Source organism: Dipteris shenzhenensis, chromosome 6 (assembly GCF_047967505.1).
Source record: "Dipteris shenzhenensis isolate YYH24624 ecotype China chromosome 6, Dip_SZ_1.0, whole genome shotgun sequence".
In the NCBI taxonomy this organism is placed as follows: domain Eukaryota; kingdom Viridiplantae; phylum Streptophyta; class Polypodiopsida; order Gleicheniales; family Dipteridaceae; genus Dipteris; species Dipteris shenzhenensis.
The window spans coordinates 38009322-38081410 of record NC_141601.1 but is presented as its reverse complement, the minus strand read 5'-3'; the positions used below and the strand labels follow the sequence as shown (position 1 = coordinate 38081410).

The following is a 72089-nucleotide window of genomic DNA, read 5'->3' as shown; positions in this document are numbered from 1 at the left end:
GTAAAGATTGCAACATTTGAAAGCATTTATCCAAGATTGCAATATGTACATTTTGCATAGCATATGTAACATCATCTTTCGTCAAGCATATTGCACATGACATTTGCATCTTATGTCCTATCTCACACAAGATGTACTCGCAAATGTTGAATTTGTTGCATGCATACTTTGCATATTGCACTCCGATCATATTTATCTATACTGTGCTATCAGAGCTACAGTATCCACACTACACTATCCAAAAATGTCACAAGGAGAGGATACTCCTCTTCTGCACAGGGAGGAGGAAGTCTCCAGAAGAGCAAGCAAGTGTCCATTGACGCAAGAGGACGCTGAAGAGGAGGCTGGATGTGCCGAGCATCAACGATTAAAATTTGAGCGGCTATGTAGGTTGCTAGCGCAACGCCCGAGCATGTGCTAGAAACTATTGCGTGTACATCCATGTACGCTCAACCTAGAGGTCTGTATGTTTAATAATTCAATTTTTGTTTGAAGATATTGTCAATAAGTATTTGACTAGCAATCAACACCATGGGCGTTGGTTTTGTAGGCATGCAAAGGAAAGAAGTAAATAAGCCGGTCTCCAAACAAGAGCTCCAGGCAATCTGGCCCTTAGAGGCAAATGAAGAGGCAGCCTCAGGTAGTCAGGCGACGAGACAGAGAAGAATAGAGGGAGATGGAAGCACCCCAATCCAAGCTTTGGACCAGCATGGGAGGTGGAAGATAGCCAATTGCCGAGACGAACGGATTTAATAAAATGCAAAGCAAATCTACATCGAGGTATATGGAAAGCCCCCACACCATAATGTGGTGATGTACTTTGCTAAATTCTTGTACGTGCACTATATTAAGGGTATACAGGTGGACTTCTCCTCTTACAAGGACAAGCGTACGCGTGGTCGTACAGAAGTGATGATCACCCAATCAATTGTTTAGGGCATTGGAGGGTGCGGGGGGCCCACTGCAGCAACAAGTGGCACAACTTCGCGAAGAGAACATGGCCCGCGTGCAGGTCCAAGGCCCACGAAGCACGTGCAACACTAATTAGAGATGCAAGCATGGAGGCGCGGTTAGCTATTTGTCGCCATCCATCCTCACAACCATATGCCATGGAACCCCTTCCCTCCAATAGCCCAGACAATTGTTTGTGTCTAATATGCCAATGCTTGTTTGATAATTGTACTGGCTATTACTCTCTGCCTTGCGACCATAAATTTCATCTTTATTGTCTACTAGATTACTTGCCAACTAGATCAATTTGTTCACTTTGTAAAGCCCAACTATCAATGGCATTGTACATGGTGTTGGGCTTAGGACAGTTGTATCCCAGACCATGACATTGAATGAAGTTATATATTCTCTTTATGATGAAAATATATGTATACATTCTCTTTATGATGGAAGTATATGCCTTTGTTTTAAGTTCATTGAATTTCCATGATGGTGTACTATATGATCTAGTGGAATTCATTTATTTAAATGCTTAGAGATTAATTTATATGCATCCAATGTTCATAATGATTTTGCACGATGCAATCCTTAAATCCATCACATGCAATCCTAAGGTCACATTCCTCCATCACATGCAATCCTAAAGTCATCAATTGGAATAGTGTTAATAGATTATTTCATAATATATAACACTTGACATAGAAAACAAATTGACACTTAACATAGAAAACAAATATAATCCAATGGTCATATCATCTGCATACATCCTAATACTTAAAACCTACACCCAAGCTCTCTCTCTCTCTCTCTCTCTCTCTCTCTCTCTCTCTCTCTCTCTCAATTAAAACTTATCTCTAAAGTCATTAAAGAAAAATGAAAGTAAACTTTGCACATGCTTCTTCCGCACGTCATCGCATAGGATTCTATTGCATATGAGACAAAGTGGTATGCTAGTTGCTACTCTTGATCAATTGAACTTGGTCAAGAGCACAACAATCCTTGCAATGCAAACACCACTCGATGCAAACACCAATGCAAACACCGATGTAGTTTCTATCAATGCAAACACCACTCGATGCAAACAATCCTTGCACTGATACTTGGCTAACTCGCTACAACACTTTGCAAACTCATGGTTGTAATAATACTATCACACCACCTTATGAAAGTCATGCATAACAATTGGGATCTCTTCCGGCTTCATATTCCACCACTCGAGGTCTAAAAGGTACCTAACACTATGCAATGGATTATGAGCTTGCTCCCATCACGGCCTAAAGAGTTGCCACAATTCCTTGCATTTTGTAGCATTAAATGGTCTTCTCTCATTCTCTTGGCCTGGGCGAGCAAGGGGATTCCTCGCAACAATAAGAGCTTGCTCAATACTCCAAAAGTGCATACATGCTTTTTCAATTGTTGGAGACTTTGAGTCCAAAGCCCTAAGCGCATATAAAATTGGTTTCATAGCATTAGCGGCATCCTCAAACTGTTTCCATAATGCATAGGATCCCAATGTTTCTTTCAAGTCATGCATTTTCTCCTTTGTTGCCCTAACGGTCAACTTTGACATCCATTATTCAAATGCATCACAATGAAATGTCTCTATAAGAAAACTCATATTTTTCACCAGAGATTGCAAAGTGTAGAAGTATGTAGCAAATCTCGTGGTTGCTGGCAATTGCAACATGGTAGAACCAGCACAAGACATAAAGATTGCTTTGAGACGTTGCTTTGATTGTACTAACTTGACGATGTCTCGAGCCTCAACAACAATCTCTTTGAACCATGGCACTTGTTGTCTATACCAATCTTTCAATGCAAGATTTAAAGTATGTGTACAACACATAGATGCATATAAATTGCTATACTCCCTTTGCAATATTCTACCCGCCTTTTTACAACTCTTGGCATTATCCCCATGACAACCTGAAAAACCTTTTCAGGGCCTAACTCTCTTATAACCTTTGATAATACACTAGCCATATATGTCCCCAACTTCTTTACATGTGAGGCATCAATTAATGTGTGGAAGGCCTCCGCAATGGCGATATAACCATCACATTCAATAAAGCATGGCATTTTATGCTTGTCCACCCATCTGAGACAATTGTGCATCCAGTGTTATGCAGTTGCTCGAAGCTATGTTCCTGAATGCAACTATCTACATGTGTGTAATATTAACAAGGTGAGGCCTCTCGACCACAAACTCAAGGCCCTAGCTAAGATCTTCTAAGTGGTGTCTAGCAAGGTGATCGGTCACCACTATTAACTTTTTAAGCTGTCACCCCATTCAAAATCAAACAAATACAATCTCGACTCAAGTTTTGAGGAAGAGAGCTTGAGCAAAAACTCTTATGAAAACCAAACCAAAGGAGGTGAAAACACACTCCCAAAAGTACTAAAATAAAGATGGAGTCAATCCATCCTCCCCAAGGCGCTTCTAAAGTGGGAGGGCCCTGAGGGCTTGTCCGAGCTCCTCATTAGTGAACAATGACTATAGTTGTTTGCTTTATCTTGGGGGACCGCTACTAGAATTTGATCCCATACTGTCCCTTGAGCTACAAGAACACTTGGAGGCTCCTCCTTGGCTGAAATAAATGTTGATAGAATTCTATGGTCATCTCAAGGATCTCCTACGGATCCCTATGCATCTACCTGCTATGATCTTTGAGCCATCACTGAAGCTACGTCCCGGTAAAAAAGATCTGGACTGAAACACGATTAGATAAAATAAAATGCGTAAAATTAAAGTGAACACAAAACTCGTGTACACCCTCGTTGTTTTTGGCCTCTGCTCCATTGATAACTTTCAAAACTTTTTTTTTTCCTTCTACAATGCTGTGTTTTTAGTTGTTGATAACGGAGTCCTCCACAATATTGGATTAGCAAAGCACTTGCGTAGATATTCGCACTCATAAAATATTTGAGCGTAAAACAAACATAGCAGTACCAAGAAGTGACTTTTCTTATGCAACCAAGTTGTGGTTCCGCCATGCTCATCATATTTGCAACCAGGATTCAACGAATTACGAATTCAAAAAATTGAAAGATGAAAGATGAAGGTTGAAAGAAGTCTTCTCCACCTCACACACCCTTTTCAAATTGGCTAGTGCTGGTATCCATCGAGTCTCCTGATAGCTGTTGCTCCTCATCATAGCTACCTATGCTCACAGACGTCCTCAACATTTAAGCTTTTTGACCCGACCTCCTCAGCGTCGAAGCTTTTACAGAGAGAAAAACTAGCTTAGTATATGATAACCCATGAGGATTCAAGCCGAAACTAGAATAGTAGATGCCGGCAAAGGCGATGCTAGAAGGAGGTGTTCTTTTGGTAGACACTTCCAGGCAAGGAGCAGATAGACAACTATGCAAGCGTGACCCAAAAAATGCATGATCAAGGGAAAAAAATGCATGATCAAGGGAAGAGGTATGACACCACAACAAATGCACTCTTTTCATAGACTCTTCCAAGTCGCCCAGTCACGAGTACCCTCAATTTTCTCCCTACGCCACAGTCGGAGTTACAAAATTTTGCTAGATAGCAACATGATGACACGGTGTATCTCCATCAACTAGTAAAGTTTGCTTGGTAGGGGAACGACTATCCCTGTTTTTGCTCCACGGAGCATCATGCAAATGAGAGAAAGCTGTCCTAAAGTGGGAGCGCAGTTGCTGCTGCATTATTACAAGGAGAGAAGTCCGTGTGAAGGAGGAAGCAAGGGGAAAAAGGAGATTGGAGAGGAGATAGATGGGGAAATATGGGAGGAGAAAGCACCGGAGGGATGGTCAGATCTAGGAGGAGGAAGCAGTTGCTACATTACAAGGAGAGAAGTCTATGCGGACGAGGAAGAAAGGGGAAAAAGAAGATAGGAGAGGAGATAGATGGGGAAATCTGGGACGGTGAAATCTAGAACGGTCTAGAATAATTATTTGGGGAGCCAACTTGTGCATGACTTTCTGAGCAAAACCCTCTTACATTTATAAGGAATTTTTTTAGAACCCCCACTAGAGAAGTTCTCACCATGGGAGGCACTCAATCTTGCTTTTAGAAAGCTCTTTTCCTCTTGCAAAAAGGAAGATAGTTCTATAGGAGGACAAAGAGAAAACTCAGTAGATGAGAGGTCAAATAAAGAGAATGGGAAACAATTTTTAGATAACATTTTGTCAAAAAAGGCCATACTAGTTTACTAAACAAGATGACACAGTGGTGGATTTGTGCTGATGTGGTAGTAGGATCATACATGGTCCTAAACCCACACGACCTTTTTGGAGGGATGAGTAAGGAACACTTGGGTCAAGAAAGGTCTGTTGGTGTTAGACATTAGATTCCTATGCAATGGGTATGCAATTTTCCTTTTTGAGCAAGCAAAAATGGTGACTATTGTGGTCAAGAATGGGACATATACAATTAGGATTCATGTCCTTTCTGCAAATTCTAGGACCCCACTTTTTCTTTTGATATGTCTCCTCCCTCAAAGGCACCCATAATCTAGGTTGAATTTCTAGATTCCTCTTGTGCTCTTTTGGATAATTTCTCGGTTTAGAGGCAAAAAAGTTTATAATTTGAAGGATAATCCTCAAGAATGTGTCCTAATGGATCTTGTTGTTGACCCTTCAAGTGCACTTACAATAGATGATGGGATAGGGAGAGAGCTAGCTCAAAAAGTATTCTATAAAAACGTCCCCAATTCTTGCTTTCTATGTGTCTTGGGTGGACATTTTATCAAAGATTTCCTGCAAAGGGCTAGTCATAGAAACTTTGGAAGAAAAAAAGAGGAAACCCCATAGAAGTTGAAGTGAAAAGAAAAGAAAATGAAAAGAGTGCTCTGTGTAAGGCAAAAGGAGATGCTAGAGGCCAATCAAAATAGTAGAAAAAAGAGGGACCAAAATAGTAGGATGCCAAAGGGAAAGGGATAGCTAGGGAGAATGCTTTTGAAATGCTAAGAGATGCAGATATGGAAATAGATGATGAAGAAGTAGAGGAGATAGTTCTCATAGAGAAATTTTTGAAGAATAGCTTCTTGAAGCAAATAAGGACAACCTATGAAATGAAGAACAACCCTTCATCAAGGTAAAGTGCAAGAGAGGAACCTAATCTAACAAAAGAGCACATCAACTAGACAAAGAAGACTCTTGAGGCATTTTGTGATTGCACCTGCATAGAGCTCAATTTAGTTCAAGCAGAAGAGAAAACAAAAATACCTTCTTATCTTTTACTCTGAATGTCCAAGGGTCAACAAATAACTTGGAGCCATTACTCCTAAAGAGATGGCTAAAGAGGATAGATATTAGACAATATTGTTTGGCACTCTAAGAGATGAAAGTAGGTGGTGATAAGTTGAGATGGCAATCAGATAGATTGATAGTAATGGGAAATGATTCTTCACGTATCATAAGGAAGGAAGAGGGGGAGCAACAATTGTGATAGCCTCAAAATTGGAGAAGTGCATTGTCATAGCATTTTAGCCTTAGGAATAAATGGGATAAGGCTAGAATTTATAATGAGAATTCATCATGTGAAATATTTTCCATTTATACTCCAAACTCTGTAAGGGACAGGTTCCTCTTGTGGGAGTCATATCCTTTTAGAGATTCAACAAACAATCATAATGGGAGATTTTAATACATTTGAAATAGGTATGGAAGGGTTTAGGGGGTGTGATTAGAGGAAATGAACTTTGTGCTTGGAAAAATTTGAAGTAGTCATTTGAGCTCATGGATGTGTTAGAGTATGCTTCATTTACTTGGAGTAACCATCATATAGGTTAATACCATAGGAGAGCCAAGATTGATAGATGCTATATGTCCCAAGTTTTGACTAATGAGTCTTTAACTTATAATTGCAAAACCCTAATGTATGTACCCTTTAATCCATTTCTAAAGTAGTTGGAAAGGGCCCATGGGAAAAGTACTAAATACTGGTTCAAAACTAACCCATTCTTCTTCCAAATCCCATATGTTCGAGAGCCACACAAGTTTTGGTGGGTGTAGAACACCCTAATCTTCTTTTTCATTCATTTATATATGTGTTTGAGTATTGTACATAACCGAGGTAAAGGCACAAATGTCTCCTCTACCAAAGCAGATGCACATCTCATTGGTACCCTTCATGTACCTCATGATGCACTTAACTACCTCCCAATGCCTTTTTCCTAGATTAGCCATATACCGGCTAACAACTCCCACTGCAAATGCAATGTCTGGGCCAGTAGCTATCATAGCATACATAAGACTCCCAACCGCTGATGCATAAGGAACCTTGGCCATCATGGCCCTCTCCTCATCTAATTTAGGACTATCTGTATGACTCAATTTCACATATGGAGGCAATGGAGTACTCACTGCCATCTTCCGTAGTCTACGCATTTACTACTGTGAAATAAACTGACTCTGCAAGATGATGTCTAATAGTAGACTTTGTTAATGCATCCAACTCATTCCAATCATCCTCAGACATATCTGCAGGCTTAGCTTCAATACTTGCCAAGGGTTTAATCTGCTTCTTTTGAATAAGCACATCCCTTACCTATTCTTTCCACAAAGAAAAGTTTGTCCCATCAAACTTTTTAATGTTGAAAAACTCCCGACCATTTGGGCTGCTAGAAGGAGCTAGCTTGTATTGCCAGGAGATCGCTTATATGGCACAAGGGTCACGGCTTTGGCTAACTGGTTGTTGTCACTTTAGGTAGGGTAGCCCACTCCCAAAGGTTGATGAAGGTGTGTTGCATAAGGCGTTGAAGCCTGTCGCTCTGCTGGAGAGGCTGGCGTTGTAGTTCACTAGTGTAGTCCCAAGAGCTTGTCCGACAGCAGCTGAAAACCGTTGACATTGTAAAAGAGGCTATTGAGGAGGATGTGCCTTTGGAGTTTATGGAGAGCTGCAGTTCAAGTTGGCCGGCTGCATGCAGGCTGAGTCCCTTAGAGAAGAAGAGCCGATAGGTCCTTGGAGATCCACCTAATGTTAAGAAGCCACCTGTGTAGAGAGTCGATGGAGACTAGGAGGCTACCTCATACGTTGGAGGTATTCCGTCAGTGCAAATGCTCGGTCGGCTAAGCATAAAGTCATTGGCCATAGATACTGCTGATAGAATCGACAGCCACACTCAAGGGAGAGCCAAGCTCTCTGATAACTCACAATACTCACAACAGAATGCTCAAGAACCACTCACATTCTCTCATACTTTACCAAAATTAGACAAGGATAACCTCTCTCTCTCTCAAACACCCAATGGACCGAATTCTTTTACAAGAAGAATGAATCTAGATCTCTCTCACAACTCAAGAAACACTCTAAAGAACTCTCTAGATCTAAAACTAATCTTACATTTTGAAACTAATCTAGGAATGGGAGCAATCCTAGTGAACTACTATGAGCTAAACAAGGAGAGCTAACCTATGCTTTGATACCATGAGAAAACATGCATGCCTCGGGATCTATGGAGCGCTCTAAGGTGGATGGAACTTGTGTGGAAACATGATGAAGAGAGTTCTCATGGCATGTACCTCAAGCCAATTAGGTTCCAAGATAGATTAGCTTGGACTCATAAACAGAATCTTGAGTGAATGTGCATTTCTCCACTTGTACTCAACAATACATGATGGGCCTCTTATATAGAGGGTGCCCTTTGAATAGTCAACATCTGTGGGATCCTCTGATCCACATCTCTCCTTGTGGATATCCTCAATCCACATCTCTACATCATGTAGTCCACATCCTAGTGTGGCTACTTTGATTCTTTCCTTAGCACATACCTTAGCCTCTAATTATGTGCCCATGGCACCACAACTCTCAACAGGTGCTCCTCGACTTTTTAAAGAGGTGCCATAGTGCCATGAAATCAGTTAAAACTACCTACCTCAGAGTGAACGAGCCCTTCCTAGAGCAAACCGCCAAGGATGCTGTTATTACTGACAACTTCCATGTAAATAATAAGACACAGGTATGTGCCGATCACAAATACATAGGATGTTTACACACTTGCCCACCCGTGGGGACATGCCCAAGTTTGGCCCACTCCTCGCCCACCGTCCAGATGCATTTATTGCATCTTGGGCACCCGCAATGTGTAAAAACCTATAGCAAACGTTGTTTGTATCAGCCGTTGCTCTCTCTATCAAACATTTGCATTAGTCAAATATTCGCCTCTACACTCTACTCCATTGCCAGCTGTGCTCCTCTATCCCATTCATGTCAAACAATACTCCATGATTCCCACCTTTCCTTCTTCACCCTTGGCTCTTTTCCATGCCGTAAAGAGCTGGGGTCGGTTGAGATCTAACCTTAGCCATCTGATCTCCACAATTTCAGAACCAGAAACTGTACAACCCTTTGCACCAAGTTGATTCCTTCCGCACTGAGTTGAAATCCATTGCCTCCTCTGACCGCTCAGAGCTTTGGGCAAGAATCGATCTTGCTCCCCAATCAAACCTTCGTAGAGCAAATTATTTTGGCCCATTTGCGCTAAGATCCCCCAGGTACCCTCATCATTGTTGCATAGCAGTGAAATCCATGGCTATGACATCATTAAGGTTGAAGACTAATTGCAGTTAAGCCTCCCCACAACTGTCCATGTGAGGGAATGGCTTGTGGTTAGCCCTTTCTTGGTCGAAAATTGCCAGGCATAAATGGTTCGTGCCTCCCAAGGAAGACCTCCCTGCCCATTCCCCTATACATAAAGGTTCAGGGTTGGCTCAGCTGTTCAATCCAAGCCTTTTCAGAATGAGAATTACTTCTCTCAATTTTTGACGCAGGGATTCTATAACATGCTTTTTTGATGGCTGTTCAGAGCAGGGCCTGCGCATAAATACACTCAATAGTCTTCTTTAGATCACAACAAGATCTAAGGTCCACGAACCTCACCTCACTACAACCGTTGGATCTGACTGCGACACTGTCTCTCATTACGTGATTGTGGCTATTAGATTTGCAGTCATTCGATGGCATGTGTCACTGCTTCATCCTAGCCATCCATTGGAAATGCAATCGATGGCACCCATTACTTTGGATGGTAGTGCGACCAATCATGCCCTTAGATCACTTACAAAGATTGACACGGCTCTCCACATGGGGGAATGGGCTGTGGTTGCCCATTTTGAGTCAAAAACTAGCTCTCATGGCCATCTCCCATCCGGTTTCCTTCTAAGAATGGCCTACATTTTTTACCCCGTGGGAAGAAAGTTGCCGGCTTATATTTTAAAAAAGGCAACAACCAATTGTACAAAAAGAAGGGGGCCCAAATATCGGGCAAACTGCCCTGGACCAACGCTAAGACTACAACCAGACTAATCCTAGCATATACAAGATGAGACTGCAAATAAGTTCTTACGAAACTTGCTTTTGTGATCACAGCAAAATCGCGGGTGTATGCTTTGAGCAACCCTATCATCGGCCTCTTAGCAAAACACAATTTGATTTCTACCTAGCCAAACTACCAACAGAACCACAGCCCGTAAATACGGCCAACATGTAGCCATGGAGGATGAGAGGCCCTTCGACTCTCCCCTCAAACCCACCCTCCAATTCGTAAATGGCAAGAAACTAGTCATGACCCTTGAGTACTGCAATGCCTTCTATAACTTCAACCATATGCTCCTTGAAACAGTACATCCCCACATCAAGTGAACCACTTCTTCCATGGCCTTACCACAAAGGGGGCTAACAGGGCTGACTGCCATATATTTTGCCAACGGGCTTCTGATCGACAGCCATTTTAATAGAACTTTCCACATGAGAAGGACGACTATCCTAAAACACATCCATGCCAAATCCCCCTAAGCCTTTCCTTCCACCACGCATGGGCATCTCCTAAGCTTCCGAGAATGATTCAGCATCGCTATAAGTGAATCATCACGCATCATGAGCTATGCTATGCATTTCACTGAGATCTTTCTCAAATTTATCCTGCCCAGTTGCCATTGGTGAACCCTCCAACTAGCTGAAGTAACACAGTTAGTAGGCCACGCCTCCGGTATAGATTCTAACACCCTACGAATGACATACCGCTCGCCTTTGTTCAAGTTGTATTGTGCAGAGATCCTGTCTAGTGGCATCCATCAAGCTGTCCTATAATCCCACAGATGCATCCACCTTGACATCCCTTTTTTGGAATTCTGCAAGCTTTTCTGAGGTCAAACTTAGCCAAAGGCCTTCCATTAAACTGTACTGCATAGCTCCACTAAAAATTCTTGAGAAGACTGGCATCACCCCTTAACCCAGTCCAACCTTTCCAAGATAAACTCTGCCATCACTTTTTACATGCTTCCACTAGATCATAACCTTTGACCTTCAAGGGAAAATTGGAACACAGTTTGTCATACTAGTCCAGATTCCTACGAGTATTGGATTTTCTCCCTATTCCCTTGTCAATAAACCATTTCACGAACTGAACCCACGGGGCATTACATTCAAAGATCCTCAGAAACCACTTCCCCAAGAGGGCTAGATTTCTAACACCCACATCTAGCTATCCAAGCCCTCCCTGCAGTTTTGGGACTTTCATAAAATCCCACAGTATATAGTGCAATCTGCATTTTCCCTCCTCCTCCCGCCAAACAAAAGCCCTCAATAGTTTTTCCACCTCCAACCAGTGGGATTTTTTAAAATTCTAGACAAGGGAGAGAGAGGTCGTGGCAGGAGCCAATACATGTTTGACAACCAAAATCCTGGCATTCCAACTAAGGCTCACATTGGCCCATCTCTTGAACTTAACTTTAACCCACTCTAGAAACCAATCAAACCTTTGACTAAGAGATACCTTGATTCCTAAGGGAGAACCCAAGTATCGTACTATACATCCTCTTCAAAGCCACTGAATTTGCAAAGCATTAAGCCATTCCAAAATTTGTTTTTGACTCATTCTGAAAGCATATGACTTTACCCAACTGCAAATAGACCATGATGCATCACAAAACAACTCCAATGTCTTTGCGACCTCCTTAACACTCCCTTCATCCTCTTGGGCAAAAATCATGAGATCATCTGCAAAGAGCTACATACACAACTGAAGACCCAAAGGCATACTTACCCCTCTGATTAGCGCAGCTTGATTTAATGAATACAAAATTCAAGACTCCTGCAAAGGTATGACTTAATAGTAGTTCAAAATTGGAAGTCCTGTCCATGTATCAAAAATGGACTTCTATGCAAGTACTCTAGACTATGTCCCTGTTTTTGAGGAAGTAGTATTTTTTTGTAGATGACAGATTTCCATGGAGATTGTTGTAGCCACGTGTCGAGCCAGTTGTGTTGAAATCTTTTATGAACTTTTCTTCAAGTGTATCTGCCTTGCTTTTTTTGTCTATTGTCTTGCTAGGTCTTCTGCTTCGAAATTCTTGTGCAATGGTTTGTACTTGTTGACATCATGTTTCATTTTCAAAGGAGGGTTAGTTCTGTGTTGTGCAAGCCGTTTGTGAAGGTCACTCATTTGTCCAATATATCATTTTGTTGTAGGAATGCATTGAACACAGTATACGTAATAAGGGCCCTCTGTGCCTTCTTATGTGTCTTCGTTGCCATTTCCTATGCATAATAGGACATTGAAGAGCTATGAGTTATTTCATGAGTACATGAAATTGAAGGTAGCATGTTTTTTGTAAGATTTGTAATGAAGAATGTACCTATAGGTGGCGGTGTTACATCGATCTTTGGTGGAGTCGAGAAGAATTCGAAATGTTTGCTGTATGCTTGTTTTGTGAAATTGAAATCAACAATGGCAGTCACACGTTCTATTGTAGTGGATAACTCCTTTCCTTTTTTTGCTTGATCACTTTGGAACATGTTGTTGAACTCTGCTAGCATCATATTTCCAGTCTTTTGATCTATTTTGAGGAGCTCATTGACATTGTAGCCAAAATGAAGAGCTTCAAGGCAGTAAGTTGAAATCCCTTCTGAATGTTGATCTATTACAGCATGCTTCTGTTCTCAACATCATTGGAGTAATGAGATAGTCCTTATTTATGATCTTTTGAAACGGGTACTTTGTTAGCCCTGGATCATTCTTGTATTGAGTTTTGGAACAGGAAAGGAAATTTGAATTTATAAAAGCAAAAGTGATGATATTTACCATCAGCCCTCATGTCTTTGTCCCCATGTTCTTCTTTCCATTGTTCTACATCTTATTGATTGTCGTCCATGAAATTTCTGAGCTCTTATAGTGTGCTCCATCCGTAAATGTATTCTTGTGGCTCTTTTCCAACAATCTTTGCGAGTCACATCTAAGGTGTACAAGAAGCTACTTTGCCTCTTTTTTTTTTGTTGATTTGTCATGATCTTACTGAGCCAATCGATCTTTCTTTTTGAATTGATTGAAAATCTATAGACAAAGACTTTAAGGTAGAGTGAAGAATAATAAGTTATATGTAGTAATGAATGTGAAAGTGAATTGACATGTGGGTGAACGAGACCCATAATTTTTTATTGATGATATTGTTAAACATTTTACATAAGAGTTATACCTCATCTGCAGTTGCCATTCTCTATCGTATAATCTAAAATCCGGAGAATCTGAGCAAATCTGCACAAACTCTCAAATATTAGAGAATGAAATCTTGGAATTTGCACAATCGTTAGAATTCATTTTTTCCGTGCATAATAGAATTAGACTTACACAATCAAAATTCTGACACCATGGGAATGAAATACGATGGTGAAATTCGATTAAGGATTTGTAGGTGTTCTATATAAGACTTATATATAAGAGTTATACCTCATCTACAGTTGCCATTCTCTGTCATATAATCTAAAATCCGACAACGAATCCGAGCAAATTTGCACAAACTCTCAAATATTAGAGAATGAAATCTTGGAATTTGCACAATCGTTAGAATTCATTTTTTCCTTGCATAATAGAATTAGACTTACACAATCAAAATTCTGACTACATGGGAATGAAATTTGATGGTGAAATTCAATTAACGATTCGTAGGTTTCAGCAAGTTGTAACTTGAAAGAGCATTACGTATGTTAGTCTAGGTGCAAATGACTTTTGTATCACAATAAGAACCTTTCCATTATTGAGTGTACATCCTTGAGACTTGTGTCCAGTGATTGGATATGCAAGTGTTACTGGAAAGGTTGTCTTGTGATACCATATGGAATTTAAAAGAACCTTGCATTTGTGTTTAGATCTTCTAAGTGTAATGTTTTCGTTAGTTGATAAAATCTTTGCATGGATTTTCATTAAATTGTTCATTTTGTTGTCATTATTTGACGTAACAACTGTTGCAATCGCACCATTTGTAGCTCCAATAGAGAGATCTATATTCTCAGTAATCATAATTCATGCTCCGATTGCGATTGCTTATACTGAGTGGAAATCGGAATCCTTCAGCCATTCTTGTAACTCGATTATGTTTTCTGCATTCAAAGTCACTTTAATTTTCTTGATATGTCTTCCACTGAATTGTTTATGCAGAATGAGCTCGTTGTAGTGGCATGTGTCATTCTGATGAGTACAGAGTATAGTTGTATTGTTGTCAATGAATTCGGCTACCTCAATTTCATCGATGTGATCAAGTTTCCTAAGTAGTATTGAATCTCTTCTATGCTAGGCTATCGTATTCTAATAATATTTAGGAATTCGACATATGTAGGATCTTCGAGAGGACATATGGATGCTTGTAGAAATGAGAAGCTAGCAATTGTCCAAAAGTCCGAGTTATAGATGTGGCACTTTCGACAGTACTGATTCGCTTGCACATAGGTGGTAGTTGTCCCATGTCTCTGAACAAGAGCTTTTTTTTTTTGTTGAATGGTTGTACCAGTGTTTGATTACAAGCCTCGTACAACTGTTTGACGGCCATGTTTAGCATTTGGCAAGTCATCATTGAGATTTCATCAATGATGATGAGGTTTGCAGATTTTAGGTCTTGCTAGCATTCGTCGTCGATTACTAGAAGCGATGCACGAAACATGTCATGCTTCTTTAGAAGAGCGAATTGATGATGGACTGTAGTTGCTAAGCGGCTAAGTCTTAGTGCCGCTACGCGTGTTGTGGCTATAAGACCAACTGATTTTCCTTGTCCTATGTATTTGATCACGAAGGTCTTTCTTGATCCTAGTGTACCACAAATCACAAGAAGGCCTCCTAGTAATTTAGTAATTTTATGGTAAACGTGTTGCTGCTCATATGATAGAGTCGCTTTTTCAAATTCCTTGAACTCGTCTACCATTCGGAGGATTGAGATTCAAGATCTGTTGTTGATGATGTCTCCTTCGTCAAGGTCTATTGATGTTATACAATTTCTATTCAATGCATGTAATGGACTCTTTTGCATAATCATATTTGTTAGTTGGTGTTGATTCTCATCAATAAGCATATGCATCCTGCAATATTGTTCGACGATAGATTCAATGTCATCTTCTGTTTGGTATGAGTTATCGTATATGGCATTCCAAGAAGTATGGCCTTGAGCGATTTGTTGAGAAATGAGCTCATGTTCATTTTTGAAATGTATGTGCTTCAGTAAAAGATTATAGAAAAATCCATATGAGGCATACAATGCATGTTGAAGGATATAGATAGTTACCAAAAGAATCCTTCATAATAACATTCGAAGAGTTCTTGCGCTTGCCTTTTTGAATCTCATATTTCTTCCATAATTCGTAGAATGTGAGGTTTTCCATAATAACCACAATATGTATCTACTGGACGCATTGTTGTGACACAGTACTCTCAAAGGTATAGTAAGCGCAGTGATGGTGGAGATGAGTCTATGAAGTATACAGCTTCGCTCTTTTGTATAGTGGGAATTTGCAAGCATGATAGTGCTGCCACTGTTGGTGATGTTGGCTTTGATGAAATGCATGCAGATATCATTTTCAACTTCAAAGGACAAGTCCAAGGAGCTTTGCATCCTTGATGTTCAACTTCATATGTCCCATCGGCTTTGTTTTCCTAGCGTACTTTAAGAGGTAGTATGATAGGCCTGTAGATGTTATTGTTTGAATGTCCATGTGTGCTTGCCACAACAATAGTATGCTAGCATGATATGGGACAATGTCTCAATGCTCAAGCGATGGGCGATAATAGAGCCATTTATGTGTAAGAGGATCCAACGTCGGTCTAGTTTCTGAATGGATACCAAATGGAAATCCATATTTGCATTTGTGGGTATTATCTGAGTCCATCGAATTGCATGCGGCTCAACATGTATGAATTTGATTTCTTTTCACCAAATCATGAAGCTTCTTTTCCAAGGAATTCTCAAGTAGTGTATTCGAGTCATTCAAGTAGGATATATGTGCATCAATTTGATTTGATATAATTTTGATATCACCCTCCTTAATCCACAACATTATATGAGCATGCATTGATCCACTATTCTAGATCTCGTATCTCACTATGTGATGCTTGACTCTTCCTAGTAGTCCTTTGTTAGATATAACATATTTGGATAAGAACCTTTGTAGTCGAATGTGAAATAGTAATGCTCACTCAAGTGGACAATCTCTCCATGTGAATTTTTGATTCAATTGTCTCGCAATTGCTTCTATTTCATTGATCTCACACCATCGTGTGCTCGATACCTCATCTGCTGTGAGTGTAAGAAATATGTTAGGAAGTCCCCATGTTTCAACCATCGCCAATAGGTCTTTCAAGTTTCTACGATGCCATGAAGGAGATCCGGGTATCTCGACCTTGGTACTTGAAACTTGATCACCCGTTTCATTATCTCCTTGGATCCTGTCATCATTGTTGATTAATATCTCTTTGTAGTATTGTTGTTTGTGTTGAGTTTGCAATAATGATTGCTTGTTGAATTTGGTACATTAGTAGTAGAGTGTGAATACTAAGAATAGTGAACCTATTCTCATTTTCAAGTACACATTTAAGAACAGCTTACCATCATGGCTACCATGTCCAAAAGGGTACAGAAATGGAAATAATGCCGTCTCAATTGTTAATCCATGAGAATCAGATAATCCATCAGTGGATGTAAAGATTTTTCGTTCCACAATTCTTGATGAATTACAATAATTATTAGGCATGTAAAAAGCAAAGCGTCTTTAGGCAAAGTGTCTTTATTAACGAATCTCGAAATAGCGTGACACATGGCTGATGGCTAGCCCAGAATAGTGTGACACGGCTAGAATTTTGTATTGATCGCACTATGCTGCTTGCCTAAACATTCATGGGTGGGTTGGAATGGGCACCCCCTGTTACACACACGGTTGCCCATTGTGAGATCATTAAAAAATAAGTACAAATCCTTTTTAAAAACGAGGGCCCGGAATGGGGGGATCCAGATTGTGGCCCTGCCCAAGGGAGGCCTTTCTTCATGGATTAAAAGGTCTAAGCTTGGGCTGTGAAGAGATATCCGTACAAACCTTAAATTGTGGCTTTCGATCGGTCCAAACGGCTGGGCAACCTTGGGCGGCCTGTGGTGGGTAAACAACGTTAGAGAAGCTCTTTGGTTGCTTCTGTTCATGTGAACCCTACAGGACAAGTTTCTTATGGTTTGACTTTCTTCCTGTGGACAACTTGCGGAGATAGGCAGAATACTAGATTGAACTCCCTGCAGATAGAGTTCTTTCAGTAAACCCTTCTTGCATGGAGCGAGAAGTAGCGTCCCCAGTCGAGTTCTCATGCTCCTTGACACCTTGAGTATTCCGATCATCCACCTTCGTATCACCCACACCCATCTCAAGGTGCGTTCTGCAGTAGTCCGCCCATCTTCCTGCTCACCTGTTACATTACCGCCACCTTGTTACTTCCACAACGTTTCAATGCAAAATTGCCCACCCTTTCCATGATCCTTTCCTTCCCTAGCTTCCAGTTGAGTAGGTTCTGCAGTGATCGGGGGACCTCTCTCCGTCTGTGTCTCTCTCTCTCTCAACGTTTTTGTGTTGGTCTCTAAGTCTTGGCTACGACATTCCTCTAACTAGGGAGTGCTGAGGACACAAAACATTGCTTTGTCCGTTAGTGTGCACACACAATGTTAAGTATAACTTTGGAATAGAAGCGAGTCTTATCTAAGTATTCCCGTTTGAGGAGATGTATGACTTGCCAATCCGTTTTATCTTTGAGCAGTTGCACAGTTGCATCTCTGCTTCCAATAAACTATGTTGCATCTTACTTTTGTGCTGCTTGCATCGTTTTGGCATCATAGCTTTTGGTGGATTAATCTTTGAAGGCCACTTGTATCTTTTTGGAATGGCTCCTTCAAAGCATAGTAAAAACATGGGACCAATGGAGGGATCCCTGTGTGGTTTTCTGAAAATGGGGAGACCTTCATTCTTCCCTAAATGTCGATATGCGCGGGGAGCCTCAACGTTTGGGTAATGGGCTTTCATGTCTATCATTTGTTGCAGGCGCTCAATTTTGTTGGCCATAGGCAACCTGGTGCCATTGCATGCATGTCCATGGAGGTGGCAGAGACGATTGAAAATAATGTCCCGGCGCTTGGAAAGCTAGTCAAGCAAGGAGCAGAGGCTGTATGTTTATTACTCTACCTCAGAATGATGAGACTTGTTCTTGTGTGTGTGTATGTGTGTGAGAGAGAGAGAGAGAGAGAGAGAGAGAGAGAGAGAGTTTATTAAAGTCTTTAGAAGACCGATGGGTCCGTGAGACTGCAAGAAATCAGATACAAACAAGCTGAAGGGTTGAGCTACTAAATGAGCATCATCACCCATGCGACATGCTACATGCTACATAATCATAGGAACCTCAATTTCGAGTCATAACATAGTTAGAAATGACCCAACAAAGGGTACACGCAGCGGAAATAATGCCCAGGAGCTCACACAGTGTGCGGTGTGGGTGTGGAATCACAAACTTCTTTACTTATGTGCATTCAATAGGTGTGCAGACTCATCAATAGACAATGAACCAAACCAGATAGAGAAACCACCAAATAATATATTTCCGTCCACAACTATGGACACAATACAAAAGAGACAGATCCAGAGTCCCACCAATGGTGTGGTCCTCTGATCTTACCACAAAAGTCCTTCTCCTATCTGCTGGCTATCTCTAGACTAGAGTCCGCGCGCTCCACCTTTAGCGTAAGTAGACTTTCCGTCTAGGATGATCCTCTCCACCTTGCTGTCTGGGAACCAGCCTAGGTGGGCAGCTTCCTGGCTAAGTCTGCAGCCCTGCTAGCACCTCTCTATCCTCCTGAAAGTAGGTCCAGAGGGTGGCTACCTGCTGCTCCTTTCTGCTCTGGATCTGCTGCTGCAAGTGATCTGGAAATGAGGCCTGAATGGCCTCCTTATATAGGCCCTAAGGCCTGCACCAAAAAACCGACCAGTCTGTAAAAACCGACTGAGTCTGTAAAAACCGCCCTTAAAGGGCTCACAAGTCAGGCCTTTTATGGCCCAAACTTCCAAGGCTTTTGGCCCTCCATTCAAGGCAAATATGCAGCCTATAAAAGGCCTGCCACCTGCCCACTGACAGTCACATTCCTTGCTGCAGATCTGAGCCTGCACTCCCTGCCATGTCTGCGCCTCTGCAAACAGTGCGCCTCCATGTCCTAGATCCTCCGCAATCTGTCCCAGACTGTCTTGCTTCTGCTCCGTACTTTCCTGGCCCTCTGTCCTGCCCTTCACAGTTCTAGATGTGCTGCCCTCATGCCAGCCATGATGCTGTCTATGTGGCAGCCCCTTTCTCTCTTTTCCTGTTGGGTACTGCCCTAGGTCTCCCTCCCCCATGCTCTCCTCATATGGGGGCTTACAGATGGGGAGGTGACCTTTCCAACACCCCCTCTCACCGACACATCTCAGCCCAATGCCAACACGTCGATGAAGATGCTCCAGTAACTCCCTGGTCGTAGTCCTCTGGAACCTTTCGGTGTCGAAATCTTTTCCTGGCTTTTCATCCAGTGGCTCCTGCTCCACCAGGTTCGGTTCCGCTTCCGCACACCATCTTGGTACACAGGTCCGTCTCTGGTAGCACCTCCTTCAGTCACATTCCCGCCTCTGAACTTGAGCAACCCAGCCATCACGATCTTCCAGTCATCCCCCTCATAATGAGTGAACAACCTGGAGTCTTCCAGGCACCATGCTCTGAGGGTCTATTTCAACCTGTCCTTCCTTTGGCAAGGTCTGTAACCAATGAATTTATCTAGATAACCTGGACCACGAACTCTCGCTGAGTTCTCAAGCAGGTACTCTTCTGGCTTTAGTACTCTTTGTCCACCACTTCTAGCAATGTGCGTCCGAGATTTGAAGAAGCACCAAAACTTCCCCTTCTGCCTTCGAAGAAGGCCAATTCCTTCCAATCTCTTATCACCTGAGACAAATGAAGAGCAGAATCTCCCCACAGCATGCTATAAAGACTCAAATGGAGAATATCAAATACATACCAGACTATTGTACTGCCTGAATGTTCGCTCTGAAAGCAAACTCTGTACCTCAATGAGGCACCTGCCAAGATCCTGTGTAATCCTGTACTGTCCCCTTCTGAGGTCCAGCATCCATCTGACCATGAGACCCTAGGGCTTTCCATGGAATCCACCCTCGTGTTAGTGTCAACAGCTACACACCTGGAAGGTACCAAGCGCTCCATACTGTCCTTCACCTTCACAAAGGCATCTGACTCCTCGTCGACCCAACTCTCTATGTCAGACATCCTTACTATGATTTCGGGATCAACATACCTGACCTCGGTAACACTCGGTGATGTCACCAGGAACAATTCTTCGATTACCACATTAGCTTTGGCCTTTCCCTCTGAATCTGGGTCAGACTCCTGTTTGTTTTTCAGATCCGCCTTTTTCTTTCTGCAGTCCTTTGCAAAATGTCCGGGCGTATCACAATAGAAACACTTCTTCTTGTGCTTCCTCTTCGAAGTCCCCTCGTCATCAGAGTCATCTTTATTGGACTTGCCACTGTTAGGCTTGCCCTTTCCCTTACCTGCGGAATCCTTCACCAGCATCGCCTTGTCATCTTTGTCCCCGTTGTAGAGCTTCTCCCGAGCTTCCTCCTGTAGCAGTAAGGGACACAACTCCTCAAATGTCAGAGGTTTGGTCCTCTGTCCTGTTGTCACAGCCGTAACAAAGCTCTTGAAACTCTGAGGCAATCTCCTCAGTACCATCAAGGCTAGATGACATGAGTCCGTCTTCTGACCAATTGCTGCCAGCTGATCCCGCACCACCTTGACCTTCGTCAAATGGCTATGTACCGTATTGCCTTCTTCCATATCAAGATTGTAGAGTTGATGCTGAAGAAGCACGATCCGGGAGGTATTATCTGTCTCGTACAGATCCTTCAGTGTGGCCCACGCCTCTACTGACGTCTCGGCCAGCTGGATATGCGGAAGAACAGAGTCTGCCGTAGTCCCTATGATTATTGCGAGGGCATGGGCATCTCTTTCTTCCCAAGCTTCAAGCTCTTCTCTGTCTACTGCCATGAGTACCTTCCCTTTACTGTCCACCATGTCTGCCGGCTTCGACTCCTCTCCCGTGGTCAGCTTCCACAACTTTCGAGCCACTAAATGACTCCGGATCTTCACTTTCCAGATTGGGTAATTAGTCCCGTCCAGGTTCCCAGACTCTCCAAAGTTAGGGATAGTGAAAGAGAGAAAACTGGACGAGGAGGAAGGGATAGCAGGGGCTGAAGAGGCTGTCGACATCTTGCTGTATATACCGCACAGCAAAGTCAACCAAACTCAAATGCAGTAACCCAGAACTCTGAACGCACCTGACTGAACCTGAGTCACCCTCCTTCTCGCAAGGGCACAATCCTCCAGTCGTGGAAGTCGATTCCCTAGAGCTTCTGAATCAGGGTCGTCCTTCAGCAAGGTCCCTGCCTTCAGGCTCCCACACCTGTGAGCCTCCTACTTGGGCTCTGATACCAAGTTAGAAATGACCCAACAAAGGGTACACGCAGCTGAAATAATGCCCAGGAGCTCACACAGTGTGCGGTGTGGGTGTGGAATCACAAACTTCTTTACTTATGTGCATTCAATAGGTGTGCAGACTCATCAATAGACAATGAACCAAACCAGATAGAGAAACCACCAAATAATATATTTCCGTCCACAACTATGGACACAATACAAAAGAGACAGATCCAGAGTCCCACCAATGTTGTGGTCCTCTGATCTTACCACAAAAGTCCTTCTCCTATCTGCTGGCTATCTCTAGACTAGAGTCCGCGTGCTCCACCTCGAGCGTAAGTAGACTTTCCGTCTAGGATGATCCTCTCCACCTTGCTGTCTGGGAACCAGCCTTAGGTGGGCAGCTTCCTGGCTAAGTCTGCAGCCCTGCTAGCACCTCTCTATCCTCCTGAAAGTAGGTCCAGAGGGTGGCTACCTGCTGCTCCTTTCTGCTCTGGATCTGCTGCTGCAAGTGATGTGGAAATGAGGCCTGAATGGCCTCCTTATATAGGCCCCAAGGCCTGCACCAAAAAACCGACCAGTCTACAAAAACCGACTCAGTCTGTAAAAACCGACTCAGTCTGTAAAAACCGCCCTTAAAGGGCTCACAAGTCAGGCCTTTTATGGCCCAAACTTCCAGGGCTTTTGGCCCTCCATTCAAGGCAAATATGCAGCCTATAAAAGGCCTGCCACCTGCCCACTGACAGTCACATTCCTTGCTGCAGATCTGAGCCTGCACTCCCTGCCATGTCTGCGCCTCTGCAAACAGTGCGCCTCCATGTCCTAGATCCTCCGCAATCTGTCTCAGACTGTCTTGCTTCTGCTCCGTACTTTCCTGGCCCTCTGTCCTGCCCTTCACAGTTCTAGATGTGCTGCCCTCATGCCAGCCATGATGCTGTCTATGTGGCAGCCCCTTTCTCTCTTTTTCTGTTGGGTACTGCCCTAGGTCTCCCTCCCCCGTGCTCTCCTCATATGGGGGCTTACAGATGGGGAGGTGACCTTTCCAACAAACATAATGTCCATATCAAGATGACCCCACCTTCCCACCACCACTATCATTTATGTCATCAAGAGTACAAAGTAGAATCAACACAATATCATGAAGGACCCACGCCGCGTGGGATAGTGGTAGCATAAAGTCAGAGAGTGCTATTGACTATTTGTGGGCGTCACTCAGTGGGGTCTCCTGGTAGAGGCTTTGCATCAGACCAAGGGCTACGGTGACCTAGTCGGCCGTAACCCAACCTTGAACATGGAAGGGATGTCTCCAAGTGCAATCTATGTGTCCATCCTCTGGCAGGTCTGTTGAGTAGGTGGCTCTGGGTCTTGCTCGTGCCGTAGGACGTGTGGTGATAACCTGTGTGGTCTGGCTGGAAAAACTTTGTGATCATGCTTTGAGAAGAGTTTGCCAGTGCGCCTCAGTGCTCTGAGTAAGCGCTCTCGATGTCTAACTCCCTCATGGATGAAAGCGGCCAAACACCTCGGGTCTGGAAAGGCGAGGAAGCGGGAGAGTAGTCCGAAGCTGTCCCTGAAGAGGCAGTAAAAGTGGTCACCCTTAGCTGCTAAGGCCATAGAGGAGGACAATGCCAGCTTTGGTAATCTACGTCGTCCTGAAGTGCAATCTGTTAGAAAACGTGACCTCTCTCACAGAGGGTATCTTGCAGCGGAAGACTGATAGTTAGCCCCGGAATGACACGCGGAAGTGTTCACTATGGAATCAATGCTTCATCAAGTGTGTGTGCTTCACAACATTCAAGTGTATGTGCAAACTAGCAAATAGACAATGCTTAGAGACAAATATAGAAGAAACACTTTATATTTCCGTCCGTCCACAAACTGGACAAGATACAATACCAAAAGGTTCTCTTGTCAAATGCCTGGCACCTGTAGATCTCTGCGTGCTCCTTTGAGTGTATGTAGAGTCTCTGTCCGAAGAATCCCTGCACCTTGCTGTCTGGAAACCAGCCTAGGTGGGCAGCATTTACTAACTCAGTCTGCAACTCCTCTACATCTCCTTCACCCTTTGGGAATGGGCCCAAGGAATCCCTAAGTGCTGCTTCTGTCTGCTCTGTGTTGGCTGCTCCAAGTGATGAGGAATGGGGGCCTAAGTGCTCCCCTGCTCAAAAAACCGACCCAGCAGGCTCATTCTGGCCGACCAGCCTGCTGCAAAACCACCCTAAAGGGCTCTCATTACAAGGGGCCTTGGCCCACAAAACCAGGGCACTAGTCCTCAATTCAAGGCCCCAGCCCCTAGGTCTGCCCTATATAAGGCCTGGTTGGCTGGGTCCAACCAGCCCAACCAGCCCCCTTGAAATAGCCGACTCCCTCTGCTGGCCTGCCCTGTCCTGTTGCGCCCTTTGCTGGCACCCTGATCTGCCCACACTTGTGCGACTCAGCTCTGGACAGTTCTATACTACTGCTGACGTCCTCTGTGACCTGCTCGAGCCACAGTACTCCATGGATTTGCTCCCAACAGCGAGGTTCTTTTCTTTGGCTTGCTGCCCACATGGCAGCCCATGTGCTGCCCATGTGGCAGCCCCATATTTTGCCTCTCTTTGGTCCACCCCTCTTGATGCACACCTCATTTGGGGGCTCACAAGTGGGGAGGTGACCATTCATTTCCGTGTACCTTTTGATGCGATATAGAAACGTGATGACCTGAAATGCTGCATCAAGCTGTAGCAGGGGTGATCCAAACTCAGCCTGAATAATCTCATGGGGAAAAGACAAAATGCCACCTCAAATAGCAAATGAGATCTCGTTGGCTTTGATTTACTTGCTATTTTGTGGGACAGGCCATGACCTATAACCTCTGGTGAACACATCACCTACAGGAACCTCGAACAATGAACGCTGGAACACACGGCGAACACCATCTGGTCCATAGCTCCACAGCTTTTCTTTGCTTGCCAGACTTTCAACTGAATCAGCCTGCATTGCTGCTCACATGCCCTCTTTGGCTGTGACCCATGGGGGGACCGTAGGTAGTGCTAGAAAGCAGGTAACAGATGCTGCCTTGGAATCACTAGACTGGTTTGAGGAAGAATCTGACGCTGTATCCTGGTCCTTAGATTTTGTTCTTGGATTAACAATCCTTGGCCAAATGCCCGCTCTTTCCGCAAGCATAGCATTAGAACTTCCTTTCTTGTGCACTGTTGAAAGTGCTTCACGAGCTGGAGTGATCCAGAGCTTACTGTGGGAGATGAGAACCAATTCCTCCTCAAGGAGAAGGGTGTTGGAAATAGGAGGAGTGAATCTCTCATACCTCACTCCGATCACAGCTCATACAACACTTAGTAGATTAGATAGATGATCACACTCATACACAAAACCTTTCTCAAGAGAGATAGAGATAGATAGAGACCAAAACTCAGATATGTATTCTTCCATAGGATGTGGGATGACAAAGCTTAGGGCTGAGCACAAAAGACAGCTGTTACAAAAGCTGAGCACTCTCCTGTCCTAGCACGCTGCCTGGATGCAAGGCCTTCAGTGTAGTTTGATGGAGAGTGAGGGGGAGTGGGGTCTTTATACAGGAGGGCTAGGAGCCCTCAAAGTGGCTGACCAGGGGGTCGGTTCCTTGCTCCATGAGCGACTGGTAGGGCCTCCCTAATCGACCTGATCTGGTCGATTAGATGGGGCAGCAGATGGCCCATACCTGATTGGTCTGGCCTATAAATAGGTCCCTGCCTTAGTTTCTCAAAAGGATTTGATCTCAAAACACCAGAGTTTTTGCAAGTCTTCTGGGTTTGTTTGCATGCAATCCAAGTATCCCTTTTCTTTGTGCTGCTTGGAAATTCCACAACACTCCAAAAAAGCCAAGATTTATTGTAGCTGCTTGTGAGACTACTTTGACGGATGTCTCTAAATGGCTAAGCTACTGCTTCAAAGCCATGTTGCCTAGTATCCATGAACTTGGAGGGACTTATTAAAGGAGGCAGATGTCCCCTCGCACTCAAGCTGGATTTTAAATGATTCTGTAGGAGTGATTCCTGTTGTAAAATTTTCTAATTCCTCTCGAAGCATTCAGGAAAAAGAGTCTCCTATTCTCCTTCAAATCTATGATTTTACCATGCTTTACACAAAGATTGAGCTGGAAGACCTGAAGTTTAGAATAAAAAAGCTAGTGGCTGAAGTTTTCAAGCTGAGATTTGACAAAGATAGATGCAAAGTGCCAAAAGTTGAGAAAACAGCGTTATGCTTTGACTTTTTGTGGCTAAAAAATAAAGATCATAACATCAGTTCTAAAAAGAAAAGATACACAAAGGTAGTAAGTGTTGAAGATGTTTGCTCTTGGATAGATTTTCTTTTAGATAATCTCTATATCACAATAGGTGATTCTTTGTTTCAACAAATTATAGGAATCCCCATGGGCACTAATTTCGCCGTCCTTTTAGAAAACTTTTATCTTTTCACTTATGAATTTGAGTTTATGCAACGTCGTATTTCTATCAGTACTTGCCCTATCATTTTACATAAGCTCAGATGTTCCTAACTTTCAAGACTTTATGTACAAAGATGCCTGTGCTTTTGGAGAAAGAATCTATCCTCGTGACTCTTGTGAACTGAACTGCACTTCAAGGGGGGATTCTTGTGTTTCCTTAGATCTTAGACTTTCTCAATCTACCATAGGATTAGAGGTTGATATTTATGATAAACGTGAACAACCTGAATATAGTGGTTTACACATTATAAAAATGCTTCACTTTGACTCAAACATTTCTGATTTGGCAAAATATGGAGTCATTTCTTCCCAATTCCGTAGCTTTTCCCACCTTTGTACAACTAAGGAGTCTTTTATCACTCAATGTAGTAATTTGATCACTTTACTATTACACAAGAGGTATAATCCAAGGAAAATAATGAAAAAAGCATGCACAATCTTAGATATAAAGTCTTTTATCTATGGTGTATCGGCCTTAAGTATGTTTAGAATGTGTTTAGAATGATTGAACATAAGCTGAAAACAAAAAGCGGGGAGCTGAATAGCCCGTCTTTCTTTTAGTTTCAAAAGAGAGTTTGATTGAGTATGCTTGTGCTTTCTAAGTTAGGAATGTAATTCTGCCTCTTTGTAGAAAGCGATACATAAGTGTAAAGGGTCCTTTTGGTTTTTTTATGTTTTAAATAAGAGAGAGAGAGAGAGAGAGAGAGAGAGAGAGAGAGAGAGAGAGAGAGAGAGAGAGAGAGAGAGTTAATTCCAAATTTTTGGAAGATTTTGTTTTTTGTTTCTTGATTTGCTTGTTTATTTTTGCTTAGTCACCTTCTTCCTTTCTTTATTTCTTGTTTTCTTTCTCTTTTGTTTATTTGACGTATTTTAGTAAGCATTGGGTTTGCCCAAGAGACTCCGCGGGTCTTTAGAAACCCAGTATAGCTGCTTATGCTTGGGCACTGATGACGACATAAGTGTTGCTTTGCTTGCTAAGTATGTATGTCTTTCTTTTTTTTTTCATAAAATTTTTGTTCACCTCTTTTTTCTTCTCTTTCATTTTCCCTTTTATTTTCTGTGTAGATTTTTGGTCTTTAGAACAACACAAAATCTAAGTTTGTATGATTGGACTTATTCTAGTCTTACAAAGGTATATATAAATAGGTCCCTTTGTGGGCCTTGTGGGTTGCTGCTGCCAGCCCAAACACTGCCTTGCATGCCTCTCCAGGCCCATTGTTGCTAGCACACTTTTCCACGCCCATTGCTGCTTCCTGTCGCCTCAGATCCATTGTAGATCCTCCTCCAAAAACCCAGGTATGATACCCTCCATCCCCCTATTGTCTTCTGCCTCCTTGTCCCCTCGAATTGAGGGCTCACAGGTGGGGACAGTGACATTCTAACACCCCCTCTCAATGACACAACTGGCCGATCCCCATGCGTCGAATGAGGTGTTCCTGGGAAGCATCTTCGTGAAGACATCCAAGATGTTGTCGTCGACGGGCAGTACATCAACTCTATGACACCTTCGTCGATGAGTTCTCGAACAAAGTGGTAGTGGACCTCGATGTGCTTCGTCCGTGCGTGAAACACAGGGTTGTTGAGTCTCGTTCATATCCTCTAAGATCCACCTGAGCCACAATGTCTCGCATGCCGCTGTACAAGCAGCCTTGTACTTTGTCCCTGTTGATGGAAGGGCAATAGTAGGTTGTCTCTTACTCAGCCATGACACTGCTCCTGATAGGAGTATGAAACAATACCCAATAGTCGATCTTCGGGTGTCACCATCACTTGCCCAATCACAATCACAGAAACCTCCCAACTCAATGCCTTTCGTGTTAGTGATACCATAGGTGCAAGTACCTTTCAAGTACCTCAGCACCCTCATGCCTGCGTCCCAATGGGCCTTCTTGGGTGTGGCGGAGAATTGGCAGAGCAATCCAATTGAGAAAGAAATGTTTGGTATGGTATTGGTGAGGTAAAGCAAACTACCCACCATGCGTCGATACAGTGATGAATCAACTAGCTGAGATGGATCATCTACACTTAGCTTTAGACAAGCTTCCATGGGAGTCACTGCCGCTTTGCAATCTTCCATCTGAAAGCGTTTGAGTAGCTCCCTGCAATATTTCTCCTGTGAGATAAAGATGCAGCTCTTTCCTTGCTTCACTTCAATCCCAAGAAAGTAATTAAGTATCCCCAAGTCCGTCATATCGAACTCCTCCATGAGAAGTCTCTTGACTTGAGCAATCGTCTTCGCATGATCTCTTGTAATGACGAGGTCATCCACATACAGGATTAATACCAGCCACAAATCCCCCTTTGAGACGAGATAAAGATTTGCCTTTGATGGACTCTGCTGAAGCCCGATTCTCTGAAAGAAAACATCTTTTCGTTGGTACCGTGCTCGGGGGGACCTGTTTCAGCCCGTATAAGGCCTTCTTCAGCTTGCATACTTTTGATGTGGATCCTGGAATGTGAAATCCTGGTGGCTGTGCCACATATACCTCTTCCTCCAAGGTTCTATTAAAAAATCCAAACTTGACGTCAATCTGAAATATAGGCCAATTGTGATGAGCAGCCAAGGCAATAACTGTATGTATCGTCACCATCCTGGCCGTGGGGGCGAAGGTCTCATCGAAGTCAAGTTCTTCTGACTTTGCATAGCCTTTCACCACCAATCAAGCTCCCATCAGACTTGAACTTAAGCTTGTACACCCATTTAGTACCAATTACCTTCAGCTTGGTCGGCTTGTCTACCAAATCCCGTCCATCTCTGCTTGGATAGCATCTTGCCATTTTGGGATATCCCTCGCTTCCTCGAAGGATTTTGGCACCTCAAGCTAAGCCACCATGGCATAGTTCGCGTAGGGAGTCTTCATGTTACGTTGAGACCGCCGCGCTTCGAAACTGCTCTCGAGAATGTCCGTGATCTGCGAGTTTGCTAAAGTCTTCAAATACCACTGAGGTAGCTTCTTCCTCGGGTTCTTCAGTCGTCTCCACCTCTTTCATGGTGATCTTGGGTGGGGGTAACGTGATCTGCGAGTTTGCTAAAGTCTTCAAATACCACTGAGGTAGCTTCTTCCTCGGGTTCTTCAGTCGTCTCCACCTCTTTCATGGTGATCTTGGGTGGGGGTAATGTCGGAAGTTCTTGAATCTCTTCTGCAGCTTGGGGCTATGACTCCTCGAAGATCACGTCCCTGCTGATAAGGATCTGTTTCTTCACCGGGTCGTAAAGGCGATAGGTCTTGGATTCCTCAATGTATCCCACAAAGATACATCTTCTGCTATGGGAATCAAGCTTTGTCCGCTCATCTTTATGCACATGAATAAATGCATTAGAACTGAAAATTCGTAAATGAGATATGGTTGGTTTCCTACGATAGTAAGCTTCATATGGAGTCTTGTCATCAACAACCTTGGTCTTGGTTCTGTTGAGGATGTGAACGGCAGTGTTCACGGCTTCACCCCAGTAAGCTTTTGAAAGATTTCTCCCTTGCAACATGGTCAAACATGTCTCTGCGATGGTGATAAGGAAAGAAAAAGAAAAGACAGCCAGGAAATTATGTACTTTACCACGTCAGATAGCTGAGACTTCATAGGGATCAGCTGCGATGTGGGCTCATAGATGATGAGCTTATGAACCAGGTTCCAGGGCAGATATCCAGAGCACACAAAAACGAGACAAACCCCCCCACAAAATCGACTGATTTCAGATATACCAAAAAAACAGAAAATCCACGACTCAGGATGCACAGGTCATTGACAATCTTCAGATTTGCACCACTGCCAAAAAAACCCTCTTCATCGTTCAGTAACAGGTCAACCATGTATAGCCACAAGTATACAGCTTGCAATGATCATTATCTGCCCAAGATCCCAACCACGAACCAAATTTAGAGCTCCACAAAACAGGTCGCATGTAGTCTATGCAGGCTTTTCTCCAAGACAGAACTGCCTCGTTCAGTGTGTGCGAATCAGCTTATCCATGCATATACGCAGCCATTAAGAGTCTCGTTCATGCTCATGAATCAATACCAACCTGCGTACTAACAACGAGCACCCCTGGGCAATATAATATGTCAAAAAAAGACTGTGCTAGACTCCACGTGACAGCATGCAAACTGACGCAGCAACATCAGCGATCAATAGAATCCTCCCACAATTCATTTAGAAAAGCAGCGTCGCACTGATATGCAGCAAGCATCTTCCCTCTCAACGACGATCGAAGAGCAACGACCTCTCATAGACAAGCTCCATTCGTCACCTTGTCAAGCAAGGGAATGCTTTAGCCTCTCTCTGACGACCTCTGCTATCACCTAGGAGTCTCTCGTCAAGAACAAGGTAGCATCCTTCCAGTGTCCACAATCAGCTCCCTGCCGCCATCCCACGTAGCTTCCAGCGCACCATCTAGAAAACTCCCCTTTTTCCCATCACGTAGCCACCAAGCATGCACATGTTCCCTTCCAGAATTTCCATTCCACATCATCACGTGGAATTTACTTTTCTCCCATAAAAAAATGCAAATACCCCCAAGGCACATTAAATGCACATTTTGAACCTTTTAGTCACACAATTCCCACACACATTAGCATGCACATTAAAGCTTGCATGCACCCCCATACACCCACATGAAAAGCCCCTTGACATGGGCACCAGAACATATCAAATTCCCGTAACAAGCAAGACCACATTGACTCAGGGGAAAAAAAAGAAAACCCTTAATGACTTGTCACAACACTGCAGTGCTTCTTCAATATCTCTTCATGCTCAGAATCCTCTTGTGAATACTAAGCTGCTGAAATCTCTTCTTCATAATAACCTGCTCAATAAACTGAAACATATTCTCAACAATTGGTCAGCATTAAACTATACTCTCACCCAATTGAACTAGGTAGACCTTGGTTCGAGATGATTTTGTGATGGAGAGCTTCTTAGTCTATAGAACTATAGATCGGTCACTCTCTTTTTCCAACTCTTCTATTTCAGTGCTAGTCATCCTATAAGACTCTCATCATGGAGGAGAAATTTTTTTATTTCTCATCGTCAGTCATGGAAGGAAATGGTATCCATCCAGGACGTGATTGGCTGTTAACATTTTGTACTGTCCATACTCTACAATGAATATGCCTACTCTCTATTCAGTTCACACATCCATACACCGGTGTTGGCTGAATGGATGGCATTTACTCTTGGTTCTATGTTCACCGTAGAGTCTTGGGATGAGGAGGTAGAAACCTCACCCTCCTGGTTGCATGCTTTTCCTTTCCCTTTTACAGAATTGGTCTTGGCAATTTTGGCTAATAGAGTAGGACATTTATGCCATGGATGATCCGAAACATTTACCCTCCTTAATTAGCTCGTGAATTTCTAATTTTAAGGAATTTACGGTGGTTGACCTGGCCTCAAATTGATTAAAGCTGTAAAGGACACTTCAGTGCAATTAATTCCATGGGCCAAAAGGATCCGAGGGTTAGAGAGGGGTAGACATTCAGTGACTTGCAGGGCAAGTAAGGGCAGCTATTTTTGGCTCAAGTGGTTTGGGGGCTAAGTCAGGGTTGGTTCAGCTTTCTCTTAGTTCAGAACTTCGTTTTTCTTGCTTCCCATCTATCCACACACCTTCTGGGAGCCGTTTGTCAGATTTGCCATCACCCAAGAGCCCGGCCAGGTCCAGGACATCAAAATCGCATCTTCTAGAGGTTGCTACAAGAAATCACAATTCTTCAGGGCTGTTCCGGGAGCTGATTTCAGAAATCGCAATTCATCTAGGTGTTGCCAAGGCATGTGTTTCCAGTTTGTGCACTGTTTCAGGCTGTTTTTTGCTTCTAGACAAGGCGGTTCACTGCTCTGGGTGTTCACAGAGCTGTTCCAGGCAATTTCGCAGTTTGCAGGAGCTCCCTAGCTTGTTCAAGGATTTTGCAATTTGCCATAGAGGTCTTCTGGCAAATCGCTTTCAGTTTTCCTCTAATCTGGGCTGCTCCGGCGGTCTCCTGCACTTTGCTTTCAGGTTTTCTTCATCTGCCAGGTCAGCTAGGTTCTTCCAGGAATTGTGAATTTCACTAGGAGGCTTCCAGAGTTGGCAATTCTCCTCCAGAAGGTTTTTTAGGGTTGTCTTTGTTGATTTTCATATGCCAGGGCGCCAGGAATCTTGCCAGGGAATTTTGTTTTTCCCTGCTTGCTATTTTTCCCAGGGTTTCCTGAGTTTTCCTTTAAGTTGATTGCTTTCTGGGTGCTTTCCTTGCCTCAGAACCTTGAGATCCTTTTGCTTTGCGCAGCTGATCTTTCTGTTTGCTAGCAACAGCCAAGTGTGGTTGTTTTGCTGCTTTTTTCTTGCTAGGACTCGCTTGACGGGTATTCAGAGCTACCAAGATAGATAGGGCTGATTTCTCTCTTGCCAGGAGTCCCCTAGTGGGTATCAGAGTTGCCAGGTTAGAACCCTAAGCTTGATTCGGAAGAAGGGCTGCCATGGAATGTTGCACTGGACTGGGATGCCTTTTTTGTGATTGCATAGCAGGACGGAATTACCTGTGATTGGATTGTTCAGCTGGCTGTCTGTGGGCTGACGCACTGCGGTGCTATTCTTGTATTTGCAAGCCTTCTGAAGAAAAGATAAAGAAATACCGAAAGGGGCGCTAAGTTTAGGGCCAATCTAGTGTCCGGTGCAAGACGGGGGCGATCTAGCTCTCGGGTGCTCTGTTCTAAGTTGATTTTGTTTGCTGTGGAAAGTTAGAGGAAGGCCATCAGGTGCATGAATGCCCACTCAAGAAGAAAAGACATCATCCCTCGGAGGATAGAGATGAACAGAAGGCGGAACCAAGACTCTCATTTTTAACTCATCATCATTTAGAATACGAATATCCCTCTTCTAATGATGGGTGAGAGACTAATGCTGATCCGAAGAGCAAGAAACAAAAGCCATCTATTGGCCTTGTACTTGACATGATCACTGTTGGCCTTGTACTTGACAAAAGCCAGCCTGAAACAGGAAGATGATATGGAGCTTTGTAGAGCTTGGGACAAAAGTTCGTGATCAGACCGCTCTATTTTTCTTCGACCCAAGTGCTAACGCGAATTTATTTCTCCCGAGTTAGTGGTAAACTGGGTATACGTCCTGAGGAGATGGGTTCACTTGCGCAAGCAGATATGGCTACTACAGGACACTACATCCATCACTCCGATCATTGGGAAGCTTTGCTTCATATCCAGAGCTATGTTGATACCGAAGAATTTTACATCATGCCTCTGAATGGTTGTGATGTACTTTTGGGCATTCCATGTTGTTATTGTCTTTAAGCTATTGTAGATACTTTCAATAAAACAGTCGCATTGACTCACAGGGGAAAGACTCATGTGCTTGATATAAAACTCAAAGGAGAGTCCATTCTGATTGTATCTGCTTTTGTAGTTCAGTAATGAAAAAACATATTTCTGCGTACTTGATTTTTGCAAAAGAAAAAGAGAGAGAAGATAACCAGCCGCCTCTTTTTGGTATGGATAAAGAGCGGACATATTTCTTCAAGATTGTTTTTCTGAGTCTTTACCAGGGGAACTCCCGTCCGAGAGGCCTGAGGACCATGCTATCGACATTATGCTAGGTAGTAGCCCTCCGAATATACCTCCGTACAGGGTCAGTGCAGCCCAACGGGAAGAAATACTGAGCCATGTAAATGAATTTCTGCAAAAAGGGCTGATTCGGCCCTATTTTTTCCCATGTTGCTCTCCCGTCTTGGTGTAGAAAAAGGATGGATCTTGCCGGATGTGCATCGACTACCGAGCACTTAACAAGATCACGGTGAAGAACAGGTTTCCCATGCCCCGGATTGATGATATTCTAGATACACTTGAGGGGTCTTCCATTTTCAGCCGCATTGATTTGAAGAGCGGGTATCATCAGATCTGCATTTGACCAGAAGATGTGCATAAGATGGCTTTTAGGACCACTTTTGGGCTTTATGAGTATCTTATCATGCCATTCGGGTTAACTAATGCTCCCGCCATGACACGTCCTAGCACTCCTGAAACCTCTAATCTGCAAGCAAACACAAGAACACACACAACGTGAGGAAACTGAGCAAGCTACTCACCACCCAACCATGACATCTACGGGATGTGATCCTGAATCAGGAGATGTCCCCTCCGAGCCACGAGCTCTGAGCTGTTGGCACGAACTCCCAACCAGGTCCTAACCAGCCTGGTGTCCCATACCACCAGGTGGCGCTGTGAAGCCTGGGATCTGCTGTTGGGCCTTGGGCTACGCTATGATGCAGGCGCGCGTCCGCGACTCAATCCAGGATTAGACCTAGCACCTGGGAACGAAACTTGCTCCCATCGGCTCTCTGAGAACTGAACCTCTGGGCCCCTTATATAGACTCGGGCCCCAAGCGCCAAAAATAGCGAAGACCTCTAACTGGTTCGTACCCTTGCCACTCAACCCGAGAATCAAGCCTGCCTAGCTCTAAGCCTCCCCAGGCTACCTGAGCTAGTCTTGTGTACCCAGTACATGTCGGATATCAATCCGTGCACATGACATACTTCCCCTCCTCTAAGAACTCACTTCTGAGTTCGCTAAAAAACCCGGAAATGTCCTCTGGAGGTTCTGTAATGTCTCCCATGTTGCATCCTCCTCAACATGAGCCTTCCACTTGATCTTGTATTCCGTGATAGTTCTATTACGAATCTGTCTTTCACGAAATTCAAGAATACACTTAGGTTCGTGGGGAATAAAAGTCAAATCTGTAACTTCTGTTATTTCTTGAGGAGAAACAAGTTGATCATCTGTACCCAATACTTCTTTTAGTCTATTGACATGAAATACTGGATGTACTTTAACATCAGGAGGCAATTCTAGTCGATATGCAACTGGTCCAATTCTTTTAATAACCTTGAACGGACCACAGTATCTGGGGGATAATTTCGGAACCAAACCAATACTCAGGCTCTTGGATTCCTTGGGAATTCTCAAATATACCATTGTTCCTTCAGAGAACTCTCTAGGTGAACGATGTCTATTAGCATAGAATCTGTCCCGATCTTGGGCACTTCTAATAGACTCCTTGGCAAACTGCAACATTTCCTGCATGTCTAGCAAGAAGGTCTTTGCAGCATCATTTTGGATTCCCTTTAACCCAACCATAACTGGTGACTTAGGTTGAAACCCGTACATAAGCATAAAAGGACTGTAACCAGTACTCGAATGCTTTGCACTGTTATAAGCAAATTCTATCATAGGTAGATAATCTTTCCATGAAGACTGTCTCTTAGAAACATATGCCCGAAGCATATCTTCAACCAATTGGTTGACCTTTTCTGTATTGCCATCGGATTGTGCATGATCTGAGGAACTCATACTTACAGTAGTTTCTAACTTCTAAAAAACGAGTGTCCAAAAGTTACTTGTAAACTTCGAGTCCCTGTCATTGACTATGTCAGAGGGCAAACCATACAGCTTAAACAAGTGGTCCACAAACTCGTGAGCCAGCTGAACATCTGAAATAGTTGTTCTAGTAGGTAAGAATCTAGCCATTTTTGTCAGACGGTCGACTATGACCCAAATGGAGTCATGACCCTTGCGTGTTCGAGGCAAACTAGTAATAAAATCCATGGAAATACTTTTCCATTTATTACCTAGAATCTGCAATGGCTGTAATAAACTTGCGCTTCTAAGGCGTTCTGCCTTAGTAACCTGACAAACCCGGCAACCTACCACATAGTTTTCAATAAATGCACGCATCTTAGGCCAATAAAAGGTATGCTTCACAAGAGATAGAGTCCGATGTATACCCGGATGTCGAGTACTAGGAGCATCATGACACTCCCAGAGAATCTTGGATCGAAGTTCCAGAACATCTGGCACACAAATCTTTCCATTCCGGAACAGCAAGCTGTTCCTAATCATCCACTGACCTCCCGCCGCTTGTACCGTAGGTGGCACAATCCTTGAGTCCCGGTCAACTATGGAGCTCCCGTTTTGGATTTTCTGCCAATAAGAACTGAAATGACTATTAGTTGCGCAAAGCCCTCTCAAGGATTGAAATAGGTCTGAGGATATTTCTGTAAATGACATAGCATTTACAAACTTGACTCGACTTAAGGCATCCGCCACACTATTCAACGAATCCTTGCGATAGCGTATTTCAAAATCAAAATCTTGCATTAATCTGCCCATCTAGCTTTCCGTCCCCTCAAGTCAGACCCATCACACAGATACTTGATTGACTGATGGTCGGTCAATACAAGAAACTTCGAACCATACAAGTAGTGTCTCCAAACCTTCAGGGCATACACTACTGCATAGAGTTCTTTTTCTAGTGTGGGCTAACGATATTGGGTGTCGTCTAGCTTCTTACTCTCAAAAGCTACAGGTCTGCCCTCTTGGAATAAAGCTGCCCCAATCGCAAAATCACTCGCATCGGCCTCTAAAACATTAGGCCGGGTAGGATCGGGTAATGCAAGAACGGGTGCTTCCTTGATAGAAAACTTCAAGGTTTCAAAAGCCTTGTTCAATGCATCATTCCAAGAGATTGGCTGGGTAGACCTGCGTCCACGACCTTTCAATATGTTTGTCAGGGGTGCCGTGATGTGTGAATAATCACGCACATACTTCCATAGAAATACCGTAAATCCTAGGAAAGAACGAAGTTGTTTCACAGTCTGAGGGATAGGACATTCTAAAACCTTCTGGATACAATCCAGATCAATGCTAATACCTTCAGAAAATCTTGTGTCCTAAATAAATGATCTCCTTCATAAAGAAGTCACATTTACTCATCTTGGCGTAGAGCTTATGCTGTCTTAGAATAACTAAGACAATCCGGAGGTGTCCTATGTGATCCTCTAGCATTCGGCTATATACCAAGATGTCATCTAAGAACACTACAACGAATTTGCCCAGAAAATCTCGGAACAAATTGTTCATCATTTACTGGAAGGTGACAGGAGCATTGGTCAAACCAAAAGGTAATACAAGAAACTCGTAGTGGCCATACCTAGTTCGGAATGCGGTTCTATCTATGTGTTTAGCATAGATACGGATTTGGTGATAACCCGTACGTAAATCAATCTTAGTGAAATACTTCGCTCCGGCCAAACAGTCTATTAGATCCGGAATATCGATTCTCAATTGTCACTTTATTCAATCGTTTATAATCTATACACATTCTCCATGAAGTATCTTTCTTCTTCCTTAAGAGGACAGGTGCTCCCCAAGGTGATTTACTTCGGCGAATATAGCCCATATTCAAATAATCCTGTAGCTGTGAAGCCAACTCATCCTCAGCTGTGAAGCCAACTCATCCTCCTCAAGATGGCTCATCGTATAAGGTGGAACACTAATAGGTTGAGTCCCAGGTACTAAGTCTATGCGATGATCTACTGCCCGTTCTGGAGGTAAACCTTCCGGCAGTTGAGCAGGGAATACATCCATGAAATCATCTAACAACGTTCTCAATTCTTAGTGTTCAATGCTCCCATCGGCTCTCTAAGAACTGAACCTCTGGGCCCCTTATATAGACTCGGGCCCCAAGTGCCAAAAATAGCGAAGACCTCTAACTGGTTCGTACCCTTGCCACTCAACCCGAGAATCAAGCCTGCCTAGCTCTAAGCCTCCCCAGGCTACCTGAGCTAGTCTTGTGTACCCAGTACACGTCGGATACCAATCCGTGCACATGACACGCCACCTTCAACCGAATGATGGACATGATTTTTAGGAAATACAGGCCTTTTGTGGGCACATTCTTCGACGACATTATTGAAGAATGCGAAAGAGCATCGGAAGCATTTGGCGGTTGTGTTTGAAGAATTGAGAAAACATAAGCTGGTCATTAATGCAAAGAAAAGTTAATTGTTCATGCCAAAAATTCAATTTCTTGAGCATGTCATATCCAAGGATGGAGTTCGGATGGATCCGACGAAGGTTGAAGCGATCAAGAATTGGCCACCACTTAGGAACATCCACAAAGTACGAAGCTTTCTTGGGGTTGTGCTCGTACTACATGAGGTTTATTCATTACTTTGTTGAGATTGCTTCACCTCTGCAGGCTTTGCAGAAGAAGGGAGTATCTTTTCGCTGGACTTCCAAAGAAATTGCAGCTTTTGAAGAGCTGAAACCTGACCCCGTCTTGATCTTGCCAGATTTGAGAAAGCCCTTGCTGTCTAGTGTGGTGCATGTGGCAATAGCATTGGAGGAGTCCTTATGCAGGATGGAAGGGTCGTTGCTTATGAGGGCAGGGCGTTGCAGCCCATGGAGATGAATTTTTAGATTTATGACAAGGAGATGCTTGCTGTAATTCATGCTCTCATTCAGTGGAAGCACTACTTGTTGGGTGCTGATTTTGATGTTTAGACGGTTCATTCTTTGTTGAGGTATTTTCTCACACAAATAAAATTATCTGAGAAGCACATGCGTCGGGCCAATTTTTGTCTATGTTTCATTTTCAGATTGTGCATGTTCCTGGAAACAAGAATGTTGTTGCAGATGCACTCTCTAGAAGGCCAGTGTCGGATGCGGAATCCAAGAAACCACAGGTTTTCCTATCATGATGAATTGGATGCCATGAAAGAGCAATATGCTTCGGATGATGACTTTGCATGGGTATATGATTAGTTGTCTGGGGGACAAAGGAATGATCATTATGCTCTTTGAGATGGTTTTCTGATGATGCATGGCCGTTTGTGTATCACAAAGCAATTGAGGGGCAAGGTAATGGCTGAAAGTCATATTCCGCCTTATGCAGTACACAGAGGAATTGACGCAACTGTTCAGGCTGTTGAGCACTTCTTTTATTGGACAGCATTGCGACGTGATGTTGAGGCGTATGTCAGGATGTGCATCACTTGCAGAAAGTGAAGCATGATAGGCAGAAAACCCCTGGACTGTTACAACCACTCACCATTCCAGATAGACTGTGGCAAAGCATTGCTATGGACCTTTATTTGCAAGTTCAATAAGCAGGCTCATTTTATTCCGCTGAGGAAGAAAATTTCAGCAGACCAGATGGCAAAGCTTTTCATGTCTCATGTCTTTAAATACCACGGAATGCCACAGTCTATCATCGGTGACAGATGACAAGCTTGTTTTGGAGAGGATTGCTTGAAAATATGGGTACCATGCTGAATTTCTCATCCTCTTTTCATCCATAGTCTGACGGGCAATCTAAAGAGGCCATTGGCACCGCCCTTGATCTCTTGAAGTGTATGGTTCGGATCACAAGGCAAAATGGGAGCAATACTTGCCACTCATTGAGTTTGCCTATAACAACACGTTATATACTTCTGTAGGAAAGGCTCCTTTTGAGATTGTAGAAGGATACAGGAATGTTCTGCCCATTCTACACACCAAAGATAAAATCTTTGAAGCTGATAAAAGTGTGGGAAACTTGGATTAGGCTTAGAGGAAAATCAAGATCGCTCTCCAAAGGTCTTAGAATAAGCAAAAGAGAGCCGTCGATCGTCATCGTCATCGTCGTGAGCTGGCGGCTTGTGCATCTCGCGCTTGCTGTGAATACGGAGCAGAGATGCAACATTTCTCCCAGTAGGCATTTTTGAGGTCTTGCTTTTGATTGGCTTGTTGGAGTATGGCATTTAGGTGATTGACTTCATCTTGCAGATGCTTGCTCTCACTCATCACCCGCTGATACGCAGACATAGCATCATGCACGATGATGCTCAGAAAGGTGAGATCATCCCGCGCAGCACTTTCCGTTATAGCATGTGGACCCTCTACGCCTTCATCTTCTGTGACTTCACGCACGTTCATAAATAATTTAGAGCTCGTCACAGAAACTACACAAGCGCACAATATGGCTAATGAGTACACTATGTATGATATAACAACAACTATGACGAGTGGGTTCTCTTACGCTTTCAGAAAGCATGGCTGAAAATTCTCTGCTAGTTAGCATTTATTCTCTGTTATGTAGAATATATTATCTACCTATTAGCATATGTTTTGTGTTAGGCAGCATATGTTCTATGCTAGCCGGCATATGTTCTATGCATGTTAGCACATGTTCTATGCATGTTAGCATATGTTCTGTTTAAGTTAACTTCTAGAGATATTCTACTCCTGTCAGCATATGTCCTGTGTGGTCTTTGCGGCTAACTCCTTGTCACCTCTTTTCACTAATCTACTCTGCCCTCATATCAGCTAGCTCCTCCTCCTTTTTTCAAATAAAAGAAAAAAGGAACTTTCTATTAATGCTTGGAAAAATCAACCATTCAAGTCAGCTGTCCTTGAGGCGCTGACCATGGGAAACAAAATCAGAAAACCTGGCTGAAAGAAGACCAGCCTGTTCCAAAGAACTCAGCTCACTGCCTAGGGAATCTCTGGAATTGAGGCTAACAACCACGGAGGAGGACTATACAGCCAGCAGATCCCTCCCCTTCTTTCAGTAATGCACACAGGTCAAGGGACCTTTGAACAGCCCATGGAGCTGTCTGGTCACCGGGTGGGCAGGAAAAGACACCGTGAAGCTGCTGCTGAGTCACAACTGTTGGAGAGGCTCCTTGGGGGTACTTTCTTGGTATTCTTTGCTGTTTTTCAGGTCCTGGGTCAGCTGGAGCTAGGCGCATAGCAGGAGCTAGGCTTACAGGCCCCAACGGGGGTCGGGCAGGTCCAGGTCCACGAGGTGGATTAGAGGGGTATGCGGGGGCTGGGAACAGCCCCGCTACTCCACGCAAGTGACCTGGAGTAGGCGTGTCTGGAAACATGCCCGCCTCTGAGGTGGGAGGGGTTTTGAATGGCCTGCGATGCTGGAGGGACCTGAGGCTGGTGCTGTGACAGGTTGAGAGAGGGCTGGGAGGGGCCAGAGAGAGAGAGAGAGAGAGAGAGGCGGTAGGGCACCATATTTCACATGTGAAGGTAATTGTCTTACATCAGTTGGATGTTTAAATTGATAAAACGAACTCAAAATGGATGGAAGGATGTTGAGAGGACATGGAGACTCTTAAAGAGAATGGTTTGCATGGAATCATATTTCTGTTATTTGACATCTCAGCGCCTGTACGAGAGCATCTTTATGGGAAGAAAAGCCATTGTGAAGGAGCGTTTCTGCAAAAAATATAGGCATCCCATCTTGGATTCAAAGATCACACAGCGTCGCCTTTATGGGGTAAACTTCAAGAACTTTCAGCTAACTTTTGGACTACAGATGTTCAATGTCTTTATCTTCTCTCAGGACAACAAAATATGTTTATGGGCATTTAGCAGTTTCAATCAATTAAATTGCAGGAAGCGAGGAGCATCGCGAAGGCGCGCAGGCTTGGTGTTGCCACACCTGTCCTTTTTGCTGTAGACTCTGTATTGCACACCATAATTATCGAGTATATCGAGGGCACATCTGTGAAAGATCTTTTACTGCAATCAGACCCGCTTCCTTGTTCTGGTGTGCTCCTTTGCATGTGCCCTCTGTGATCCTTACCTACTATTTTTACAGATCGTGCTATTTACTGAAAAGAATGTGGCCTGATTTCTGCTTCACTAGGGGGCAAAATTGAAGAGATAGCAAGCCAGATAGGTGTCGCCATTGCTCGACTGCATGATGGTGGGCTAATTCACGGCGACTTAACGACATCCAACATGTTGATCAATTCTGAAAAAAAGGAACTGGTGCGCTTTATTTTCGGAGCAGTAAATCTATGAGGATTGGCTTCATTGATTGTATGTTTATAGGGAAATATTCTTTATGGGTGAACAAGAGCATATACGAGTGATTCAATCAAAAGAGGATTGTGGTGGTCACTTATATCTGAAGGGGGGGGAGAGGGGGGGGCACATGGTATTCTATTCATTCTCAATACCAAAAGTAAAGAGTCTTGGAGCCAATGGGAGGATCTCTCAGCAATCTTATGGAGGACACGTGGAGTTGGGAGAGTTTAAAGGTGTTGGACTGTAGTTTTGTCCAAGGCTGTGTTTGTAAGAAGGGGGTCAATGAAGCAGTAGTCATAAAGGAAATCGAGCATTGCTGACTTTTCTGCTGATGAAGTTAACATGGAGCATGCCCAAGTTTGAACTGTCTGAAGTTTTCAAACGTTTGGGGCATTTTCCCCCAACCCCCCGCAACACCTCCTTCCAAAGCAGCTTGGGCTTGCTATTTGACATAATATTTTATATTCATCATTCATACCAGTTGTGATTGCGCATATAGTATCACATTAGAGCATTGATAACTGCAAATTTGTATGCATATGTACTAAATTAGGATTGGGAACCACTTAACAACAGGGATGAAGGAAACACCCGTTAAAGGACAAGTTTTGCCCAAACATCCCAAACCTTAAGATAAGGATTTAGACTGACGATTAGCCATCAGCTGAATCCTAAGATGTATAAATAGAAAAAAAAAATGGCAAGTGAGTTGTTTAACACATGGTGATTATATATCATGAAAAGCAGCATGATGCATGGGTGCATTGTAAGAGAATAGAGAACTGCTTGCTATGGCCGAACTCCGGCAACGGAACTCTTATCCCAAGGTCACACCACACTGCCAGATAGATCACTGCACAGCATGTAGAACAGCCAAAACAGTATATAAACAATACTCAAAATGGACGAATCCTTATACAAAAGAGAACTCAGTGTACCACCATCAAGCACCAAAGCAGTGCCTTGATGTGGACTCCTGGAACCTCCAGAATACTGTCTTCTATCTCATCCTGGCACCTTCTCCACCTGTCATGCTGTGTGCTCTTCCAAGAGCTATAGTGGGCTGTATACAAGCCTGCTCAAGTTCTACTAGGGTGTAAATCTCTTTATATAGGGCAAGGCCTTGCAGCTCCTGGCCCCTAAATGGCCGACCTCATAGGGCTCCATAATGTGCCGACCAGGCCTCAGGTAGGGCTGATAAGCAGCTCATGGTGGCCAACCAGTTTCTGGCCGACCTGCTGCATATACTGCCTAGTCCTGTTGCAGTCTCAGAGCCACCATCGGAGTGGCCTCTATGTGCTGCACCCATGAGGCAGCACCGCCTTAGTTTGCTGCTGCCTCTGCTCAGCCCTACTGCCTCTTTTCACTCTCAGATCTACTCACCCGGCATCCTGTACATATGCCAGCATGACAGCCCTTTTCATTCCTTTGATGCTGTAGGTCTCGCTCCCCCATGGCCTCCTCATGTAGGGCTCACAGGTGGAGAGATTGGCTCTGAAATAATGCTCAAAGAGAATGCATACCCTTAAGTCTCATCATAATGCTGCTTACCTCCCATCTTGGAAGTCCTCCAAAATCTCTTTGTCTATACCTGTGATGGCAACCTTGTTCTCGGCATAACAATGTTGTCTTCACCTTTGCAAAGGTTTTTGGTTCTTTTGGCTCAATGGAACATTTCTCAATGTCAGCCGAGTGGCACCTAAATTTGCAAACCTAATCTATACTCCGTCATCGGCAAGAAGTGTTCTTAAGCTACCACCTTTAACTTATTTGAATCGGGGTTGGATTCCTTTTGATCAACCTTCTTCTTCTTGCAACCTCTCGCATAATGACTCCACTCCATTGTGGTGGAAGCATTTCTTCTTCTTCTTGCCTCCACCTTCAGAAAAGTCTTCATCCTCATCAAACTTGTCTCCATCGTTCTTCATTTTATTCTTAAGCTACCATCTTGCTGTTGTCTTTGACTCATTTGAATCGAGATTGGGCTCCTTTTGATCAGCCTTACTCTGCTTGCAATCTCTCGCATAATGACCTGGCTCGATCACCTTAGACGCATTTCTTCTTCTTCTTGCCTCTACCTTGAGAAAAGCTCTACCCTCGTCAGACTCATCTCCATCATTCTTTCTTTTGTTAGGCTTGCCTTTGCCAATCTTTCCTTTGCTTTGCTCTTTGGGCAATAAAGGCCCTGTGCTTGTTGTCGTTTCTATCATAAATCTTTGCCTACGTCTTCTCTTGCACCAACATAGCTCCCAACCCTTCAAAGGATGAGCTGCTTTGACTTGTCCGAAGTCATAATTTTAGTCACAAAAGATCTGAAGCTCCTTTGGCAATATAGCCTTGGCAAATGAACTAGATCCACCTTGTGACCAACTGCTCCCAGCTAGTCCTCAACCACCTTCACTTTCATGAGGTAACATGCATGGTATCTCCCTCCTCCATCCTCACGGTGAACAGTTGATTCTGGAGGTTGAAGATCCTCATAGAGTTATTCGTCTTTTCATGATATCCCATGCTTCCTTTGCACTATTTGCCAATTGGATGTGTGGAATCACATCATCTACTGGCGTTCCAAGAATCATCAACAAGTGTGTAGCATCCTGTCCTCCGTTGACTAGATCTGAAGGTGCTACCTTTTATATAACATGCACTATGGGTCCGGGTCTTAGATTCCCTCGGATTGTTGCCTTCTACACCCTTGCCACCACGTGGCTCCTTATCTGCACCTTTCGGGGCCTGTCTGATTTGCCTCCCATTCTCAAAACTCATCTCCAAAGTTAGGAAGAGGCATCCGTGAAGACATTGGAATGAAAGATCTTAGAATAGACACAATCCCACTATGCAACCGATAGAACACCTTGCAATTTTCTCTTGACAAAAGGTACATCTTGCTGAATATTGGAGCTCCTTCCCTATCACAAGGGACTCCACCCTTCAGTTGGAGTAGATCACGGTTGTCGATCCTATGGGCTCTGATACCATGTTTGAACTCCCGCAGCAAAAATAGTATCCCAAGGTCAAAGATAGGTCACTCCATGTGTTACACAAGTGCATAAGGAAAAACCAGTAGCAAATAGCACAGCCAAAACAATATGTGTATATGTTGAATGTAGAAGCTTTAGTCGTATATCCCTTGAACTAACTGTGAGTACATCATGCCCATTGGAATTATGAATATTAGTCACGGAATCTGCCCATTCAATGCTAGGAGTAGTTGCTTTGATGTTTGCTAAAGTCTCATTGTACGAGTCCTCATATCAGTCTTGCTTGCCTTTGTGTCTACCTCTACGTAATGTTTTGTACCTCAGCTTGTACAAGATGAAGCCTTCACTGGTTGAGGGTTAGGAGGGGAAGCCTTGTATATCTGCATTGCCTCATCAGCCACGTCCTGTTTACTAGATCCTTCGAGAGCCTGTACTCGAACTGTGAGAGCGTCTACTTGTAGTTGTAGATCTCTCACGTGGTGTTGTAGAAAATAAATCTGATCATATTGTCCAAGGATAGGTCAGTCACAACCACCTCGATAGTGTGTCTTTGCGCAGGGAGAGGGTGTCTGGGCGACTGAGGAATAAAGAGGTTTTCTTGTAGAAGTTGGTGGTATTGGGGTTACAGTAGAGAGGGAGATTTCGAAGATAGGTCAGGCCATTCCGTTTGAGCCATATCTAAAAGTCACCCCCTGGCTGAAACTAACCCCTTGGTTGGGTTGGGGGTTCAAATCTAGCTCGGGGTTAGGGGACGCAATGAGAGTCTCTGACGGAGAAGTTGACGAATGGAGATGTTGATGGGTTGACTACAAGCGATGACGACGAACTGGCTATGAGCGGAGAAGGCTACGCAGGCGCGCGTGCGCGCACAGAGAGAGAGAGAGAGAGAGAGAGAGAGAGAGAGAGAGAGAGAGAGAGAGAGAGAGAGAGAGAGAGAGAGAGAGAGAGAGAGAGAGAGTTGATTAAAGTCTTCGGAAGACCGATGGGTCTATGAAATTGTGAAAATCCTGATACAACGAGCTGTGGTAGTGGAGCTACTAAACGAGAGTCCATACCAATGCAAAATGCAAAATGCAAAAATGCAGAATGGCAGTACTAAGTCCTAAGTCCTAAGTACAACATAGTCATGTCGATGGTCGACTATATATCAATCTCAGCATCATCATCAATATCATAATCATCCCCAGCAACAGCAAGATATCAGGATGGATGAGGTAGTGGAGGCATGAAGTCGGTAATAGAGTGCTGTCGGCCACTCATAGGTGCGGTCCTGGCACGTCTCCTGGTCGTAGCTCTGCGTCTAACCAGGTCTACTGTGACCCCCGTCGGTCGGGCTCCGACTCTAAACAAGGAGGGGATGTCTCCAAGTGTGATCTGTGTGTCGACCCTCTGTCTGAGTTGTCGGGTCATGGGCATGTTGAGGCCTCGTCTCGTTGGGGTCCATGTGATCTAGCTGAAAGAACTCCATGATAGAGCTCTGAGAGGGATCAACCGAGGAAGAAGGTAGGAGAGGAAATGGGCTAAAATCCCATAACTATCTCTGAAGAGGCAGTGGAAACGTCCTTGGATCTCATAGTACACAGGACACCTGAAGATGAAATGCTCCTTTGTCTCAACCTCCTGTATGTCACATAGTGTGCATATGCGCCGCTCCTTGGGTAGTCGCTCTGCTCTGCCGCTCTCGATGCGAAGTCTGTGTGAAGAGACCCGAACTGCCCAAGAGAGATCCTCATCGAGTGGGGTAGGTGAATCTGTGTGTATCCTGGTGGGTCAATGAAACCCTCTAATGTGATATGTAAGAAGTGATCTCTGTAGAAGCTAAGCTTCACTGGGAGTTCACTCAGTTCCAACGAGGTCTGAAAAGTGTGTAGCTATAGTAGATCCTCACGGATAACCTGGTTGACCTCGTGTGATAAGAGGGGAGAGAACGGAGCATCCATGCTATACTGGAAGGGAGGTAGTCTATCCATGTGGAGCCCCAGTCGCTCAAACCATCTCTCTGTACGTGCATACCAACACCTCTGATCTCCTCCTGCTGCAAGTGCCATAGAAGAGGATAGAGCTATCCATGGTAGCCTGCTACGTCCCGAGGTATAATCCCCATATTCCCTAACTCGGTACAGATATGTGATGACCTGAAATGCAACATCTAGCTGTAAAGGGGGTGACCCAAACTCAGCCTGAATGATCTGGTGAGGAACGGATGACTTACCACGAATCATCCGTGATAGCATGAGAATGTGTAGCCGCTCCACACGGGCCCACTCTGTATCCGACAAGTCTGGCCCCCAACAAGGGCTGCCGTACATCCCCGTTGGGCGAGCCAAGGAGTCAAAAAGCAACCCCTTGGTGCGTGGATCCTGAAAGTGTGAGCGGAAGCACTGCCTCTCTAGCCTGGCCAATGAGGCATACCCTCTACTCAAGCATGCTTGCATCGCGGGTCTCATAGTGAAGCTCGGTCCGGAGAAGATAACCCCAAGATAAGTGTATGATGAAAGTATCTCAACAGATGACCCCACAAATGTGAACTGCTCCTGACGCATGATGGCTCGAGATGTATTGAAGATCATGACCTTGGTTTTACCCAGGTTCACCTTCAAATCATGAGACTCACAAAAGGACTGTAGTGCATCTAGGTGTCTCTGAAGCCCGAAGACAAGAGAGCCACATTATCTGCATAGAGCAAAATTTGGATTAGCGTGTCCGCAAGAGAGCAACCTACACCCCCCTGTGTTTGCATCACTGTCTCAAGCTCGTCAATGTAGAGGCCAAACAAGGTAGGCGACAAAGGACATCCTTGTTTGACCCCGATGGTACTCATGATCTCGTCTGTCCACCCGGATCTTGCCCGAACTTTGCGAGAAACTCTCTCGTACAGTGCCATGACCGCCCAAATGATCTCTTGGTCATAACCCAAGTCCTGTAGGCGTCGTATGAGGCGGGCTCTCGGGACCGTGTCAAATGCCTTGCGAAAATCCACAAAGCAACAATAAACCCTCTGCTTCCGTGACCTCGCCTCCTCGATGATACATCTGAGTGTCAGAATGTGGTCCATGTTTCCATGATCACGCCAGAATCTGGCCTGTCCTACTGCTCTGAGTCCTCGACACTCTACAAGTCTGCTAACCTCAGAGTCAAGTACTGATGCATAAATCTTGGACATGACATGTCCAATCATAATGGTCCTGTAGTTCTTCGGGCTCATGGGATCCCCTGCCTTGTGGATGGGTGAGATAGTGTTAATGGTCCAAGTGTGTGGAAATCCCAAACAAACCGCTTCATTAAAAAGCTTTGCTAAGATCGGGGCTAGGAGGTTAATCCCATATGCAATGAACTCAGTGCATAGTCCTTCATGATCCTTCGCTCGGCCATTATGAAGTTTCATTATAGCATCCTTTACCCCTCCTCTAGTGAAGAGGGTGCAGGATGTGGGACGAGGCATGTGTGAGAGGCTAGGGACTGGCTGATTTGGGATGTCATAAAGTGTGCGTGCATAATCAAACCAGATCTGGGTGTCAGTGAGTGGCGGAGGAGACCGTCCTTCTAGAAATCTCCGCCAAAAGTCCTTAGAGTTGTTACTAAACAAAATGTTCAGTAGCTCCTCCTCGTTTCGACGAACGAAGTCTAGTTTCTTCCTCCGTACCAGTCTACGGTATTCACGTAGCGTATGTGGTGCGCTCGGAAGACTGTTTTTTGTTTCGAATCTGAGTTGACGGCGTAAGGCTTTACACTCATCATCGTACCAACTATTACAAGGTACGGTTCGAGGGGGTGGTGGGCGGGTGGAGCGGGTGGTGTGGGGAAAAGCGTGAATGGCAGCCTCGTGTAGTGAGCGGGTGACAAGGGCAGCACGATCCTCTACAAGGGGTATGAAGTATGTATAGACGGCCAGAGTAAGAAGGTGAGAGAGAGAGAGAGAGAGAGATGCAGGAGGCATCACGGGCCTATGGGACCAAGTACGGAATCAAGTAGCTCATACAGACCACTGTGGGCGGGGGCAAAGGGCTCGCTAAGGCCCTTGCTGAGTACTAAAATGCTATACTAGTACAAAATAGCAAAAAAAGTAGCAAAATAGCATGAGGGTGGCATGAAAATCTCATGTGTGAGATGTGTGGAGTTGAAGGAGATCTAACCGTATGATGCAGTTAATCTCATCCCGTGGGATTAACTCGGGCGAAGCATCCATGCTATATTGAAATGGGGGAAGCTGGTCCATCTGAATGCCGTGACTGGCAAACCATGCGGTGATGCGTGCATATCATGCTGTACCGACCCCCCTCGCTGCTAGTCATATGGAAGACTCTAGTGCCAGTCTCGGAAGTCTCGCGAGGTAGGTTCCAAACTTTGTGGAGGAATGTCACCGTCTGAAAGAAGGCATCAACCTAGAGAGGGGTCATGGCAAACTCTGCCTATACTATTTGATGGGGGACCCCTTTGTGAGCTGTGACCCCTTTGTGAGCCCTTGTCTAGGGACAGTCAGGCATAAGCTACGTAGGTCAGTCTCTCAGCCTTAGGTCAAGTCAGTAATTCAGTTCTTGTTCACTAGTACCCACTGGAGACAGTAGGTTAAGTGTTTCCATCTTATAGGTTAGGTCTTAGCCTAGGTTAGGAGCCCCTTTAGGGCCCCCAAAGGCTGGACAGGTAAGCAGGGAAGGCAGCCTGCAAAGGCTGCCCAAAAACTCCCTTGGCAAATGAGCCAGGGAGGGCTTTAATAGGCTGGTTGTAGGCCAACGAGTCTGTAAAACAGACCGACCCAGTCGGCTGTTTACAGACTGGGTCGGCTCAGTTCCAGCCCTATAAAAGGGCCCCTTGGCTGCCCTTTTTCCTCATTCAGTGCTCCCGCCTTCAGCTCTCCTACAGCTCCACTTCAGCCTCCTTGTGCAGCCCCTGAGATCCTCAGATCTGGCCCTGCTGCAGCCTCAGTCCCTTGGCCATCAGTTCAGCCAGATCTGAAGGTGACCACGCAAGCTCAACAGTTGGAGGTTTGGACCAGCAAACGGAGAGAGGTTTGGACACTGTTTCCTCAGCTTTCTCAGCTCTCTTATACAGTTTATACAGCTCACTCTCAGCTCTATATTTCAGTCATCTCTCAGTTCTCTCATAGGATCTATCACTCCTAGTTTTCACTCTCTCACTCACGCAGTAACCCTACCTTCTGGTAGACAGCACAAGCCTCTTCCTTGCCTTGGAGAAGTGTCCTACATCATCAGTGTGGACAGCATCAAGGTCTCGGTATTGGTCCGCGTTGCCTCTCAGGTCTTTGGCTCTGCTATACGTGTGCACAGTGAGCTCTTCAGAAGTGTGTTCCGTGCTCTCTCGAAGAGTGTTCTTTGTATTTCTCAGTTCTCCAAGTATAGAGCAAATTCTCCCCTGATTGGGAGAGGGGGCCCTCAGTGGGTACAGGGACCCAATCGGTTGTCGACTCTACTCTCTCTCTACCCTCATCTCCTTTCTCTCTCTATGGTAAACAATGCTCATTCCTCGCTAAAGGTTTAAAGAAAGTCTTGCTGTGAATTACACCATGAGATTACCGTTGAATGTTACATTGATATCAGAGCTTCGGTTTGTATCCAGCTTGACTAGTGCGAGTGTATGGTTGTGTTGAGATCCGGAAAGGACACACGATCAAGCGCCATGGAAGGGTCAGGAAAAGATTTCAACTTTGAAGACTTTGAAGAGGAGAAAGACTACCAACAAGATACGCTTCCGCCAAATGCTCAAGAAGTGATGGTGAACCTTTTAGAGTAGAATCGGGTCGTCTTGCAACAACTCGAAGAACATTCATCCCGGCTGGAAGAAAGCAGAAGACAGCTGGACCAGACAAAAGATTTTGAAAAACTGTTCTTGTTGATGCGTGAGGAACACAAAAATGACGAGGCACTGTGATGCGCAGAGCTCGCTTAGGCAGAGAGGCAACAAAAGCTAGATCGAGAGGCGATGCTTCTTCAACACAAATAGGTGTTAGTTGCTATGCAGACAAGTTTGAGCGCAGTAGCCGTCTTCGCCACAGCTTCGCCATCGACTAAGGTAACATCACTCACCCGGTCCACTTTAAATTTTGTTAAGTATGATGGTAAGTGTGACCATTCAGCAATTTTGTAATTTATTCATCAGTTTGTAGCTCATTTTCCGTTAGCACGGAGTCAAGATGAGCAAGATAAGGTCCACCTTGCAGCCCCTCATCTTACAGGTGAGGTAGTGACTTGGTGGTAGCATTGGGTTAGTAAGCATACTAACCCAAAAACGTTTAAGACGAATTTTGTTTGGGCAACGTTTGTGGCCGACCTCAAAGCCCAATTTCTCCCACCCCAATATATGCTTAACCTGGAGGATGAGTTCTCTTCTCTCCCCCAGAATGGTTTGCCTGTGTTGACATACGGTAACAAGGTCATCACTCTGGCGCAACAGTTGGACATGACGAAGAGTGCCAAAATGAAGCAATTCATTCAAGGATTGGACACAAACATACGTTTTACCATTCGAAACTTCGACTTGCCGAATTACGAGCGGGCGCTGACTCTCTCACAGAATCAGGAGATGAAGCTGAATGGGGAAAGCCCAAGCAGGTCCAGAAAGATGCCAAAGCCCCACAGCAGTCAAACAACACAGCGGGTAAGGATCAGAGGAAGGACAACCAGTAAAAGAAAGACGGCCAGGCTTCTGGTCAAAAGGAGTCCAAGCCAAAGATGACTCCGGATGAGAAGGCTAAAGCGGGTACTACGGGAGGCTATCTACAGCCCGACGAGTAGAAGTGGTACCGCCAAGAACATCGCTGCTTTCATTGCCACCACATCGTTGAGCATGGCAAGAAGGATTGTTCGAAGTGGCTTGCTGAAAAGGCTGCGAAAGCACCTACTTCGTCCGTCGCCAATGTATTGGCTCTTCCAGCCCCACTTCCATCCTCAGCTACGAATGCCGTCTTCCCTGCTTTGAACGTCGTTCCCACAGTGGTCTTTCAAGGTAAGAAGGAGGGCGACTTCTCAGATCAAAAGAAGGCGCTCATTCGAGCGTACGGCACAGCTAACGGGCATTAGTTTATTGTCCTATTCGATATGGGGAGTTCAGAAGATGCCATCTTCCCTCAGCTTGCCAAGACAGTGGGGTGCACCTTGGTGCCTCACGAGCTTACAGTGGATAGGTTCACACCCGGCTTGCGCACATACATCACGCATAAGGCCATCCATTTCACTTTTTCAGTTCAGCAGGACATGTTTATGCGGGATTTTATATTGACTCCTTTGATGGGGTGCGACATGATCCTCGGGATTCAGTGGTTCCGTGAGCATGTTTCGACGCCTGATTGGCAGCAGGACACCTTCACGATTGTGGAAGGTTTACTTGAGCCCGCCGTGATACGGGGTGATCAGAGCATACCAGAGATTCCGTTAATCTCTCATATTCAAGTAGGTTGCGCCGCCCGCAAGGGTGCCATGTGTGCACTTGTCTATATCCAGTGCCAAATCACTGCAATTCAAGCCGCTCCTCCGATGGGGCAAGCAATGGTGGATCTACTCCAAGAGTTCAAAGACATCATGCTCGGGGACGATCTGCCACCCCAGCTGCCTCCTAACCGATTGGAAGACCATCGCATCGATCTACTATGGACTCCACACCTCCAAGTAAGTTCCCTTATCGACTTTCAAAGTCTATGGAGGGGGAGTTAGAGCAGCAATTGTCTCAATTACTGCGCATAAGGTTTATTAGACCTTCTTCGCCTTTTGCTGCATCCATTCTATTTGTGGCAAAGAAGGATAAGTCCACACGACTATGTGTCGACTACAGAGCACTCAACAAGTTTACGGTAAGCAACAAGTTTCCTATGTCCCGCATCGAGTACATCTTGGAAAGACTCAATGGTGCAAGATTTTTTTCAAAGATTGACTTCGAGAGTGGCTACCATCAAGTTCGGATTTTTGAAGCTGACATCCCAAAGACAGCTTTCCGAACCAAGCGAGCTCATTACGAGTTTGCCATCATGCCCTTTGGTCTGAAGAATGCACCACCAACATTCAACAAGATGATGTCCTGGGTATTCGCAGAGTATATTGGGATGTGCCTGTTCATCTTTCTCGATGATATCCTTATCTTTTCCACGACAGTCGAGCAGCATATTAAAGATGTGCGATGTGTCCTATAATCATTACGTGATAACCAGCTATATCTCAACGTAAAGAAAAGTGAATTCGGATTGCTAGAAATTCAGTATTTGGGCTACATCATTAGTGCTCAAGGGATTCGATTGGATCCTGAGAAGATCCAAGCTATCACAAGTTGGACTGTCCCCACGACGGCCTAGGAGTCTCGATTCTTTGTGGGTTTGTGTCAAGCATACAGCTCGCACATGGAGGGTTTCTCAACATACGCAGCCCCTCTTACAGATTTACTCAAGGGAGTAAAGACACACAGACAAAAAGTTCAAGTCACAGGCAAAGCTTTGTAGGCCTTCCACGACTTGCAGTGGTTGGCCATGACAGCACTAGTTATGAAGATCGCCTCTTGGGATGATCCATTTTTGGTAATCACAGACGCTAGCAATGTCGTCGTAGGGACAATTTTACAGCAAGAGGATAGGCCGGTGGCATACTACAGCAGAAAGCTTAACGATGCCGAAAAGAACTATTCAGTGTATGATAGAGAGCTCCTCGGTGTCATCCAGGCATTAAAACATTAGAAGCCTTTCCTATATGGACGGACTTTCACGGTGAAGACAGATCACCACGCCCTTATGTGGCTTCAGACAATGCCTAGTACGCAATGGAGCAATCGGCAGCAGTGGTGGAGCAAGATATTCGAGCAGTTTGGGGGAATGATCGAGTACGTTCTCGGCAAAAACAACCCCGTTGCAGATGCTCTCAGTCGGAAAGGTTCCATCCAGACCATTGAGCAGGCCACTGTGCTCGAAATCAAAGGAAAGGATCTTGATAGCATGAAGGCACAGCACGCGGAGTTAGCAGAGTTTGGCATGCAGTTTTAGTTAGTCACGATGCTTGCTCGAGGCCATTACTCATTAGAGGACGGTTGGCTTTTCTATAAGAAAAGATTATGTGTACTTAAAGACAAATGGCAATTGCTTCTTCATGATGCCCATGACGCCCTTACCGGTGGTCACAAAGGTATTAACTGGACTTTGGAGAAGTTAGAGCGCTATTTCTAGGCCAAAGATGCGGAAGGATGTATACGGCTATGTGCAGAATTGTCAAATATGCCAAAAGGTCAAGGCTTCCCACAAGAAAGCGGTAGGCTTACTTACACCATTGCCAATCCCTGACAATCCTGGACTACTTTCAACATCCGCAGGTACACGTAATACTCAATGTCTTACTATTGTTTGTCGCTTTAGTAAATATTGTATGCTCATTCCCTGCAAACAAACGGCCAGCACTGAAGATGTAGCTTGTTTGTTTATCAAGTATTGGTATCCCATTGGAGGATTGCCAAAGACCATCGCATCCGATAGGGACTCCAAGTTTACGTCTAAGTTTTGGTGAGCCTTGTTTGATAAATTTGGTACTAAGCTGCAGATGTCCAGCGCTTTCCATCCGCAATCAAATAGCGAGACGGAAAAGTAGAATGGTATGTCATTTGATATTTTGAAATCATATTGTCATGATGCTTAGGGAAAGTGGGAGTAGTTTCTTCCGCTTGTGCAGGCCATTCTGAACGATACCTATTCTTCGAGTATTGGTCGCACACCTTATGAAGCGGCGTTTGGACTGCGATTTACCTCACTCCTCACCCGGATGGTGTCTCCATCTCTTGAAGCCAACAAAACCACCGAATCAATGGTAGAGATTATGGAGTTCGTGAACAGCCGCATCGCCAAAGCTCAAGCATCGTATACGCGCTAGGCTAACAAATTCAAACGAGATGTCCAATATAAAGAGGATCAATGGGTGTATTTACGCATTATCAAGAAAAGATTGAAGCAGGTGGGCAAGCGATGCCCACAGTTGTCCTTCAGGAGCTTCGGACCATTCCCTATTATTCAAAAGATCAACGATGTCTCAATGAAGTTACACATACCAGACAGTTGGACTATGCACAACGTGTTCCATGTAGCTTGGTTGAAGCCATATTTTGGACCTCCTCTTTTGAGAGATTTCCGAGGAGCAACAACCTGAAGTTCTTGATGAAGCTGAAGTGTTGCAGCCAAAACAGATCCTTCTTCATAAATTCAAGCATGGGTCAAGACGCAGGATCCGTGAGTTTTACACCAAGTTCCGTGATCGAGATACCCATGAAGCAGTGTGGTTGGGCGAAGATTTTTTCCAGGAGTTTCCCCAGATATTGGCGGACTACTTGGAAGCAATGAACCTACTGCCAAGTTAAGGAGGGAATGTCACATGCACCCCTGCACTTGGGTGCAAGGTGACACACTGGCTACATCAACAAGTGCATTATAGTTCCCAGATAGGAGATTTTGTCGTATGCTGTGACCCCTTTGTGAGCCCTTGTCCAGGGACAGTCAGGCACAAGCTACGTAGGTCAGTCTCTCAGCCTTAGGTCAAGTCAGTAATTCAGTTCTTGTTCACTAGTACCCACTGGAGAACAGTAGGTTAAGTGTTTCCATCTTATAGGTTAGGTCTTAGCCTAGGTTAGGATCCCCTTTAGGGCCCCCAAAGGCTGGACAGGTAAGCAGGGAAGGCAGCCTGCAAAGGCTGCCCAGAAACTCCCCTGGCAAATGAGCTAGGGAGGGCTTTTATAGGCTGGTTGTAGGCCAACCAGTCTGTAAAACAGACCGACCCAGTTGGCTGTTTACAGACTGCGTTGGCTCAGTTCCAGCCCTATAAAAGGGCCCCTTGGCTGCCCTTTTTCCTCATTCAGTGCTTCCGCCTTCAGCTCTCCTACAGCTCCGCTTCAGCCTCCTTGTGCAGCCCCTGAGATCCTCAGATCTGGCCCTGCTGTAGCCTCAGTCCCTTGGCCATCAGTTCAGCCTGATCTGAAGGTGACCACGCAGCTCAACAATCGGAGGTTTGGACCAGCAAACGGAGAGAGGTTTGGACACTGTTTCCTCAGCTTTCTCAGCTCTCTTTTACAGTTTACACAGCTCACTCTCAGCTCTATATTTCAGTCATCTCTCAGTTCTCTCATAGGATCTATCACTCCTAGTTTTCACTCTCTCACTCACGCAGTAACCCTGCCTTCTGGTAGACAGCACAAGCCTCTTCCTTGCCTTGCATAAGCGTCCTACATCATCAGTTTGGACAGCATCAAGGTCTCGGTATTGGTCGGTGTTGCTTCTCAGGTGTTTGGGTCTACTATACATGTGCACAGTGAGCTCTTCAGAAGTGCGTTCCGTGCTTTCTCGAAGAGTGTTCTTTGTATTTCTCAGTTCTCCAAGTATAAAGCAAATTCTCCCCTGATTGGGGGAGGGGGCCCTCAGTGGGTACAGGGACCCAATCGGTTGTCGACTCTACTCTGTCTCTACCCTCATCTCCTTTCTCTCTCTATGGTAAACAACGCTCATTCCTCGCTAAAGGTTTAAAGAAGGTCTTGCTGTGAATTACACGATGAGATTACCGTTGCATGTTACATGTAGCCGCTCAAATCTCCATTCTGCTGCTAAAAGATCACACCCCGTGCTGCATACATGTCAGTCGGCCTCACCAGAGTGTCGAAAAGCCAACACTTCGTCGGTGGATTCTGGAAGTGCACTTGGAAGTCCTGTCGCTCTAGTCGGGCCAAAGCACCATGCCCTCGTGTGAGTCGTGCTCTGGCTGCGTGGGTCATCGTGAAAATTGGCCCAGTGAAAACTGCACCCAAATATGTGTAGGATTGCACAATCTCCACTGGCTGACATTGGTATGTAAAGCTATGTTGGTAAAGCACTGTGTGAGAGGTGTTGGGTTGACCCTCAAGTGTCTCTCTCTACAGAACACCTTTAAGGCCTCCAGATCTCTTTGCAACCCCTTTGTTGAAGAGGATATAAAGACTATATCATCAGCGTATAACAATATCTGTATGAGGAGATCACTCAGTAATGAATTCTTGCCTCCTAGGCGATCTTTGAAAGATGTGATCTCATCGATGTAGAGTCCAAAGAGAGTTGGTGAGAGAGGGCAGCCCTGCTTCACCCCAATTGTGCTCTCGACCCTATCCGATAGACCGCTTGGAGCATGGACCCTACCTCTGACTGCTCATATAAGCTCATCACACCCTAGATCAAAGTCTCTGGAATCTGCATCTCCTGTAGTCTCCTGATCATACGGGATCGTGGGACAGTGTCGAAAGCCTTTTGAAAGTCTACGAAACATGTGTAGAGTTTCTGATGTCTGGACCTTGCCTCCTCAATGACAGCCCTCAGAGTGAAAATGTGGTCTAGAGTAGAGTGCTGCCTCCTAAATCTTGCCTGCTCTAGTGCTCGTTGCCCCCGTGCCTCTGTGTGACTGCTGATCTTCCTCTCTAGTACCGATCCATAGATCTTGGCCAATGTGTGGCCAATCATGAGGGTGCGATAGTTCCCAGTGTCCATGAGGTCTCCGGCTTTGTGTCTCGGTACGATAGTGGTGGTGCTCCATGCTGGTGGGAAGCCGTGACAAATTTCAAGGTTAAACATCTGTGCAAGAATCGGGGCTAGAACCTCCTGCCCATGTGCGAAATGCTCTGACTGTAGGCCCTCATGATCTATTTCTGGTTGTGGAGCTGGCAAAGTGCAGCCGGCACATTCCACGTAGTGAATAGATGGCAGGTAGTAGGCATGTGCATAGAGGACATGTCTGACGGTGTCTGCCTCGGAACATCATATAGGGAGCATGCATAAGTGTGCCATACTTTCGGATCAGTAATGGGGATGGGTGGCTTCCCCTCCGAAAGAAGTCCCCATCTAGTGGTCGGGTCTCCTCCTCGAAATGATCTGATGATCTCATCCATCGCGTGTGTGAGGAAGGCTCGTCTCTTGCGACGTGTCAACCGTTGAAAGATCCGCTGTGCCTTGTATGATGTCAACTGACCCAAGGCTCACTCTCGTGTGAGGTGGGCTCGCATCTCTTTGCACTCATCATCAAACCAGGGGTTTTGAGGCATCTTCCCATCTCGTACCCGTGCAGATCGGGTCGTAGGAAAGGATCTGGTGGCAGCATCCTGTATCACTGTGACAAGGGTGGCTGAATCGTGGGCGAGGTCTAAATCACCCTCTAGTAGGGCTGGAAGCTCTCTGACTAAGTGACACACATACACTGGATCAAGGGCATGATCAAAGTGGATCTGCGGTAGGAACTCTCCCTGTGACTGGCATAGTAGCAAGAACACCGAAGGCCATATATGAGTGGTCGGCTCCGAGTGGGGGGGGGGGGTTTACAATGAGGTCATGTATCCGTGAGACAAAAGCCAATGGGCCCTGTAGGTAGTCCTTTGTGCTAGTCCCGCCTCCATGTGGGAAACATGTGAATCCCCTAGATGATGGCCGTCTTTGAAGGCCATTGTAGATGATGAGATTGTGAATAGCTCCCAGCTCAAGCAGGTGTCACCCGTATGCTGTCATATGTGAGGTATCTGCAGAATGTCTTTGAATCCAATGCCCTGCTGCATCTAATTCCAGCATCATGTGGGGGTCTCTCTCATATGTGAAGTCAAGTAAGCCCATTTGTCTATCCCTTGTCCTTGCATTGAAATCCCCTAGAAGGAGGGTGTCTCCCTGTCTGGAGAACTCTATGATATCATCATGTATCATCTCATAAGGGCTGTGTCCCTCTGTAGTGACAACATGAGCATATGATGACATGTTTGGAGGGAAGTAGCATACTGCAATGAAGATCGGTCGGGCATCTAGCAGCTGGACTCGTATCCACATATGACGTGCATGTTCCTCTCTTAGTACCACAGATATGAGTGGTCTCAAGTGTGTCTTGAAAAGGACAGCTACGCCTCTAGAGCCTCGTACTCCACTATCTCTCCTCAGTTCTCTCCTATGAGCTGACTCCCAAGTGTATCCTGTCACTGTGGGCAGCCCTCTCTCTGGGCTCTCATGTGTCTCAGTGTAGAAGATGATGTCTTTGTCTGTGTATGTCTCCGAGAGGCCACTTGGGTTGGACCAAAGGGTACCATTACAGTTCCATACAGCCCATACTCAGCTTGTTTGTGCACTCCCCTCCCGGCTCTAACACCGTCATAGTTTCCCTTCTTCCTTCTCCCCTTCTCCCTTATCCCCTCTGCCAGCTCTTTCCCGGATAATCACTTTGCCATCCCTATAGGCAGCCCATTTCCCTGCTTCCCTTGCTGCCTTTACCCGTGTCATGCCTTCGTGTCATGCCTTCCCTTCTATGTTCTTGCAGTAGAAGGGTGAGGTCATCATCCAAGTAGATTTTGGTCCCCTTCAAGGATGCAAGCACGCTCATGAGGTTGGACCTATCTATTGCAGTCCCGAGTTTCAGCACTAAGGATCTTGTTGGTATCTCCGTCTTCCCTAGTCTCCAAGCTGCCTAGCATGTAAGGTTGACTCCCATCTTGGCAAATAAGGCTTGAGCATCTGCCATTGGGGTGTCTCCCATTGTGAAGCCTCTAACTAGGACATTTATTGCTTTATCGGCCCGTCTTTTCTCTTCCTCTAGTGTCTCAGAAATGAGCTCTTTTTTTTTGGAAGCTGCTGATCCCTTTTTAACAACTTCTGTCCATTCAAGCATCACTTCTTTCCTCTTGTTGAGCTGTTGTGCGAACTTGGCATTCATGGTAGTCTGCATGGCCTCCCCAATGTGTGTACTTTGTCTTCTCATTTTACCATTCTGCTCTCTCCTTCTCCCATTCTTCTTTCTTGGCCTTCTCCTTCCTCCATTCTTCTTGTATCTTCCCTCCTTGTTTCCTAATCTCAGCCAATGTTTTGTCCACATGCGCTTTCTCAGCCAGTAGGGCCACATTGGTGGCCTCCAAGCTGTCTATTTTTTCTATCAGCACGAGGCAGATTTTGTTGAGGCATGTGAGTACCTCTGTAGTGCCTTTTTGGAGCAGCCAAGGACAGCCAGGCAGGTCGATGTGGAGGCGCCGAACCCAGCAGCCTCTGTAAGGCTTCGTGCAGTTTGCCAGTCGTTGATCAAGGCTAGGGGGTTAGGCGTTAGGCTGGCGGGGTGGGTCTAGGCTAGATGCTAGGCTGTAGGTAGGCGCTAGGGGTGGTGGGGTGAGCACACAAAGAGAGAGAGAGAGAGAGAGAGAGAGAGAGATGTGTTAACGTCCGCAGAGACCTCACAGGCCTATGGAACAAGGTACAAAGTACACCAAATGGTGATCTCATACAAGCCTCAGTGGGTTGGAGCAAAGGGTGTACTAAGGCCCTTGCTGAGTGCTAAGAATGCTAAACTGAAAAACTGATAGCTCTACAGAGTTCAATGGCTCGAGCAAAATCGGGTATAACCCGGAGACTAGCAACTATCTGAGAGCTGTAGCATGTTGAGATCTGAAGCTCATGTTGAGAAGCCAAAGCCTGGCACCATGATGGCTCGCTTGCGAGCAGTGTAAATGTCTTGGATCTGCATCTGTCGAACTGTGCCATGCTATGGTGGTGGAGGGGGACGTGGTCTCCTCGATCTTTGAACCCGTTGGGCTATGTTCAAAGTATCCCTTGGCCTCGGGTGGTCTCCTTTGAGGAAAGCTGTGATAGGACGGACCTCAATAGAGTGTGCTCTGGTCACTTTCTGTGCTGCAGGTGGTCTCTACATCACTCTCACTACCCGCATGTCAGCTATCTCCTCCACCTCCACCTCCACCTCGATGTGTCTTGGAGCTGACTCAAATGCATAGAAGTCTGTGACGTGGCGCTTTGCTATGTTAGCCTCCCTGTCCTGTGGTCTGATCGCCTCCTACTGCTCTCTAATCTGTCGTAGTAGGGTCTCCCTGTGTCAACGCATCTCAAGTAGATATAGCCCAATGCAAACCTGATCCTGGAAATGGATCAATCGTGACAGTAGGCCGAAGCCGCTCCCCTCCTAGTAGAGGGAATGGTATCGTTTGCTGATCTCATAGTAGCCTGGGTAGACACATAGGAAGTGCTCCTTTGTCTCCGTCACTCCTAGTGTGCAAAACATACATAGCCGCTGCTCCTTGGATATGCCTGTTGCTCTCCCCGTCTCGTTCCTCAGCTGATGAGATGAAACATGGATCTGTCCAATAGGGGAGTCATGGCGAACTCTGCCTGTACTATCTCATGTGGAACTGAGGGCTTACTCTGGATCATCCTGGCTCCGATAGTCACCTGTAGCCACTCAAATTTCCTCCACTAGGTCTTCGGTAAGTCACATCCCCAAAACGGCGCTGCATACGTGGCCATCGGTTGTACTAGTGTGTCGAAGAGCTAGCTCTTTGTTGGTGGGTCTTGAAAGTGTGCCTAGAAGCATTGTCTTTGTAATCGAGCCAAAGCATCCCGTCCTCGTGTGAGTTGTGCCTATGCTGCGTGTGTCATCGTGAAAAGGGATTCTGTGAAGATTGCTCCCAAATATGTGTAGGACTGCACTATTTGCATTGGCTATCATGATAGGTGAAGCTGAGTCGACGAGTCATTGCATGTGAGGTATTGAAGACCATAACCTTGGTCTTCCCAATGTTGACTGTCAAGTCTGTCTGCAAAACACCTTTAGTGCCTCCAGATGTCTCTGCAGCCCTTCCGCTGAGGATGATATGAGGACTATGAGAGAGAGAGAGAGAGAGAGAGAGAGAGAGAGAGAGAGAGAGAGATGATTGTATTAAAGTCCACTGTGAGACCCTTCAGGATCTATAGGACTGGTAATCACTATCAACTAATAGTGATCCAATATAACTAATAGTGATCACTATGAGGACTATGAGAGAGAGAGAGAGAGAGATAGAGAGAGAGAGAGAGAGATGATTGTATTAAAGTCCACTGTGAGACCCTTCAGGATCTATAGGACTGGTAATCACTATCAACTAATAGTGATCCAATATAACTAATAGTGATCACTATCACCTAATAGTGATCCAATACAACCAGTGAAAGAAAATTCATTTCAAACTTCATGTAGCGAGTACTTGTTGGGCTAGCTTGTGTGCTAGATCTGGTACCTTGTTGATGTTCCAAAACCTCTTTCAAGTAACTTCTTAGCTTTTTGGCTGGCTGCACCAACAGATTTTTCAAACTGTCTCTATTGCCCTCATATCTTCTCTGAGTGTGAGTGTAGGCTCTACATCTTAGGAGTACATGCTGCTCATTTTCTACCTCTCTTGTGGGACAGATTTTACAGGTCCTTTCCTCTTTGGGGATCTTGGGTCTTGTCCACGTACCCCTCTCCCCCTCGAGATCATGCGAACTAGTTCTGATTTTGCAAATTTAATGTCTTGTATAAGGAGCTTTGGGAGGCCCTCCCTCTGCAAAAGTGCCCTGGAGCGGATGGATTCACACCGTCCTTCAGGCATGCATGTTAACATAGATGACAACTATAAGTGGAATGCATGCGTGGAAAGAAGGATTCTAGGGGGTTTGAAGCCTTCTATAGCTTCCAAAATAAATGCAAGAAGACTCACGTGTGGAATTAGGAGATGAGAAAGGTTCTCTACACCATGCTCTACAGATTTATTGGGCACCAGGGCTATCGAGGATGTATTGGGAAAGAATAGAAACTCTACAGAAACGTTTCCTGATAGGGGAGTTAGGGGTAAAGACACAGACACCTTGCCCCATCCTACTGGCTGAAACAGGAATGATACCTCTAGAAGGGGAAGCATTATGCTGATTCATGGCTTACCTCAACAAAGTTAAGAAGATGGACGCCAGTAGGATACCACATAGGGCGATGGAAGCTACACAAATCAAAGGGTGGTACAAAGAGGGAATGAAGTGGATGGAATCATGGGGTATAACAACTGCTAATATAAAAAGATGCAAGTGAAATTAGAGAAATAGTGACACGAAAACTGATACAGAAGCTATGGCAAGACTTGGGGACAAAAATGTAGTTCTACAAAGCAAAGGCTGAGTGCATCAGTTGCATACACAGTGTGTGTGACAGTTTGCAGATCTCAGGTTAAGTTGCAGAAATGGCTTCACAGCAGCATACCCAATCATTCCATGAAGGAATGGCAGATTTATTTGATCATAATTAAAGAGTTTTCCATCTAGGTTAATTATTGTCAAAAGAGTTCTTCTTTTGATCAAAGAATTGACTACGGTCAAAGATACTGGACTTCGGTAAGGAAGACTTGGTCTATTACCAAGAGGGTTAACTGGGGTTAACGAAGATGTGCCAACTTCGGTTGGAGAGTTGTGCCAACTTCGGTTGGAGAGACTTGATTATAATTAAGGCGCCTCGACCGTTGGTCAAAGCCCCTTAATCATGATCAAGAGGGTTGACCTTGGTCAACCAGAGAAATGTTTTATGTTGTGCGCACATGTGTTCAATGGGGACGCCCATCGTGACTAGGATCAGTCCACAGTTTATTATTTGCATGCAAAGCGCTAACAATCAATGGGTACCATGATGGTGCGCTTTAATTAATTGTTGCAGGTACTAAGAAGGGTTGATTTCCCAAGCGCTAAGGAGCTTAGCAAGCGACTAGAAGATGTTCGTGTGACCAAGGAACATCGAAGACCCTAGAGATTACCCTTTGTGGCATGTACTAAATTTTAGCTAGTTATTTTGACACTCGGCATGTTGCCAAAATATTGAGCCATGAGCTCTTTGTAAAAAGGATTCACGTTTGGAGATTGTAGTAGCAGCTCCATGCTGAACTCTTGTATTCATTTTTCTCTCAAGAAATAAAATCCTTCGGGGGGGTCCAGCCCAATTGTTGTCCTGGGCCCTAGTACTTTGTAGAGTGAGAGAGAGAGAAAGAGAGTGTAGAAGAGAGAGTGTCTGCTGTTATGTGATGTTTCCAATGAAGTAATTGAAGTGAGCTGTTCATAGTGAATGAAAGACATGGTAGATTGCATGTCGCGAGCCGAGAGCCTAAGACCGCAACTCCTCGCTGCTCCTCCGAATCGCCTTTGCTGCCCACAGGGCCCAACCCCCTTCCTGTGGGATCTTGGGTTGCTGCCAAATCTCTGTAATAGCCTGCTATACGTCCTCTTCCTATCCAGCCTCTTGAGCAATCCATCATGCCAACGTTGCCCAAAGAAAAAGTGGAGGAGGCTACATGAAAGTGTGGAAAACTCAGCCTCCCGCCAAGGATCTTTGTCGCAAATTGCAAAGATGAACTCCTCCCACGTGCTCCTCTTAGTCGTAGGCATCTTTGAGAAAGAGGGTCCACCCTGCTTGTCCTCCACAAACTCTAGGTTGTTGAAATCACATTCAACGATCCACGAGTCCACATTAGGGAGGCTCTTAGTTAGCTAGGGCGTATACATTCAAAATGCCAATCCTAGAGTCGCCCATTTGTAAACCCATCCATATTGCCCTCTCCTTGATAAGCTCCCCCTAAGCATATACATATGTAGCCACTGCCTACAAAACTGAAATGCAAACTCTACCGTTCCTGCCTATTGCGTGGGGGACCACACCTCAAGGTCTCTCCGTGGGAGGAGATGGCGCCGACGTTTGATGTCTGCTGCTGAAAACATATGCTTTTGTATCATAAGAAAGGCTACCGACTGTCCTACCAAAGCCCTCTACAAAGGTATTTCTAGCAATCCTAGTAGGAGGTGTCTTTAGACAGTGGGTCGAGCTTTTAGATCTAGCATGGCAATGCCTATGTTGCAAAACAGATAGGCCCCTCACTAGGGCCTGTCTCAAGCTTTCCCTCCTCTTGCTTCCAGGGCCTTGTGGACCATCAGCAAGAGGACAAGGGAGGAAACACCTCCCTCCCACTTAGTTAAGAGCCACAACTGCCTTAGTTGACCCCTTGGGTTGCTCTTTCGAAGGGAGTTTGGACAAAGAACTACAGGACAGGCTCATAGGCGGCAATAGGCGAGGATGGGAACTTAATTGGAGGCCTCCTGCAATGAGGATAATCAAAGGTGCTTCGCCGTTAGTGTGTTGTCTCTTCAACAGGGAGGAGTTCTTCGAGGATTCGTTGACACATGTTCATGCAATTTTAGGCAATGCCAAAGATCCCTCCCTCCTTTGTCCTATCCTCCAATCACCACCCTTGCCACGAGAGGGTCTCAGCTCCATTGATTGAGAGATGAGGGAGGCTAGATGTACTCGGAGCCATAGGATATCATGAAGATGACTACCTCCTTTTACCAGGCAGAGGAGGTGTGGCGAGATCCTTGGGGGTGTGGACTCGAATCTCTCTCTAGCTCGACGGGAGGCTGAGTGCATTTGCCCACATGAAAGGTGCTAGCAATGGGAGGCCATCTCGAAGCCATTGCGGGAGGGGCTTGACTGGACCCCATATGCCAAGACCCTTCGTGTTGGTTTGCGAAGTTCTCTAGCATAGGAATTTCTGTCAGCGTATTCTACCTAACAATAAGACCGCGATGATCCCTCCCTGCTTTTCTTTAGTATGCGCTTGAGTGGGTTACTCTAGATGGAGTGAATAGAGACTTGAGGGGATGGTGGGGTGTGACTCTGTAGAAGGGCAAAGGATCAGATTAGTTGGCCGTTTTGCGGTGAACTTGGATCATTGGTCTCAAACCTTTTTTGTATGAACATGATCACTTTAGGGGAGGGCGAAACCTTGTGTAGGCAATCGGTTCTAGGAGAGTGGTTCTGGCTATCTAAAAAATTAAAATTTTGAAAAAGGTCTCCAGTATGACAAAAGGGGACCTGGCTGCTATGCTATTGCTACCTGCTTCTCAGGACCCCAGCTTATTGCCTAGAGTGTCCCGGAAACAAGTGCCAACAACCAGGGTGGGGGCCTATAAAACTGCCTGCAGGCCACGCCTTGCATAACGCTCCCGTATTTCAACACTTTCTAGATCCCTCTGTGCACTGCTCCCATATGGCCCGCATTGTGCAGATAAATATCATGCCATATGTTGATGAGCTGGCTGCAGGCCGAATCTGCTGCCCCCATACTATACTGCAGAGCGCTATCAAAATATTCCAGGCCGTCATGCTGGCCAGTCTCCCAAACACCACCATTGGAGAGAACACACGCCTCTGGCGAGAAAAGGGACTGAGTCTTGGTATACAAGTGAGTGATGCTTAGACCATCTATCATGTAGGCTGGAGAAATCATTTCGATGGGGAGAGCGTGTCATCCCTCTGTCAATCAGGCTGCCTTGCCCCAAGTGAACTCCTGGCAGGTACGTCGCATCCTAGCCAACATTCTGAGAGAGCACTCCCAAAACCTCTGAGCTCCTAGACAACTCAATAGGCAATGAGCTATTGTCTCAAGATCCACAGCGTCACAGCAATGACAGGTCCCATCTACTCTCATCTGGCATCCCTCCATGAGCCACGAGAGCCAAAAGAAATAGGAGATCTTCCTCGGCAGAGGCTAGTCTAGAGGCAGGCCCAACATTTTGTAAAGGATCTCATGCAAGACATGATGCTCTACCTAATGCCGCTCCCATGAGGGATTCCATGCCACTTCATCCAGCTGAAGCCGTCTACCAATATGGGTGCGTGTAGGAGACCAATTGCTTTGAGTGACATGCCCCACATTTGTAGACTCCTGAGCCAAAGCAGTCTGAAATTCGTTTTTTGTCTTCTGGTCACTGCTGAACTTGCATTAAAAACCACATATTAGCCATCATCGATGCATACAAAGTGTGCTGGAATTTAGTCGGCACCCTTTACTGGTGTGTTTTTCAAGTGGTCCTAAAAGCTTTGACATAACAGTGTTTATATTTGCTTAAAGATTGTTTATGGATCACATCAATTTTTGTCCATGTTTGGCATTAAGCATATTGTTGGCTTTTTATTCAGTCTCTTTGTAACTCATTATGAGCTGCTTGCTCTTTGTGAGAGCTTACAGTCTTTACCATTGTCACATTTTATTTCATACTCATGCACTAGCATTCAAGAGCAGGCAATTCTGTATACACTTGTTGCTGTTTACAACCAGGTGATGATTGACTTTGGACTCAGTTTCACTTCTACACTTCCGGAGGATAAAGCTGTTGACTTGTACGTGCTTGAAAGAGCTCTTTTGTCACTGCATTCCTCATCTGGTGACGTTGTGAGTTACATATTCTCATTCTAGTGGCTAGCCTTATAATATTGTTTTCTCATGAATTGTACAGTCATCAGCTTTTTGTACAGCTTACTAATCATCTTGCTCTTCCTCTCTCTCCCTCCATATAGAGGTGTGCCATCTGCAATATCCAAGTTCGTTTTTGCTTCAGTGATCATTTTGCTAAAACAGCTATGGAAGCGTGTTGAATTGCACGATTTGTGATTAGTTTTGACAGTTGGATGTTATCTTCTTATTTATAGATGGACCTGATCCTTGCATCTTACAAAAAATCATCAAAGCTATGGAGCTCTACTATGAACAAACTCGCACAAGGTAATGGCCTTTTCTGGATTAAGCACTACAGATGCTTACAAGAACACGAAAACAGGGGATTTTATCTTTAATTATGTAAATCAAATAGTGTTGAGAGCAGCTGAGGTACATTGATTATTTGCGTATTTGAATTGAATATTTTTTTTTTCTATTTAGATAGCTTTTTCCATGGGCCTTGTTTGTAGAAGAGAGGAAGCGGCAGATTTGGAGACAAGAAAACCAGATACAATACAAAGAACTGAAGGGTGGAGCCACTACAGCCGGCATCCACACACACCAGATCTGTACAATGATACCCGTTGGCCCCATTCTTTTTCTCTTTGTTGTGGAGACCTTGGTATATTTTCTTTGGTCGCAAGAGGTAGGCGAGGTAGGCTGGTGGGGATGGGCCTTCCAATTCGGTAGGAGGAGCTCCTTGACTCAATGTTTGTAGATGACAGCACCCTTATTGTGGAAGCAACAATGGATTGCATGGTGCATGTTCGAGGTCTATTGGCTGGAGCCAGGATAAATTGGAAAGTGTCAATTGGAGTCCCTCATAGGGAGAGAGGGTTCTATCCCATGGAGTGAGACCCTTAGCATCGATGTGATCCCACGTGGTGTGACCCATGATCACTCGTCTAAGATAAAAATGAGTAGCAAAGTGGCCCTAGGTTTGAAGTGTGTGAGGCAGAAGCTCTTCTACTGGAGTGCCGCGCCCAATTATCCTTGACAAGTAGAGAGCATCTGTGGTTAACCATGTTTTACTCACCATGGTCTCCTTCATCGCATCTTGTTATTGCTTTCATAGAAGATGTAGGGGGCAGTGAGGCAGTTGGTGGCAGGTGCACAACTTTTTGGGGGCAAGATGAGATAGCACATGAAACTCTAGGGCGAGAGTGGCTTGGCAGACAATGATCTTGGCTTGTTTAGAGTGAGGATTAGGGATCATTGACCAAAAAGTGCAAAACTGAGCCCTCCTATGCACGCTTATAGTATGTGGCCTCTTCCCAACTCTTGGAGTTCAAGAAGCTGCTTTTGCAATAGGACCTCCTTTAAAATGCCTTGAAGAGGGGAGGATAAAGAGGCACATATGAGGGTAGATAGAGGTAGCCATTCCGGAGGCATGCAGAGAGGGGGTTGAGAGGGAGGATGAGGACATCAATCCATCACAAATGTTTCGATGGATCAGTTCTCAATGATTGCAGTCCCACTCTGTGTCCGCTTTACATTGGTTTGGGCAAGATTTTTCATTTGGAACATCCGGAACTTCCAATGACCTTTTGGATGACCAGTTAATGGAGGCTGGTGGCTCTCCCAAGAGAGTGATTTTGGCCCACCTGGATAGGACGGCCGGAGAAGACAATGTGGGTGTGTTTTTTCTCATAAACCAGCTGCGTCCTTTTGGACCCCTCATGGGGGAGACATTGGTGGGAGGAGTAGGTGCTGCATGAGGTACTCCATTCTATCTGATCTCAATTGTAGAAGAGACTTGGCCATGGAAGATTGGTTGCTGGCTCATGGTGGCCTTCCCATAGGTCCATGGCTGTAGCAAATGAGGAGGCACGGTGTATGCCATTGTTGTATGGTAAGGGACCAAGAGACGATTGCCAATTGCTTGTGGAATGTGGGAGCTGCCCTTCAGAATAGAGGATGGCAGTGCCAGCTCAAGATCATTCCGAGGACACAGTGGATTCAAAGAGTGTTTGCATGGGGCATGATAGCCTGACTGACAGATTGGAGGCAGGCCTCGTCTATAGAGATGATATCCTCTGCATCCCAATGGACAGGGATAGTTACGAGTCGAGAGATCTAGGACCCTATGCCATCTTGCTGATGGAATGCCGGATTCTTCAATGTCTCCAAGGCCATTTCCAGCATCACTGTTTGGAACATTTGGGTCACACGCTGCAGCGTTGTGATGGAGGGGAACAGGTTCGTTCCACTGCAATGCCTCGTCAACATTCGACTAGATGTCGTCTACATGTTGTGTGCCATTTGGTAGGGTTCTACGAAGACCGCCAAGCAGTGTGAGCATTTATGCAAGGCAAGGCCTGCAGGTATATTTTATATCCTCACAGATTGAGGAATCTGTTGGCTGTAATCTCTCACACTGGTTGTTGGCACCTGCTTCCACAGTAGCGTAGGCAGTGGGCTGCAGGACAGCCAGTTTTCACTTTCTATGCCTGTAAAATAGCTGACTCTTTGTATAGTTTTCAAAGTTCTAGTGGAAGGTGCTTTATCGTGGGGGAGTTGCAAAAGAGAGCTATTGGCCATGCAATGCGATTTGCCGACAAGAAGAGAAAAAGGGTGTGAGAAGTAACGAGGAGGGCAGATAGGAAGTGAAAGGTAACAATAGGAAAACAAAAAAAGAAACGGATGGGGCAACCTGAGAGAATATGAGTCAAGAAAGGAGCTTTTCAACCTAACAAGTGCCAAGGCTCAAAAAATATTCAGCAGTGATTGAAGGATGGAGAAAGGCTGGATAGGGAAGGGTGGTAGAGCAAGCAAGCTTATTGTCCAAGAGACTTGGAAATGCTCCTTAAAGAGTACCTAGACATAGAGGGCATTTATTTGAAGGCAAGATGTCAAGCTCCATCCTTGAACAGGATGGAGAGTAGAGAGAACAATGGTGCAAGATTGAGAGAGAGGGCTGAGGGAAGGTGAGATGGGGGAGGGTGGTGGAGGAGCCTTGTTAATGACTTGTGAAAGGTTACTTGGGCATGCAGGGCATCAATTTGTGGGGAAGGATGCCAAGGCGGCCTGATTTCCTGCTTTGAGCGGGAAGGAGAGCATTGGGCCAACAATGGTGCAAGAGTAGCTGAGGGAATGAGGAAACGTGCAGATAGGGGAGGTGGTAATAATGATTTGATACCTGGGCATAAAGGTCAGGCTTCCTCATTTATGCGTAAATGGCGATAATGTGGTGCTTGGCACTGCTTGCAGTTGCCTTTTTATAGCATTTAGAAAAAAGGGCAAATGTTGCTCTATGGTCTAAATATTTTTATGCAGGGCGCAGATCCTTTTTGTGGCTTAAAAATGTTAGCATGACATATAAGCGGACTTTATCTTACGGCAGGTGCAGCTTTAAGCTAAATGTTCTTTGTCCGAGGACAAATGAACTTGGACCACAGCCAGAGTTCAAATTTTAGCAGAACATATACACTAATTTTATCTAGCAGCAGGTGGAGCTTGCATCTTAAATGTTTTTTGTTTCTGTTTGACGTTATAGTATGTGCACGTGAATTTACTGAAATAGGTTTCATGTTTTCTTGCTCATTGTACATGTTTATTGACTTAATTACAGATTTAGGAACAAAGTGGATCTTTTGTTGTATCTTATTCCCTACTTTTATTTTGCTGACAGTGCGGTTGCGGGGAAGAAAACGTGTCATGGTAGGATAGGTGATCAAGCTATTGCAGAGCAGGAGAGTGGGGCAGGATTACCACGTTGCAGGTCACAAGTTTGGCTGCTGATAACAGATCTGGATGTCGGAGAATTATTATCTTGATTGTGTTGTGAAGAAAGGCTGACTGATTTACTAGTAGCCATGCACCTGTTCTTGCACAGATAACCAGAGGCTAGTTAAAAAGGTTTTGTGAATGGTTGTAGGTTTGGTTTGAAAGGCAATTGTTCCTCGAGGCCTTATTGAACAAATGTATACTGACCCTGTTTTCTCAGCACATTTTGCAATTGTATTGTGATGTGAGCCATAAGAACCCCCTCCCCTCCCAAAAAAGAAAAAAGAAAAAAGAGAAACCCCGCCCCACCGCCTTCCTGCCTTGCACCATATTTGAAGGGTCAAATGCAGCTGATACGATTCTGTATGTCCCACTTTTCAAGAAGATACATAATAAAAGATAGTGGTAATAAACATTGTAGAAAATTGATAGGTCACGTTCTTAAGCAAATTGACATAATCGTGAATAATAATTTATTGTTTTAGTTTTGTAAGAGGGTCATATAACTGCTTTTATATTGTTGTGGGCAGACCTTATGAAATCTTGCATATCTTTCCAATTAAATGCTTGAATAAATTTGGTATATCTTTAACCTACTAACCATGGACAAGAGAATAAAAATGAGAGGACACGTGAAAGCTCGGAGGAGAAGAGTCTGCCACGTGTCAAAGAAGGAGCTCTTGTGGAAAGACAAGAGGCAGCTTTGGGAGGAAGGAGACAAAAGGTCAATGGAATGGAGGAGATGGAAGTTCAACTTTGGGAGGAAGGAGGAGATGGAGCCATGGGTTAAGACTTAGCCAAAATTTCAAAAGCTAATCCAAGTATGCAAGGTGAATTGATTAGTAATTTAAGAATCGATCAATGCATGTGTCAAAAGGAGCCTCTCTCTCTCTCTCTCTCTCTCTCTCTCTTTCTAATATATATATTATATATATATATATATTTCTCATCACAATGATGTCCAAAAGAACACAACGATCCGAAACTCCTCCAAAGTCATATACAAAAAGATGCAATAGATCCACATAGAGCTTCTCTAATAAGTTGAAATGTGTTTGTTGAGTATACAGCAAAGACAACAAATTCAAATAGATTTACGTAGAGCTTCCTTAATAAATTGAATTGCATTTGTTGAGTGATTTGGGTTATATGAAACTTGCATTTTTATATATTGACATTTTAAGATCCCACTTTGAGACCCAGTGGAGCAGGTCTCTAACCTGTCGTAGACGGGTGATGCAACTCGTGCTCTATTATTCTTCCATGACAATGAGATTACTACTAAGTATACATGCGTGTAAATTTATTCTAAATGATATACATATTTGGCCTTAAAAATGTAGTACTTGGTTTGCACTAATTGTTTTTGCTTGGAGTCTTTTTGGAGAATTATTCATTTGGTTGGAAGAATTAAAATTCAAATAAAAGCTAATGTTTTGTTCCACCCCTACTGGACACAAGCTTAGCTAAGAAAATGTGTGCATCCTCCATGATAATTAGATCTT

The 72089-nt window shown here is 44.8% G+C and overlaps 1 protein-coding gene across 3 annotated transcripts; it reads left to right on the top strand.

Annotated features, from left to right (window-relative positions):
* The first annotated feature begins 17281 nt into the window (after nt 1-17281).
* LOC147901141 (Protein kinase superfamily protein) lies at nt 17282-71002 on the top strand. 3 transcript variants are annotated; one of them, XM_087375782.1, is made up of 9 exons: nt 17283-17331; nt 17442-17596; nt 18260-18382; nt 41181-41294; nt 41414-41567; nt 41667-41791; nt 66700-66813; nt 67071-67143; nt 70490-71001. In XM_087375782.1, the coding sequence occupies exons 2-9, from the start codon at nt 17534-17536 to the stop codon at nt 70525-70527; spliced, it is 804 nt and encodes a 267-aa protein (XP_087231908.1). In that variant the 5' UTR covers nt 17283-17331; nt 17442-17533; the 3' UTR covers nt 70528-71001. The 3 variants fall into 3 exon arrangements, with proteins under 3 accessions (XP_087231907.1, XP_087231908.1, XP_087231909.1); XM_087375781.1 differs by having other exon boundaries at nt 17282-17596; XM_087375783.1 differs by lacking the exon at nt 17442-17596 and having other exon boundaries at nt 17298-17331; nt 70490-71002.
* The last annotated feature ends 1087 nt before the right edge of the window (nt 71003-72089 follow it).

Excerpts from the sequence above, each read along its gene's own strand:
- LOC147901141 (XM_087375781.1), top strand. The coding sequence starts at position 17,534 with ATGCTCCTTGACACCTTGAGTATTCCGATCATCCACCTTCGTATCACC. Across the intron at positions 66,814-67,070 it reads ATTCCTCATCTGGTGACGTT|ATGGACCTGATCCTTGCATC; the intron begins GTGAGTTACATA and ends TCTTATTTATAG. Across the intron at positions 67,144-70,489 it reads TATGAACAAACTCGCACAAG|TGCGGTTGCGGGGAAGAAAA; the intron begins GTAATGGCCTTT and ends TTTTGCTGACAG.